The following is a 72,089-nucleotide window of genomic DNA, read 5'->3' as shown; positions in this document are numbered from 1 at the left end:
ATCCAGCCCCTCATCAATGCAGTTGACAGTTAACTGCCTTCTGCTATAGCCCAGGATATTGCTCTGTTTTATCAAACTACTAAAGAAGTTCTTGTGGGTGAAGAACAATGTCCAGGACAATTAAAAGTGGGTAATAAATGTCGACCTTGCCAACATCCTGAGAATGAACACCAAATAAGAAATAAAAGCAAATTACTGCAGATGCTGAAACAAAAACAGAAAATGCTGGAAAATCTCAGCAGGGCTGGCAGCATCTGTGGAGAGAGAATAGAACCAATGCTTTGAGTCTGTATGACCTTCATCAGAGCTCAGATAAAAATGTTCATTGCTGGATCTGAACACTGTTTATGGGAAACCTCAGAATTGTGTTTGCTCCTTTTTCTGTTCAGTTGAGACACAAACAGTTGGACAGAAATACACATGGGACGGAATTGTACCACTGTTCACACCAGCGGGATTTTCCCATCCTGCCACAGTGAACAGAGATTTGGCTGGCCACCAAATTATCCAATCTCACTGTAGTGGGAGCATGGCACGAATGGCCAGTAAGATCGCACACATGGACTCTAACCTCAAAGGTTGATTGACATGGGGAACCTGAAACTAGCTGCAGCACCCTCGCTGAGACTGACCAAGAATTACTAATTCTTCCAGAACCCCGTTTAAAATAACATCAGCATGAATTCCAAAACCTGAAACAAATAAATTCCACCTTCTTTATATCATTAGCATTGATCTTATTCGCAGTCTAGTGATGTAATTTTTACTAATGCCCTTTTCAGGATCACATTTCAATTGTATTAATTTACAGGGCAGGGTTTGGTAGCACAACAGTTATGCTATTCAGCCTGGGCCTGGACTAATAATATAATGTGGAGATTATGGCATTGGACTATAAGCCATAGCGCTTTAAGAATTCAAATTCAAATTTTAAGACTTTGGAAATAGTGCTGGTAAAAGTTACTACAAAGCAGTCAGATCATTGTAAACCCAACTGATTCACTAATATTCTTCAGGGGAGAAAGCCAAACCCTTCCTTGGCCTGGTCCATGTGTGACTCCAGCCCTGCACCAATATGGTTGATCTTTTAACTGTCCTCTGAAAAGGCTTATTTTGTGGAGGGTACCATAGTGATAATGTTCCTGTAATAGTACCTTAGAGATCTGAACTAATGCCCCAGAGCAGTGAGTTCAAATCCCACCATGGCAGCTGTTGGAATTTAAATCCAAATTACTGGAATAGAAAGCTAGTCTCAGTAACGGTGACCATGAGACCACTGAGTTGTAAAACCCACCTGATTCTCCAATGTTCTTTAAGTCTTTACCTGGTTCAGCCTAATTTGTCAACAATGTTACTGATTCTTAACTGACTTCTGAAATGGCCACTCAGCTGTTAGAAGCTGCTACAGAAAAGTAGCACCATGGGTCTACCTACAAAACTGGATTGCAGTAGTCTAAGAAGGCAGCTCACCATCATCTTCTCAAGGACAATTAGGGATGGGCAACAAATGTTGGCATTACCAATGATACTGACATCCCATGAATTAATAATCTGAAGAGGTATCAAACCCTTATAAAGGATTACAAGGTAATGGTGAAGAAGGGGGCTCTACACCACCACGTCAGGGAACCAGTTGATGGCTCCTTATGACCATTGTTGCCAGAAATGCCCACATCTCGAGAATGAAAAAAATATACTTTATGCCAGAATCACTGCCAATTCTATAGTATCTCCCTATATGTTTCTGTATTCAATTCTAAATTTCACTTCAGTTATAGATTATTCAAGTTGTCTTCCTGGTACAAATTATTCCTCTGATTCTGCATTCAGCTGCTATTTTGTACCTGGCCTCCAATTATCTCAGTTCTCAGGCACTGTAATGCTACTTTTATGTAATAATAAATCTTTTTTTGTCCAACTATTTTCCACATTCTATCATCCAAGTGTCAGAAAGTCTCTTACGTGCACCAACTCTTTTGAATCTTTAATATTTCCATCAATTTAGGGTTACAAATAGGTTTGACCACATTGCCTCAGAGTAGAGAATTACTCAAATGTCTATTTTGTTTACTTGTCACCTTGAATGCAACACTCTGGAAAAAAATGTGGTTGTTAAGTTTCAGTTTAAATCATCGGTCCAACACAAATGTATCAAGCGCTCTAACTTCATAGAATGAACATTTCAAGATGACCCATGGTGATTCTCTTTTAATCATCTTCAACATTCGTCTGAACTGACAGGAAAGGATGAGCAGATTCACATTTGGCAGTTTTAAAAACATCTTTCACCTTATCTAGCTTTTATCCATCTTTTCTTGCTTGGTCTCCACCCTCTGCAATGGGGACGTGCCCATTACCCACATCATCCAGTTAAATCTTTCCCCTTGCTGGGGATAAGTGCATCATTGCACTGATTTAGTTGAAATATGTGATAGCCAGCATTCTCCTGCTATTTACAATACCCTACAAAGAGAAGAAGATACAGAGGATATGTAACGAACACACATGGGATTTGATTTATATCCCACACGTAGGCAGTCATGACTGAATTATGCTCAGTGCTGTGAATAGCATATAAATCAACTCCTACAGGTCCATGTGATGTATTCTGTGTTTACCGTACATTAAAATTTAATCTGGTGAAGAATTGGGTGAAATACATTTGGAGGCTAAAAAAGAAGGGTTCACTATTATGACCTGCAAGTTGGTTCTAACACACTTGGAGGCAGTAAGAGTGTTAATTAGCCTGTTACTGTGTGGCATAAAATAGTTATATGCTTCTGAATTTAATTTAAACAAAATATTAAAAAGATAATACTCAAATGAATAATCATCCCAATAGTCAGACTTGAGAAAAGGAATTTCAGCATGCAATTTGAAGGATTTAAAATCTTTTGAAAAATGTGCTCAAGGTACAATTGATGCACAACTACTTCTGGTCTATTAGGAAACCGCATGATAGTTTTTTATCACACTAAGCATCTACTACTCTAGGGTAAAAGTTTTGTCTTCTTGAATGATTTTGAAAATCTTAGCAATCCTGTTCTCTTGCCGGGAGTACTCTTCGGTCTTTCCACCTCTGGACAAACTCCATTAAACTTTTAGAATCAATTATTTTCACCACCCTTTTCAGGTCATTAATACTTTTGACGCTCTTGTGGAGTTCATCAAAATCATTAATGATCACTTCTTGCATTTATATACTACCTTTCATGTTAAATGTTTCAAAAGGGCTTTGCATAATTAATTAGTTTTGAAATACCGTGCCTGTTATGTAAGCAAGTGCAGCAGCCATGACCAACAAACAGCCACGAGGTGAATGATCAATCAATCATCACTATCATGGTCCATGCGTTTGATTTCCCTTTGGGTATTGGCTGTGTTGTAGCTTTGTAAGCAATGTGTTTTTTTTTTAATTTGCAAGCATTTTACTGGGAGAAAGAATTCAGTTTCAGAGAGCATGGTTGCCATTTCTTTCTGGGCGTCACTTTGTGCTATCACTATCAGCAAGAAATGATATCACATCTATTTGCACTGTTAACATATATTATTATTTGTTAATGTGCCACAGAGTTGACAAACCTTACATCATCACATTGAGTGATCTATCCATTGGCAATTGAAATGCTACTATATGGAAATTGCAGTCATCACTGTTGAGCAACAACTGCTAGCTAATGCCAGAACAATGTGCGCAAAAATGTCATAACATATGCACGTCAGAGTGCTCATCAGAGAATCCACATCCAGTTTCAGCAGGATGGTTAGAATTAGGAATTCACCACATGAAGTAGATTTTCTAACTTGTTTTATGGGCGGCACAGAGCTTAGCAGTGATGCCTCACATAGCCAGGGACCCAGGTTTGATTCCCTGCTTGGGTCACTGTCTGTGTGGTGTTTGTACATTCTCCCCATGTTTGTGTGGGTTTCCTCCGGATGCTGTGGTTTCCCCCCACAGTCTAAAGATGTGCAGGTTAGGCAATTGGCCATGCTAAATTGGCCCTTAGTGTCAGCAGGATTATCAGGGTAAATACAAGGAGGAAGCGATAGTGTCTGGGTGGGACTGTTGTTGGTGCAGACTTGATGGACCGAATGGCTTTCTTCAGTACTATAGAGAATCTATGATAAATTGAGATACACAGTTATGTCGAAGAGTACCAGGACTGAGCAGGAATGTGGGGTTAGATTGAATGGTTCAGCTGGAGTAAAACACCAGCACACACTTCTTGGGTAACACAGCTTCTTTCTCTGCTGCAATATTTCATGAATAGGCATGGAGAAAATATGGGCCCTTCAAACTGCCATACATGCACATTGTGAAGAGGAAGAATATTTTTTACATAGATAAATAACTCCAGGAAAAAAATTGAAGCCAGTTTGATCTGAATCTCAATTGCACAATTTCAAACTCCTTATAAGTTAGTGTGAGTGCCAGAAAGGTAAAGGACCCTCGAAGGGATCGATCATCTTTCAAATGCCAACAAAGCGCTTCTCTAAGATCAAATCCTGGTTTTCTTTGGCTCAGGAAGAGCTTTTAATGTCATCTTATCAAAGTGGGTGTGTGTTACTCTGATATTGGCAGACAAATAGAGACAGAGAATTTAAATGCACCTTTGTAATCACAATATGCCCATCCCAATTACCTAAATAATTGCTATACAATCTCTCTCAAATTGTTGCAGCAATCATTTAGGTAATTGGGATGGGCTGTATGTCAAATACAAGCCTTCAAGTGTATTTCCCAACTACATTTGCACAAACAGAGGAGGCACCCATGAATTCCCAGGCCATCTACATTCCTCTCATGGATTTCAACCTTGACACACTCAGACATCTATCATATTTATGTTTATATTAGTCTTGTTTTTTCCCTCCACTCCCACGAACCTTCAATGACCCTCCCCTTGAAGTAAATGGGCAGAAAATCATAGACAGGAGGGGCAAAATGGCAATTCGTTCCTGCTGTGGCTGATCTCATCTGAAAATTATGATGGAACACTTTACGTACCACAGTTAGGTTCTATAGTCTGACAAGAGTTAACTATCACTATCCATTATCTTCTCTTTACAATCCATGAGACTGTGTCATATTTGTGTACTTACTGCTGTGTTGATACCTGAGTCAATTTCAATCTTCTCGAGTTTCCGTATCTGATCTCCAATATTGCGTTGTACAACCTGTACGAGAGGCTTCAATTGGTTGACAAAGTAAAGGTACTTTCCCACAGGTTGCAAACAAATATTTTGTTGGTCGTCCCACATTTGAGCCCTCATAGCTGGAGTATTGAATGCAGCTTTGGTGTCCTTATCTGAGGAAGGATGTCCTTGCTATAGAGGGAGTGCAGCAAAGGTTTATCAGTCTGATTCCTGGGATGGCAGGTCTGTCATTTGAGGAGAGACTAAGTTGGTTAGGATTATATTCACTGGAGTTTAGAAGAATGAGAGGGGTCTCATAGAAACTTATAAAATTCTAACAGGGTTAGACAGGATAGATTCAGAAAGAGTGTTCCCAATGGTGGGGGAGTCCAGAACTCGGGGTCATAATTTGAGGGTAAGAACAAAGAAAATTACATCACAGGAACAGGCCCTTTGGCCCTCTAAGCCTGCACGGACCATGCTACCCGCCTTAACTAAAACCTCCTACTTTCCAGGGACCATATTCTTCTGTTCCCATCCTATTCATGTATTTGTCAAGATGCCCCTAATAAGTGGTAAACCTTTTAGGACTGAGGCGAGGAAAAATTTCTTCACCCAGAGAGTGGTGAATGTGTGGAATTCATTACCGCAGAAAGTAGCTGAGACCAAAACATTGTGTGATTTCAAGAAGAAATTAGATATAGCTCTTGGGGCTAAAGAGATCAAGAGATATGGAGGGGAAGGCAGGATCAAGATATTGAATTTGATGATCAGCTATGGTCAAAATTAATGGCAGAGCATGGTCGAAGGGGCAAATGGCCTACTCCTGTGACTATTTCCTATTCTCTTCCTTGATGCAATTTCTGAAATAGTTAAATAAAAATGTTTTCCTTTACTCTTCAACTCTCACAACTATTAAATGCCTCGCTTAACAAATGTTTTGTGACTGGCTAGAGTGCCTTAGTAACAGTGCCTTGGTAAGTACTGCTCCTATAATCATACAAACACTTTTTTAATCCAGTTTAATTACTAACAATATTGTCTCGCAATGAATGGTTTATTCTCCTCAGCAACCTTCCTTTCATTTAAAGAAATGGTACAAATTATATTAAAGTTTTACCAAGCATTCCACACTCCAAATCCCATCAAAATTTATAAGTTCATTTAGAATTTATTAGCTACTTCCCAGTTGGCCACCAAATGGAATAATTATTCTTGCAGTGTATTATTCGATTTATAAAGCACACATTTTTAATAAATGTATAACTTTAATTGTATTCAAGCTATTTTGTTTGTTTCTGTTGTAAGTAATAATTATGATTTTATTGGACATTTATTAACACTTTTTTTGTTTTGTACTGAATTCATTTAGGGAGACTTTTATATGGTGGATAAACCCTATTTAGAGGCTGACTCTAACAAGTCGAATTCTCTGACCCAGATCACAGTCCTGTGGAGTGTTTCTTGTTCAACCCATCAGGCCACACCAAAAAGGATTTTCTTTATCAGCATGACTACCGTCAAGAGCTCTTGTCCATTATTCAATGCACCTGAACTCTCACGAGGGTAATTTTACATGCAACACTGACAAGGATGAATATTCTAGTTACCGAGGTTCTTCAAAGGTTCCCTTGAGTCTGTCCAAGGAGAAATGGGCAACAGAGGACAAGAATAATGCCAAACTCTCAAATAAACACCGGGAGGTGGAAACAAATGAAGACAGAGGTGAGTCCATCTGCTATAGGTTAAAAAGATCGTTGACAACAGAGGCCAAGGATAGTTCAGCTCTGATGAGCAAAAGGAATATAAAAGATGGCTTATGCTTAATCAAGCACTCTTCCTTCGCTGATGAGTTTAGTGAAGTGAAGCATTTCTTTACCATTACCATTGCTTGTAGTGTTACCTGTGTTAACACAAAGGCTGCAAGTGATGCATGGACTTTAACTTCTCTTCAGCTTCAGAACAACTTAGAGACTTTAAAAAATGGCTGGTCTTGCTAAACAGCCCGCTCCGATCATCTTCAAGGCATGCAGATCATAGTGGAGTAGTGGGCAATGGTGTAATCAGTATATTGTTCTGTATTATGTTCAGTTTTATTTCTTGTAATATCCCTCACGTAACTACAAGAACAAAATTATACCCAACATTGTACTTTAGAAATTGCAAATTTAGAGAGATCTATCTTCTTTCAATTTTGGGCACAACTCGGCTTCTCAAAAATTACATGCATCTTTAAACTTGTTACCTATGGCTATCTATAGGTGAATTAATTTTTCATTTCACTTCCTTACTACTGACTGACTTTAACATACAATATACCCTTCTTTGAATAGCTCATACATTCTTTTACATAGCATTATGCAACACTATTTTATGAGAGTGATCTTCCAAGCCCACACATGTGGTGTGGAGCCTCAGATGTTGTAAGTATCGATCAGAAAATTATGTACAAATTGACCAAGACTTTCTGATTCTCCACTGCTGGCTGTTGAGATCTCTTGCTGATGGACATTTAAAAGATCGAGGCCTATATCTGAAACAGGAACATCACCGTATGGGTATTACCAGATGCAGATGCTTAAATAGTTCTCTTTGTTTACTTATGTTATTATAATTCAGGTCAGAAACTCGAAGGTGTTTTATGAAGTCTTCCTGGATCATACATTTGCACTTTGAATTTGGCACAGGTGAGCATGAGATATTTTACTTCAGGTATGATTCAAATGACCCATTATGGAGCTTTTCTCATGTAAAGTTTATTTAAGTATACAATTAACATGCATGGAAAGAAAACTAGCAATAACTTTTACCAATTACAAACAAGAAGTAACAATCATGATGTTGTATAAACCTTAACAGATAAACACCGTTCCAATGAAACATCCCATAAACAAAATCTTTACCACAGGCTTAATCCATAAAATATGAATGTTCACATGATGCTGAGCCTTTGGGTGGAGAATTGAAACTCTGATTTCCCAGGCTTGTAACTTCTGGATAGATACCCAGAACAGTTTGAAGTCAGAACAGCTTCCCAGAACACCAGGGAGAGAGCGAGAGAGAGACGCTGGGCAAGCCACCAACAGCAGAATTTCCAAAACCAGGGAGAGAGAGAGAAGGAAACACTGCTTTCGATCTGATATCTACCCTCTTCTAAGCTAAAACTGAAAATGAACCCTTAGATTTTTTTCCTGGTGAAGAACCACCTGACTTTGACTTGCTAATCAATCTTCTCCCTCACAATGCAAGATCATAAAAGATTCCAGAGTAAAAATAAACAAATCCCCATTTAAGCCATTGCAGTAGCAATAAAAAGACTTCTAGCAGATGGCCCACCAACAATGAGAAAAAAACCGAAAAGGCGTGTTTACAACTGCAGAGAACATAATTTTTTAAAAAATTCTTGAAGGTATATTAACATCACAATATCAAACAGGTAAGTGATTGTCAGCTTTTCCGCATGCATAACATATCAAGCTTCAATTACAGTCACCCATATTCCCAAATCTGAGGGCCAGAATTCTTCCCAATTTTAAGATCATTGTTTATGTGCAACAAAATGTATTTTTGATGTTTGGGGCTGGATTTTGTTGCGTCTGCTGGAGAAGGCAAGATGTATTGTAAAGTTTATTTTTGTTTGTTCAAAACCTGTGGAAGTCTGTGGCTCTATTCTTTTAGCAAGTGTATTGAATCTCAAATTTTGTCTACTTTAAACAAAAGATTACTGGTGCTTAACTGGGTCTTACCGAGAGCTCGGGGGTCTGGTCCGTGATCAGAGCACCAGTCTTACCCTGTCTCCATTAATGTCACATATTTCTGTAATGAAACCCTCACACTGCTCTTCCTCATCATTACACAAAGGCCCATCACATTTTGTGAGCAACTGCAATGCCTTGTCCACGTGATAATATGCATCTTATCTTGTTGAAGGGCCAATATCTTGAGGCTGTCACATAAAATACCCGATGTAAAATAAAATGGAATGACATTTTACTGTAACACTATTACTGTGTGTAAGTGAACTTCTTGAAAGTTTTCAAGGTGAGGCAAGGTGCATCCCTAGATATGGTGGGAATAGGTCTCTCATCCCTGGGATCATACTTATAACTCTGCACCTAGTCTAAAGCATTTACGTCCTTCCTAAAGTACATTGGACAAAGAATTGGACACAATACTGCAGCTGAAGCCAACCTAATGTTTTATAAAGGCTCAACAAAAGTTCTTTGCTTTTGAATGCGATTCTTTATTTAGAAAGCCCAAGATCTCATCCGCTTTTTTCACCTTTCTTGCTACATTCAATAATTTATGCATACATACCCCCAGATCTCCCTGTTCTAGCATCTCCTTTAGAATTGCACCCTGTAGACGATATTTCACCTCCTCGTTCTTCCATTGAAAATGCCTCACTTTGTGTTTTTCTGCATTAAATGTCATCTATAACAGGCCGTGGCACTTCCAGAACACTCTGGTGGGTGAATGTTGAAGTAGTCGACCCGGAGTACATTCTGTGGTAATGTTATCATTAGAATTTCCTTCAAGTGATGTTCAACAATGAAGGGTTTTGATTCATAAGTTGAAGAAGAAGGCTGTCAGTGATGATCAGGAAGTTTCTTTGGACCAAGTTGACTTGAACCATGAGATTTCAGGAAGACTCAATGTCAAGAACTCAGCACAATCCCACCTCCGCTTATGACTGATTAAGTATGACAGAAGTATGATGGGACAGGCAGGAAATGCATGCTAAATTTACTCTTAGGGTCTAAACCTCTGAGAAGTGGCAATGAGATTGCCATTCTACTCTTAACCTGGACTTCCTTTCCCACTGAAACATTAGATTCAGACCTGGTGAAAATTGTGCAGTACAGCACACTCCTGCGGCCTTCTGTCAAGGGCTGGGAGTCAGGATAAGAAAACCATGTCCCCCTTTTTAACAGCATTAGCTGCTGTGGGAGTTTAAAGGTCCAGTGACTTTCCAAGGCCAAGAAGAAGGTAGGTTTGTACGTTAAGTGGGTAGAATTGGGAGATTGGGTGGTCAGTGGAGGAGGGGCGTTGAATGGTCAGTTGGAAGGAGTCAGATGGTTGAGGGCAGGGCCAAGTGGTCGGAGGAGGTGGATGAGTTAGTTGGTTGGTTGGGGGTGGGATTGGGTCATCAGTGTGTGGTGTTAATTGTGTGGACAGTAGGGGGGAGGCGTTGGTCAGTTTTGGGGAGTCAATTGGCCTCATGGTTTGGGATCAGGTGGTCGAGGGGGTCAGTTGTTAGGGGAGTGTTGGGGGGATGGAGATTGTGTGGTTAGTGAGGTGGGGTCAGCTTGTCCAAGGAGCCATGTGGTCAGTGGCTATATGGAGGTTGAATGGTCCAGGGAGTCAGTGCAGGGGTACTCAGTGAAGGGTTTGGGTGGTAAGGCGGGAGTCTTATTGGCAGTTGGGAGGGGTAAGTATGATAGTTACCTGGGATCTGGAGGTGGTTTTAATTCTTATAACATTTTCTAGGTGACTATTAGTGTAAGGCAGTTAGGACGATCTGACATTTATAATTTAGATCACACTTTCGGAGTATTCCCAGTGGAGGATAACTTCCATTGGAAGTTTGAAACTTTCAGGCAATTGCCATGTGAACCCGGAGACCTCCAATGGCAGCTTCCCAGCAAATCTTTGGGGGAACTCTGTCCTGGTTACGATGCCATGAAGGCAGGAAGTTACAGGCCTTTATTAATATTATGAGCAGCATTCCCATGACATTGCTCATGCTAAGTTGAGTAACTCACTGGACCATAACATTCAAGGAGTGGCAATCGCAGTGAGATTTGCTATTTCCTATTTATCTACTCTAAAAGGCAGCCACAACTTTGTAATCTAAACTTCTGACTCAGGCTGGTGAGAAAGGTACAGTGCAGCTGTCCAGGAATCCTCTCAGTTAAGAACTTGGGACGTCCCATTATAATCAATAATATTGGCACAAGTAAAAATGGAGTTGTATTTTAATGTATATAAGATCAGTTCAGAAAACTTTCACTGATACCCCTCATTGAAGGGTAAATCTTATGAAAGGTTGAGGGAGCTGGGGCTTTTCTCTTTGGAGCGGAGGAGGATGAGAGGTGACTTAACAGATGAGAGGGTTTGATAGAGTGGACGTGCAGAGACTATTTCCTCGGGTGGAAGTAGCTGTTACAAGGGGGCATAACTATAAGGTTCATGGTGGGAGATATAGAAGGGAAGTCCGAGGTAGATACTTTATTCAGAGGGTGGTTGGGGTGTGGAATAGACTACCTGCTGTGATAGTGGATTCGGATACTTCAGGAATTTTCAAGCGGTTATTGGATAGGGACATGGAACACACCAGAGTGATAGGGAGGGGATAGCTTGATCTTGGGATTAAACATAGCTCGGCACAACATTGAGGGCCGCAAGGCCTGTACTGTGCTGTAATGTTCTATCTATTTCTATGTTCGATCCTTCTGGGGAGGGGAGTATCAGATGAACAAAGAGAAGTACAGTACAGGAAGAGGACTTTTGACCCTCCAAGCCTAAGCCGATCACGAAGCCTGCCTAAACTAAAACCATATGCACTTACAGAGTCCGTATTCTTCCATTCCCATCCTATTCTTGTAGTCATTTTGTTGCCCCTTAAATACCGCTATCGTACCTGCTCCCACCACCTCCCCAGGCAGCGCATTCCAGCGCAGGGTAATTATCCAATGGAAGTTTGAACTTCCCAGCCAATCCTTACTAGGCAACTTCTGTCAGGGTCCCCATATGCATTTTTGGAGAACCCTGCTCCCTCCAGCTCTGATGCCCCAGGAAACTGATGCTATTTCATAATGACAGGAGAGTGATATCTTGTAATACACAATTTTAATCTGCTAATAAAGGTGGAGCTGCGCCTATTTCGGAACTCAAAATCCATTGTTATGAAAATGAAACCCAGCTTGGACAGACAGAAAAAGACATGTAAATGGACAGACGAAAAGTTGGAGATAGAAAGATAAATAACTAGCGGAGAAGGGCTAGAACAAGAAGAAACAGCAAGACAAACAAACAGGTAGGGAGGGGATTTTCTGGCCGCACTGGCCCCGAGGCCAGAAAATTCTGCCCAAGGTCAATGGAACTTTGTGTGGTCCGTGTCCGGCTGTGATTCCTGTGGAGGACGAGATGGAAAAATTCCGTCCTTAGACGTAGATACAAAGGCGAAGTGATAATAGAACATTAAACAGAGAGAGAAACAAAACAAGAGAGAGATAGGAAAAAGATATAGAAAAACAGCAGTGAAAGCAACTAATGGATGGAGAGAAACATGAGGGAAAAAGGTAGAGATAATGGTTAAAACAAAAGGATGGAGAACCAATAGAAATATGTACTGAAACAGAAAAGTAAAAGCGTTGATGGCAAAGAAGCTCAAGATAGTCAGAAAGAAAAAAGAATCAACAGAAAGAAAGAGATAGCAAAAAAGGGCAACAACAGGAAGCAGAGACAAAAAAGAGATTGGTTTAAAAAAAACATGGAAAAAAGAGAAAACGTAAGAAGAAAAAGAGTGGAGGAATAAGCACAAGCAGGAAAGTAGTCACCTTCTCTACAGTTACCTGAATGCCTGGGGGTGGGAGGGTGTTATGACATTCTGATCTTGTAAACCCAGCTCTCAATCAGATGTAATTAAATATTTTTTCTTGAGAAGTCTGGACATATTTGCTCTCATGTTCTATTTGTGTCATTTTTTTTCATTCTGAAGCAATGACTGCAGCCGCATCAGGGTACAAAAGCCATGTTACTGCCCTATTGCTCTGTTTGGTGAAGCATTCTTCCCATTACTGCCATCCCTGAACTAGACTTATAGGCGACATGTGTTCAGGCTGTTAAGTGATTGGAAACTGCGATGTGCCAGCTTTAATTGCATCCGCCATCCTGCTCCAACTTAATGAGCTTAATTGTTATTTTCACTGCAGGTTTACAAACCCATTTCTAATATTACACAACAGACACCTTATCCAATGCTTGGAGAATTGCTGTCTCTGGGCGTTGTTAGAACATCAGAAAAAAATTTCAGCGCTGTTAAATTGCTCACAGTTTTCTCTATTCTAAAGCTTCCATTTCCAGTTGAGCAGATGTACTACTGCAGAAGGTGGATGGAAAGAAGATCAGCAAAATATGCATGCAGTGCGTTTATTATTAATTTTACTTAAATGTTATCAATCATGTGCATCACAATCAAATGATGCTAATAATGGGTGCTTGGATTTGATACCACAGAAGTTAGATGTATCCGGTTGGTCTTTTGTAAGCCAGGAATGATATGCATTCAGTTTAAAATGGGACCTAGTTCTGAATGTCCTGGATTTGCCTTTTTAAATTTTTAAAAATATCACGTCTTTAAAGACAAATTCCTGAATGTGTCTGCAAATTTAAAGACCAGTTCTTCTCAGTACTTTAGAAAGTGCAATGCAAATGTGGTAAAATGATATTCATCTTACTTATCTGGTAGCAAAAAGATCACATTCAGTACTATCACACACAAATTCACTGTCCAAAATTACAATATTGTGTTTACAATGTTAGCATCCTTTTAATTCATTAATATATTTCATCTGTGCTCACCATAGGCTTTAAAAACAAAAACAGTAAAATCGCATTCATGTGAATATTTGATCCTGGTCTACTTAAATGGTTACAAGCTGATTACACAAATTAAATTCATGAGGGAGTCAATTATGCAATCTACAGATTTTATACAAGATCACTAGCTACAGATGAAGTGGGCTATTCAACTCATCTCAGTTCATCCATCTATAAAGACCCTAGAGTCTCCATCACAGTATCTAATTGTTTCTTAAATAATTCCAGAGCTTTTGCTCCACTACCTCTCTCGGAAGTTCATCCCATGTGTTGATCATTCTGTGTGAAAAAGGACTTCCTGACTTCAATCATTCATTAGTTTGCATCTGCCCCTTGTTCTATTATCAGGGTTTAATTTGAAATTGTGTTCTGAATTTACCTTTTCTATTCAACTTAACTTGAGGTGACATCTCTGTCATCTGTTCTCAAAACAAAACAGCTCAAGGTTCTCCTCAGTACAAGGCATGTGTTTCATAGCAATCTTTCTTTTATTTTTGGAGTTTGCACATTACTTGGTGACTACTGGGACGCTCATTGATAGTAACTTGCACGCATATAAAGAGACACATCTCCCTTCAATTTCTTCAGCCTTTAGGTGACTGTGTTCTATATGTATGTTAGCCGTGATGTGCATCACCTGATGAAGGAGCAATACTCCGAAAGCTCGTGATTCCAAATAAACTTGTTGGACCTTCACCTAGTGTTATGAGACTTCCTACTATATTAATGTTGAGTGTGTGAAAATGCAACCCCCTTCTATTAATTGAAGCTGCTGCTCCTCAATTTCTGGTTGCACTTCAGCCATTTCTGATCTTTGTCTAACCTGTACAGAGGGGGCCAACACAGTAAGAAGTCTTACAACACCAGGTTAAAGTCCAACAGGTTTATTTGGTCGCAAATGCCACTAGCTTTCAGAATGCTTCCTGTTCCTTCATCAGGTGAGTGTTGGATCTCACCTGTTGGACTTTAACCTAGTGTTGAAAGACTTCTTACTGTGTTTACCCCAGTCCAACAATGGCATCTCAACAGCAGAGGGGGTCATGCAAATCAGAGGATCTAGATTGCTTTCAGGAAAATTTTCTACAGCAATATGTGTCCAGCCCAACAAGAAAGAATACACTGTTGGAAATGAGGTGGCCATGCAGATCAAGTGTCGGTGGAGGAACATTTAGGAGACAGTGATCATTGTACTGTAATCTTTAGGATGATGATAGAAAATGATACCAGGCAATCCATAGTAAAAATGATTAACTGGAGGACTAGTGGCTTCAATGGGGCAAGAACAGAGCTGGGCTGGTTAGATTGAAATGAAAGGTTAGCGGGAAAAACTGTAGCCAAACAATGTGCTAACTTCAAAATAGAAATGGTGTGGACACAGCAAAGGTATATTCTCTTAAAAGGGAAAGGTAAGGCAAACAAATCCAGAGCTCCCTGAATGTAAAAGGAGATAGAATTTAAGATAAAGAAGCAAAAATGGCAGGTAGAGAACACAGTTGAGAGGCAAGAGGAATTCAGAAGGTTCAGAGGGGAGTTGAAAAATCACATTAGAGAAGCAAAGAGGGATTATAAGAAAATACTGGCAGCAACTATAAAGGGGAATCCCAAAGTCTTCAGTCGGCATATAAGTAGTGAAAGGCTGGTAAAGGGAAGAGTAAGGCTGATTAGGGACCTTAAAGGGAATTTACACATGGAGGCTGCGGGTACGATTGAAGTATTAAATGAATACTTTGACTTTCTTTACCAAGGAAGTAAATGCTACCCAGGATATGGTGACAGACCAAGGTTTCCAGAAAGGTTCAAAATTGACATGGAGGAAGTGTTAAATAGACTGTCAATACCAAAGTTTTACAATGCACCAAGACCAGATGAGATGCATCCAAGGATATTGAAGGAAGTGAGAATGGAAATTGCAGGGTGCTGCCCATAATCTTCCAGTCTTTCTTAGACTCGGCAGTTGCCAAACAACTGGAGATATTCGAAAGCTATGCCCTTGTTCAAAATAAGTTATAGGCATAGCCCAAGCAAATGCAGGCCAGTCATTTTATTATCAGTAGTGGACAAACGGGTGGAGGTGTGGGGACTATACTGCATCATCAACTTTAGGAACTATATTTTAATTTGATAAATTTTCTTTCAAATTTCAGTTTTTATTCCAATAAGTTAATAGTGTCCCTTTCCCATGGGACATTAATTGATGTATTGATATCAAAAAAAGTATAAAGAGACACTTCTCCTGTGACCAGTGGATGTCATGAGAGCAGGAGTATATCTTCAACAGCAAAAATTGCACCAGGATTTTCCATTTTGGCAGGAAAAGTTGCTGCTTGATGCCTACTCTGACAGAGCAATAACCCTGGAAATATATCACCAGTGACTGCAGTAGCAGGCCCACAACCATGGGGCCTTTTTGTGAATATGTTCCTCGATTCGGGATTCCCGAGACACTATCTAGTGACAATGTCCTGAAGCCCTACCCCTGGCCCTCATGATCATGCACTCCCATCCATCATGCATCGTACCATCTCTTTGGCACCTTATGAGATTATAATGGGAACTCCCATGCACTTACCTATCTCCTCAATCCTCACTGTTAAACAAATGAATATCCACTCCATGGACAATGGATAATTGCATAGCTCTAACCATCTCTCTTAAAGATTTGCATTCCCAGGTTGTTGAAGCTCAGAAGCAAATCACTGAGAGCTGCCATACCAATCAACCAAGAGACTTAGTCTTCGTTAAGACCTTCTGAAGAAAGCACTGTCTGAAACCTTGGTGGGAGGGACCTTACCTCATCGGGCTGATAACTCACACAGATATGGAGGTGGAAGGGGAACCTTTGTGGATACGTGCAACTCACATCAATAGGGCATCTTCAGAAGAAGAAACTTAAACAAGAGCTTGATACTGTTTGAAATGTGGACTTTTGGTTGTCATTGGTTGTACTATCCTTTGCAGAGACATAGATTAGCAATTCCAGATTCGGAGAATGCAAGCTTTCCTTCACAGGGCAACCAGAACCAATATTGGATCTGTACTCACCTCCGCCTCATCACAAAAGCATTTTTTTGATCCCCCTTTAAACCTTGAGGTCTGCAGAAGCCACGGTGATCCTCATCCAACGGGCACCTATTTGCAGGCAACAGCCTACTCCTGTGGCCATTAAGGCACCAGCATGGCTGTGTGTTAGGAGGAATTATACCCAGGGGGACATTCGGGTGGATGATCTTCCATTGAGCTCCTGTACTTACCTTGCTGATTATGACTACTGGGAAGACCAGTTTGGCTTCCACAATTTGTCTGGTCCCATGACATCCTTCTGGGATTGCACGACTAACAACCTCTCCTGCATCACTCAGGTCCCAACATCTGAGGCCAAACTCCATTATACCAAGGGTGAGTGTGATTGCCAGTGGTCATACACCCTCAATGGTCTCGTTACTGTTTGCCCTCTGACAGCATCCATCCCAAGGGAGCAGGGCCTTGTAACCATCAGGTGTGCAGGCCAAGTAGCCCTAAGGGTTCTGTGTCTCAGTCAGACTTATGCCCAGGAGAAATCTCCCCATACCCAGTATTGGCTCACCTTTTGCCAAAACTCCACATTCTGGTACCTGATCCTTGTTCGCAATGGCTTTATGGGGATGGAGCCTACAAGACCCTCCTGTCAATTGGGTTGGCACCTGCACCATAGGTCACATGATCCCTGAGGCCTTTGGGGACAAGCACTTATCCATCTACAACCACCTAGGATTCATGAGGTGTCAGAAATGGTCAGTTCCAATCCCACTAGCCATCTGTAACACTGGCTTCCACCAGCTTGCCCGAACCCTCTTCCCAGGTCTTGGGGTCTCAGAAGTAGAAAAGGCCATTATTAATATTTCTGTTACCATGTAAATAATTGAAAACAGCATTGTGGATGCCATTCAGGGCCTGCAGACAGAGATTCAATCCCGTTCTAAAGTGGTGTTACCAACTGCATGGCCCTTGATCTTCTGCTAGCAACACAGGAGGGAGTGTCCACAGCAGTCAAAGAGACATGCTATTTTTACATTAATGAGGATCATAAGATCAAGACAAACATACATACCATTCAGGAGCAGATACATCTTTTGCACTCAGTTGCTCAGGACAACTGAATGCAAAAGACTTTGACTGGCGGGTCTGGCTCCCTAACTTTGGTGGGTGGTTTGGGGACTTTCTTTTAAGGCCCTTCTCAAATACCTTATTATAGGCCTGGCCTTGCTCATTATCCTGTATGTAGTTATTCAGCTTGTCTCTTGCTGCATCTGTTCTATCTGTCGCCCTCGTTCTTTTGTCCACAGCCCAACACCCCATCTCCTTTCAGTCCTCCCAGTCTCCGAACCGACCGAGGAAGGATTTAGAAAGCTGATGCGCATAGACGTCGGAATCATGGAGGACCCATAAGGTTGTCCTTAAAGAACAAAAAGGAGGGATGCGTGGAAATTAAAACATTCAGATTGAAGTGTCATAGTTTGGAAGTTAAATTGTGTGAAAGTTAAAGTGTTCAAATTAAAAAAATCATGCTTTCTCTGTACAGTTGTGGAAAATGTTTATCAGCTTACTGACCTTCAAAAGGAGTCAGTCTCTGTTATTTTTTCATAGGCCCCATAACGTTTTCCTTTTTCAACCTTCACCAGAGGATGAACAAGACTAGATATTTTCCATAACAACTACCAAAGGCAATATATGAGGATATGCTGTGCAAATGAAGGATTAACAGAAGTCAATTTTTTATCGAATGAGCAAGGGCAAAGGCTAGGATTTAAATGGCAAATATGAATGTCAATGAAAGATGTCAAAAATCTCTAGTTCCTGGTTTGCTGTAATTAGCTGTAACTGCTGAGTTATTTCTCTGTAACTTCAGAACTGCTCCGGCCATTCCATGTTGACCGTAGAGAATTCTGCTTGTGCACAAGTAATTAAAGACCTTGCATTAGATGCATGGTGTCCAGCACTGTTTGTATAAGGAGCCAACTGAGTGTCTTTAGATTGCTGTTACTCAAAGAAATGCTAACATCTCTACCTTTATAACATTACCTGACTTCTCCCTTGCCTCAGCTTACCCGTTGCTGAAGCTCTCATGTGTGCCTTTGTAACATCTAGACATAACTATTCCAATCCAATTCCGATTTCACATGTTCTACCCTCTGGAGACTTGTGGTCATCCAAAACTCTGTTGCCGATGTCCCATTTTCATCAAAATCTCTTCCTCTATTGCCCTTGTGCTCGCTGACCAATATCAGTTTCTAGTCAAACAATGTCTCGATTTCAAAATTCTCATCCTCGATTTCAATTCCTTCCTTGGCCTTTTCTCTTCCTACCTCTGTAATCCTCGCCAGCCCCACAACCTTCTGAATATCTGCACCCCTTCAAGTCTGACCACTTGAGCATCATAGATTTTAATTTCTCTACCATCGATGGCTGTGCCTTCAGTTGCCGAGATTCTAAGCTCTAGAATTTCATCCCTAAAACTCTCTGCCTCTCTTCCTTGCTTTTTTCCTTGAAAGCACTCCTTAAAATCTCTATCTTTGGTCAAGCCTCCTATGAAGCACTTGGGAAGGTTTGTTAATTATGTGATCTAAATTGTTTTATTCATTTATGGGACACAGGCATCGCCAGCATTTATTACCCATCCCTAAGTTGCCCTTGAGAAGGTGGTGGTGAGATGCCTTCTTGAATCGTTGCAGTCCATGTTCTATGAGCTGACCCACAATGCTATTAGGGAGGGAATTCCAGGATTTTGACCCAGCAACTGCAAAGGAACAGCGATATATTTCCAAGTCAGGATGGTGGATGGCTTGACGGGGAACTTGCAGGTGGTGATGTTCCCATTTATCTGCTGCCCTTGTCCTTCTGGATGGAAGTGGTCATGGGTTTGGACGGTACTATCTAAGGATCTTTGGTGAATTGCTGCAGTACATCTTTTAGATAGTAGACACTGAGTGTCGGTGGTGGAGGGACCGAATGTTTGCAGATGTGGTGCTAATCAAGTGGGCTGCTTTGTCATTGTTATTGTTTAAGAGGCTCCTTAACCATACTTTTGGTCACCATTCCTACTATCACCCTCTGGGACTTTGTGTCAAATTTTTGTTTGATAAAGCAGCTTGGAATCTTTTATTACTTTAAAGGCAGCATATCATGTAATTTGATTATTGTTGTTGATTGATGCTTCAAATTTAAATAAGGTTAATTGCTTAATCAAGGTGCCCTTTAGAGTAGAGAGCAGTATTGTTATCTTGATGAAAAGATCATTGGATGTTTTCTGGCATTATAGCCATGTCCTTTTCCTATCGGTGATGGAAGTATTGCATGGAAGGCTTTCTGCCATCAGGAGGAAGGATACTTCCCTCTTTCTATTTATATCCTGGACCAAAGAGCATTGACGCAACTGGAGATCCAAGCTGCAGGTTTTGCGCCACCCATGTGTTCTGATGTGTTTCCTTGCTCTCCACATCTGTATCCTGTTTTGATGAAGAGTCATCCAGATGCAAAATGCTGGCTCTTTTCTCTCTCTACTGTCAGACCTGCTGAGATTTTCCAGCATTTTCTGCTTTTGTTTCAGATTCCAGTATCTCCAGTAATTTGCTTTAATCTCTTTAAGAGGTCCCTTATACGGCACCAATGATGATTGATTTTTCCCATTCACCATCTCCCAAACCCAACAAACAGAGATGTTCAATGATTATTGTGGGTAGCATGGACTTCACATCTGACTCATAATATTCATGCTGCCTGGAGCAACACAAATGTGTGTTCAGTGCATTACCAGCTACCTGTGTGCCTGTTTCCTAATGTAATCCAATTTCTAGGGCAATCAGCAAGTGTATTAAACCTTGAATCAGTAGCTATTTAAATATCAATTCTAGAGATTCAAACATTTGTTCTTCATTTGTGTAACACTATAATTTTCTGTATTAAATTTCAGCTGCCAGTATTCAGCCTATTTACATCTTTTGTAGTTGCTGTGTTCCTCCTCCAATTCAACTGCCCCTCCTGGTTTGGCATCCATCTGTGAATACAACTGGTTTGCATTAAGCTGCTGAATCTAAATCATTATTGTAAAGTAGAAACTGCAGCAGTCCCGAATCTAATTCCTGGGGCATTCCCCTCAGCACTCCTCCCTTCCATATGAACTCCTTTAACCATGGCATGCTGTTCCTTGCCATTCAATAACTTCTTATTCATTTGCAAATTCTACATTGAATTGCAGTAAATTAGATATCAGAGTAGCAGTGCAGATGGGAGTAGGAACTTCCAAAGGGACACTAATCAGGTGAGTGATATAAAGTATGGTAGATTGAACTTAACGAGGGCAAGTGGTCATCTACTTTGGATTTAAGGACTATAGTCTAAGTGATGCAAAACTATGAAGTGCAGAGGAGCAAAGATCTGTTGGAGTCCATGTATACACATCATTTAATTGAACAGGTGAAAACAGTATCCATAAACAAGCTAGTTAAATGGTGACCTTTATTCAAGGGGACTTAATTACAAAGGAGATAAAGTTGTACTCTTGCTGTAAACAGTGCTGGTCAGACCCTACCTGGAGTGCTGCATTCTATTTTATCCATCAAACCTCAGGATGGTAAGTTCTGAAGAAGGATCAGTGACCTGAAATGTTAATAAATTATATTTAAATAGCACATTTAAAATGCTGAAATGTCCCATGGCTCTTCAGAGGAGCACAGAGCCACGTAAGGAGATATTAATTCAGATGACTAAAAGCTTGGTCAAAGTGATTTAAGGGAGGAAAGTGAGATAGTGGGGAAAGAAGTGTAGGGCTGGAATTGCAGAGCTTGGGGCCCAGGCAACTGAGAGCACAGTCACTAGTAGTGGGGGAATTATAATAGCAATGCACAAGAGACCAGAATTAAAGGGGCACATATATCAGAAGATGATGGGGCTGGAGGAGGTTACACAGATAGGAAGGGAAGAGGCTGTGGATGGATTTGAAAACAAGGATGAGATTTATAAAATCAAGACATTGCTTGACCAGGAGCCATTGTAGGTTAGTGAGTGCAGGTGTAAAAAGGGGATAGGACTGGCTGCAAGTTAAGATATAGGCAACACTGCTTTGGATGACTTCAGTGTTACAAATGTAGAAAGTAGAATGTGGGAGACCAGCTAGGGGTATGTCCGAATAATTGAACCTAATGGTAACAAAGGCAAGGATGAGACTTTCAGTAACAGATGAGCTGGGACAAGGCGAGAGCACACAAAGTTCCAGAGGTGGAAATAATTAGATTCAGTGATTATGAAGTTGGAAAATCATTTCAGAATCAAATGTGACATCAAGGTTGTGAACAGTCTAGCTTAATCTCGAAGAAGGGATGGAGTTGATGATGAGTGCACAGAGTTTGAACAAGGACTGAAAACAAAAGCTTCAAATTTCCTGAGATTTAATTGGAGTGAATTTTATGCTTATCCAGTATCGGATATCAGACAAGTAGTCTGATTATTTGGCAAGAGTGGAGGAGTTGAGAGAGGTGGTTGTGAGAGAGAGCTGGGTGTCAAAAACATGCATGTGAAAACTCACACCGATGAAGTAACCAAGGGTGTAGGTGAGAAATAGCGAGGGGGATTGAATATAAAAGTAGGGAGGTCTTGCTGCAGCTGTATAGGGCATTGGTGAGGCCGCAGCTGGAGTACTGTGTGCAGTTTTGGGCGCCGCACCTGCGCAAGGATATTTTGGCCTTGGAGGGAGTGCAGAGGAGGTTTACTAGGCTGATACCGGAGTTGAGGGGGTTGAGCTATGAGGAGAGGCTGAATAAACTAGGCTTGTACTCGTTAGAGTTTAGAAGAATGAGGGGAGATCTCATTGAGACGTATAAGATGATGAATGGGATGGATAGGATAGAGGTGGAGAGACTCTTCCCGCTCAAAAAAGACAGTAGGACTAGGGGGCACAGCCTCAAGATAAAGGGGGGGCGGTTCAGAACGGAGTTGAGGAGGAACTTCTTCACTCAAAGGGTGGTGAATCTCTGGAATTCTCTGCCCGTTGAAGTGGTGGAGGCTGCCTCGCTAAATATTTTTAAGAAGCGGAGAGGGCGGGAAAGTGGAACTGAGCCACGACAGATCAGCCATGATCTTATTGAATGGTGGGGCAGGCTCGAAGGGCCAGATGGCCTACTTCTGCTCCTATTTCTTATGTTCTTATGTTCTTAAATAGGAGAGGCCTCGATCCTTGGGGAACAACAGAGGTAATGGTGCGGGAATGGGTAGAGAAGCCATTTCAAGTGGTTCTCTGCCTTGATTAGATAGTTAAGAATGAAGCCATGTTTGAACAGTCCCACCCAGCTAGATGACAGCAAAGGAGCACTGGTGAAGGACGTTGTGGTCAACCATTTCAAAGGCTGCAGACCTGCCAAGAAGAACGAGGAGGAAAAGTTTACCTTTGTCAGAGTCATGTAGATTGTCATTTGTGATCATGATTAAAAAACATTTTGGAACTGTGGCATGGGCAGAAACCTGATTAGAGACATTCAAACGTGGAATTCTGGCAATGATGGAAACAGATTTGGTTGCCAACAACATGTTCAATAACTTTTGAAGAGGAAAGGGAAATTAGAGATGGGGGTTAATTGAAAGGATGGGTCAGTATTGGCTGTATGAGGGGAGGGCTGATGACAGCAGATTGAAAAGAGAGAAAAACACTTCACTCTTCTAGCGCAGTCACACCTGCTCAGCCTTTCCAGTACTTTGTTTTTATCTGTGGAAGGCTAATATAGTCTTAAAGGAAGTGATGCACAGATTCATCAGAGTGATACCAGGGTTAAATTGCATCAGCTTGGCTTATATTCCCTTGAATATAGAAGTGAGTTATCCAGCTGTTTAAAATCTTCTAAACATTCAATAGGGTAGGTGTATCGTGCCAGCCCTTCACTGAATAACCAAGACTCAGCGCACTTTTAAACATGGTGAGTGGGACCAGTTCCCAGATTCTGCCCCCATTCCTGGCATGCAAGAAAGGTGGAGAATGGGGATTGTTTGGGCCCAGTCTGTTCAAGAAATAAGTGGAAATCCCTCAGATCGTCCTCGTCAGTGGATAGAGGTGTAGAGAGACTGCACACCCACAGTTCCAAGTTAAAATTCCACCTTGAGTATTTCTATACAGTTTTAATGCCTGAAATAGTTGGCAAAAATCACACACACATTTATTTTACTTCTAATCTAGTGCAAACTCTAACTGTGTTGATAATATCATGGAGGGACACAAATCTTCAAATAAGTATATCGCCCCATGGAATTCTGACAGGACCAGAGTTGCTGGAATTGCCAGCTTACAATGCTCTGACAAAGGATCATCCAGACTCGAAACGTTGACCCTATTCTCTCTCTGCAGATGCTGTTGTATCTGCTGAGATTTTCCATCATTTTTTTGTCCCAGCTTACAATGGTTGCAGTGTCAGAGATGAATGTTGTGGCATGGTGCAAATAAGGTACATCACTGTGGTAAGACTAAGTGCTGTTGCTGAGGTGGTTGGTGAAGAATGGAAGATGCCACTTTGTTTTCTAATTTTTTTTATTGGAATGATTTAAACCCTGTCAGCCTCGTGGAAACTGGCTGGGTGGGCAGTTATAATCGCCAGTAGACGATGTCTGAACATTGTTCATCACACACGCAATCTTGAGCTATTTGACGGATTGGCTGTTCAAAGCTGTTAACTTGTCAGCTAAGTAAGAAATTATTCTTAAAGTATAATTCTCACCAATTTATCATCCTAGACTCTGGTCACTGCTATAGTTAATGCTTGGCATCTGTTAGTGCCCGATCACTGTGACACACTAAATTGCCTGTGTAACCTTTGATACTTGTTTTGTTAAGTTAATGTTGTCCGTTATTAATTTGCTACCCTTGAATAGATAACTGATTTGACTGTTAAGTATTTGAGTACCCAAGTTTAACTTTTCATTGTGATTTCTAACCAACACATTGTACTTGGTGCACAATCTTTGGTGATCTGGCAAGATAAAGTTCAGAGGGTCACTTTGAAGCATTAGTGTAAGCTAACTGATAATTTGTAAATTCAATTAATTTTGAACTGAAGTGGGTTGAATTTATAGCCGTTCAGTGAGTCAAATCAGGCATCATTTCATCCCTAGAACTATTCGGCGAGATAAAACCTCAAGTAATTCCTTGGTATGGATTTAAAGGAGGGAATTGAGGATTTGTCTTGTTCTATGACGTGCATTTGTTAGGATATCGAAGCCTGCTTTCTTACAGGGGTTATTAACATAATTAAGGCAGGCTGATGAGTATCTTTGTCACAATTGTGGTAGAAAATCTGATTCATGAAGGATTAATGTGGGACTGAGTACACTACCATCCACATAGTGATATAAGAAAATACCTGACTCAGAGCCAGGGTCAGTCTGGACATGGATGCAGTTGGATTAAGATTTAGAATGAGGTCAGCTCCATAACTGATTTGATTTATTATTGTCACATGTATTATCGTATTGTTTCTTGTGCGTTACACAGACAAAGCATACTGTACATTGAAAAGGGGAGGGTGCAGAATGTAGTGTTACAGTCACGGAGAGTTTATAAGAGTTAGAGTTTTAAAAGCACAGAATGAGAGTAAAAGATAGAATTAGAGGATATGCTGGGTACAGCTCGCAATATGTCGTCTTGCTCCAGTGCCATCTTGGATCTTAACAGTACCTTCCAATATAAAATACACACATAGTTATAAGTTGTTAATGAAAACTTGCTGTTAACATACTCTGGACTGGAAATCTACTCATGATGTCTGAAGCAGGATTCTCAACAATCAAGTCAGAAATCGGAAAGATACAGGGAGACGTGGAGCAGCAACCACAATCTTCTGTCTTGCAACCTTTGGAACACCATGGCAAAGCCTCTATCTGGCTTCTGGTGCTGTCGTTCTCTATCCACCACCAACCTTTAAGCACAGGGCATCAGGGCCTAAAAAACAGCTCTAACATCTTTGCCAAAGAGCTCCAACCTCATCCGTGGCAGGGATTCTCCAGTGCTGCTGCACTGAATGGAGTTTTGGCTGAGTGCCTAATTCTCCATTCTCACTGGCAGCAGGAGTGGGAATAGACGAGATCGGAGATTCCTTGTGTTACAATTGGGCTGAAAGCAGGAGTTGCAGCAGAATCCATTGCTTTATAACTTCAGCAAAAATTACATACTTGCACACGTTAGTGGCATATTTTGTGGCTCGGCATCTGCTGGCCAGGCTAAGGAAGTACTGAAGGGGTGATGCTCTGAAGCTTATCCATATTCCCACTTTGGATCCACTGAAGAAAGAACAGAAAATCGAGGTAGTAGCTTTTACCATTCATTTACTGATTATCTCTGCTAATGTTATGATTGCTAAAAACGAAGCACAACTTGAAATATTCCAGAAGGTATGAACTGAAAAATCATCTGATTATAAAAGGCCACTCGGAAAGCCACTGACAGGTCATTTATTGTGCAGAGATTCCTACTGAAGTGTGTCAACAAGATAATATCCTCTTCTGAGGCTGCTATGAAATCTGGGATGTAGTGAGAGCATTTTGAAGTTAGCTGAAATTGTATACCTATGTTCTAATTATAAAGTCTACACTTCAATATTATTTGTGTACAAGTAAAAAAGAATAGAGTCCATTATCCCGTCCCCTGGCTAATGACATGGAGTGGGATTTTCTGGTCTCACCAAATTCATGGTAGGTGGGAGCAGGAAATTCAGACTGAGGCCAAAAGTTGGATTCTGCTGGCAGTCAGAATTTTCCCCTTACCTCTTTCGTTTCAGGATAATAGCATGTGGGTTTTCCCTCTGCTCCATGTCAAGGATGCCAACTGTGTGCACCATTATCATGTCGTGAACACTTGTTAAACCTGCAACTCCCCAGAACCACGTCCCTTCTCCCAATTACATGCCAAGCCAGCGGGAAATTAGAGCAATCTAAATCATGGCCAGATATAAGTGGTGGGCAGTTGTCCATCCTCCTCTTACTTGTGACTTTGAGGTGAATGCGACAATCAAAGCCTACCTGCTCCAGTTCCTCAGGGATGCCAATGTTAAGTCCACATTGGAGGGGTGTATGACTGAGCTGCTCACTGAGGCCACTTTGGCTGTTGACCTGGGCTGCTGACAGTGATTGCCATGCTATGCTGGCAGGACAGGTAAATAGGTGGGACACAATGGTGAAGGGGGGTTTGGTAGAATTAGAGGGGGACAGATGGCAGAGACATGAGGGTTTTTTATATACATTCACAGGATGTGGATGTTTCTGGCTAGACTAACATTAAAGGCAATGAGAGATTGGCAATGAAAGAGGTGGTGAGTTGCCTTCTTGAACCACTGCAGTCCTTGGGGCATGTGGCGTTCGGTTGAGTGGGGAGGTAAATGATAGGGAAGTTTGTTTATTAGTGTCACAAGTAGACTTACATTAACACTGCAATGAATTTACTGTGAAAATCCCCTAGTGGCCACACTACGGCACTTATTCAGGCACACTGAGGGAGAATTTAGCGTAGCCAGTACACCTAACCAACATGCCTTTTGTACCATGAAAGGAAACTGGAGCACCCAGAGGAAGCCCATGCAGACATAAGAACATAAGAAATAAGAGCAGGAGTAGGCCATCTAGCTCTTCGAGCCTGCCCCGCCATTCAATAAGATCATGGCTGATCTGAAGTGAATCAGTTCCACTTTCCTGCTTTCTCCCCATAATCCTTAATTCTCTTGTCTATCAGAAATCTATCTACCCATGACTTAAATATATTCAATGAGGTAGCCTCCACCACTTCAATGGGCAGAGAATTCCAGAGATTCACCACCCTTTGAGTGAAGAAGTTCCTCCTCAACTCTGTTCTAAATTGCCCTCCCCTTATTTTGAGGCTGTGCCCTCTAGTTCTGCTATCCTTTCTAAGCGTAAGACCCAAGTGACCAAGCCAGGAATTGAACCCGGTTTCCAGACACTGAGGCAGCAGTGCCCCTCAGTGTGTCACTGTGCTGCCCTATGAGAATGAAGGGAGTTTGATAGGGCTGAAGGGGGGAGAAATGGCATGCAGAGAGAAGATTGGGGATAGGGCTAGATGGAGGCCCATATGGAACAGCAGAATGCAGACACAGAAGGAAGTGGAGTGGATTCAATTTGCGCTACATTGACTGGGAGGACATCCTCTGCCAGTGTCCTGAGGGTCATCGCTGCACTCAATCATTTTGCCAGCATGCCAGTGATCTGAAAAGCCCTTTACAACAACTAACATCAAGAGCAGTGTCAGCATTGAACCTTGGACTTCCAACCCTCAGGTTCCACCACGCCCTAATCTTTGGAGAGGTCAGCAGCCAAAGCTGGATGGAGTCACTTCAGGAAATGAAAGGCAGCACACCAGAGAAAAGCCTGCGTCAAGTAGACTTGCTGTTGCAGTTGTCACCTTCTGAATGGGACAACTCTTACTGCCACAGAGACACATGGCTGGAGAGACCATCATGGCTGCAGGACTTGTGCACTGGCACAAACAATGAGGACAGCTATCTGATATTGAGACAATATAAATGCAACTAACCCATGGTGTCTTTTAATGAATATCACTTCCTAAAGCAAATTGGAGTCACTGGGATTCAGAATTTATTACTGCTATCTGCATCTTCTGTTTTCACAGACGGGTCAGTTACAACCATTGCTGAGACAATGCAGACCTACAATTTTTTGCAGGCAGTGAAAGGACCACAATCACATTTTGAAGCCCCTCAAAAGGATGAAAGATTCATTCAAAGACTCACAAGATCCTGTGTCCAGACAGGTGACAACATTGCCAATGAGCCGGAGAACTGTCAGAGGATCTTTATCCTAGCTTACGCATTGCCAATTAAAAGGCCACATATCGAGGGCAGCACATCCTTATCTGTGGTGTTTTGCAGGATGGCATGTGGCATAAACCAATTAAAAATGTACTTCCATTGTGAGGTCTTGGCACATCCAGGGACAGAGAAACAACAGTATTACATACCAGAATATCAAGTAAAAATTGCTCATAATTGAGGAAACAGTACCCAGTAATTGCACTTATCAGCATTCTTTAAACAAACCGTCAACATGAATAAGCAAGAGAAAGAACAAATATATCAGTTACAGCTATTTGCAATAATGGATTTATGAAAGTAGTATTGATGTTGAGAATTCCTCTTCAAGATTAAATTTATCAGCTCTTGATCTTCCTAAAGTATTCAGCTTGAAATAAATCCATGGATCTGGTTGTATTGAGACAGCCTTAATAGAACTGTATCACACCATTATCTGGAGCAGACTTGCTGAGATAGATAGAGTGCTGCTTGTGCACAGCTAAACTGAGTTACATTTTATGATTCTTTTTCATAGTAAACTTTTCATTAATCATTTTCTAATTAATCATCATATCAACAAACTTTGATCAGGATCTCAAATGTATGACCGATAGAATAGATATGAGACATTTTGCTGGAAAACACCCTGTTATACATGCCAGAAAACTGCAATATTTAGATCCTATTCATGAACGTTAGCAATAAATGTAGTTAACTGAGGAACATATTTATTAATAGTGGCAAATAAATCTTTGCATAGAGAAAAAGAGCTTGGACATGAAGTTTGATTGCATTGTGGTCAAATTTTCTACATTATGGTTGCTTTTTTAGGTTCAACATGGCTTCCATCTGTGCTCACATGAAATTCTGGATGCCATTTTGGGTAGGTCATTAGCATGGACAATGTGAGCAACCACTTAAAATATGCAGAGTAGACAGATTGTCAGATCAGTCATGCTAGTGTGTGTGTGTTGCAGAACTACATGCGTATGAAGATCATGAAAACCCTACATTGCAGAAGGAGGCCATTCAGCCCATCCAGTCTGCACTGACAACAATCCCACCCAGGCCCTATCCTCAGATAGGGGATGAGGTAAAGCTGTGAGTATTATGCACGTTGTTGATAGGTGACTGATGCCCAGTGATGAATTGCTCATTGTGCATGATGAGGTTAAGGTGCAAGAATGTGACAATTAAATTCACATTTTCTGACCATGTGCAGTCATCAAACTTCTCAGAGCACTGCATGCAGGTCCTTGGGATTCACTGCTGGAAATGACCACAAGAGCTATCTGCTTCCACTCTTACGCCTGTACACAGGAATCCTGATCCCCTGTGGGCAAAGGACTACTCTCCTCTTATCCACTTGATGCAGCATGGCCTCCAAATACATCTGCTGCAGATGGAGGCAGAGATTAGGCTCCAACTTCATCTGCTGCAGGTTGGAGCCTGATCTCTGCCATGTGATGCCACTCCTGTGTCCTTCCCAGCCCTAGCTCATTCTTACAATAAATTCCCCCGATTCTGTCAAAATGTGCCACTCTTTAAAGTATGCATTCTAGCATTTAATACAGGCTAGCTTGAATTAGTGCTAACCTCTCATGATATTGCACCCTCTTCCAGGTGTGGAGCCACTCAACAGTCTACTTGGTCTGCTTGCTACAAATCTGTAAATGAGCAAGCAGTACAAAGTTGCATTGGAATGAATAGTTAAGGGTTCATTGCACATCACAATCCCTGGGCCCATTTTTGGGAGCCTGTACAATTGTCTCCTCTGGTATTTATACAGCATTTTATAACCAATTAATCTTTTTTGAAGCACAGCCATTGTTACTTAAGTCACTGCAGCTCTTTGTGCAAGGCGCGTTTCTAAACATTAATCTGCTTTATTTTGATGGTAGTTGAGGGGCAAATTTACACCACAATATCTGTAGTATTTTACAGACGGGTGATCACCAAGTAAAATAATGAATGGAGAGTTTATTAAGGTACGTAACTACATAGTGATAATATAAAGGCTGCCTTTATATTATCTGTGACTCCAGACTCCTAACTGGTAAGGAAAACCTGCACTCAGCTCCCAGATTCACACACTCCAGCCCAAGTGACCACATGGGTCACGTAACCCTCCAAGCGCTTGTCCCCTGAAGGGGCACAATACCAGGATAACTCTAATGATTCACAAATAGCTCGACTGCATCTTTTAAATCCACCCGAATTAGTAAAATATAATTAGTAAGATCAAACATCTCACTTGGAAGTCATAGATCTGGACTCCCAGGAAGTGACAATAAGAGACTGATTGTCATTCTGCTCCTAGTTTTTTACCTTAAAATCCAACTGCTCCATCACACCTGATGTTCTGAGTCAGACCAGGTGGGAACTGTCTAATGCAGTGGGGTCCCAAGGCCTTGTGCCAAAGATTGGAGATTTAGAGGTGTCCTGTTTCTTTTTTTACAGCACTAACTGCTGTAAAACAAGTAAGTTTAAAGTTCCAGCCACTTTGAGGTTAGTTATGTTTTTAAGGTATGTGGGTAGGATTGGGGAAGGGTGCGGGGAGTTCATTGGTTGGGATGGGGATTGGGTAGTTGGTGAGGATTGGCTGGTCAGTGGGTATCAGGTGTCCAGTGAGGGGAGGGTTGGGCATAGTCCCATGAGTGGCCAGGGGGATTGGGGGTTTAATTGTGTGTGGGATGAAGTCCACTCAGGGGTCGAGGGACACCACCACCCACCCCCACCTCCCCAGAGCTTGGAAGTTACAGACCAATGCCTCCAACAGTACAGCAGACCCTCTAACCTGCACTGAAGAGTCAACCTGGATTATGTGCTCAAATCCTGGAGTGGACTTGAGTGCATTGACTTAGAGCTGAGAGTTCGACCAACTGAGTTAAACTGACACTACTTAAGTATACTACTTAAAACACTACAGAGTAACTGCTGCTGGTGCTAAGCTGAAAAGGTTTAAAGGATTTAGATACATACAAGATGAAAGACTTACCAATTGTTATTTACTTCAGATAGGCTGCCAGGCAGCAAAGAACATGAATTGATTGGTTTTCCTCATTCAGTTGCTAGATTATAGATCTTCAGTGCTATGTCTTGGCCTTGATATAACCCATTTAAGTCATCTGATCGCCTGCAATCCATGGCTGATCAGCCAATCAATGGGGTGTTATGAATCTTTAGGATATGCAGCCAACAAATTAAAGATGAAAATGCCAATAACCAACAGTATTTTAAATCATAAAAATTGTTTGTTCCATTTTGTTATAACCTGACCATAATTCCCAGGAAATTGAATTGTATATTGAGCCTACACAGTATATACCTTTACTCATGGGTATGGCAATTGGAAGCTAATCAGAGGATAATATCTCAATTTATGGGTGTTCGGGCAACTTAAAGTCATGTAATAGTAAATACCTTTGGTAAGTCCAGTCACAAAGCCTATTTATTTTGGTACATGCCAGCAGTAAATTAATACACATAATCAGAAATAAATACACATCTCAAAGTGTATTAATGGAGGTTTATTGCCTAAGTTCTGTACAATAACGATTCTTAAATTATATATTGATACTGGTAAAGAATGCAAAAAAGAACCTGAAGAGCAAACACAAGTTATTCAATTAGAAATTTTTAGTTTAGTAAACTGATTAATTTAGTTCAAATGTGCTTTTAGCCAAAGGAAAGTAATTGTTAACAATGAACACAGGATATAATGTAAAAAAAATGAATGCAAATGATCGTTGGAAACGGATTGATAACTTCAAACAGGTTCAAACAAAACACAATGCAGCAAACAAAGGTCTGAAGAACACCATGAAAGCATTGAAGTGCTGTAAGCAATAATTACTTGCACTGTGTCCATATTTGCCAACCAGTTTAATCTACAGCTTTGGAGAGAGAAAGTACAACATTAGAATCTTAACAGGATGGTTGTGAGTTTAAACGGTGGGGAAAGTAAGATTAAATTTCAACTAGTCTCCTACTGAACAACTGGTGAGAGTTACCAGCAAGAAGGCAGCAGAGATTTGGGTGCATTGGACTTTTACCATCTTCAGGAGTTCCCCTCTTGTCTTTTCACCCTTAACAAGGAATGTAAAAGGGGGTGGAGTCAGAAGTTTGGATGCCCTAAACTCAGTTTCTGCACCTGCTGTCCATTTGGAATGTGTAGTTTGCATGGTTACTAGTGTGCTACAGGAGTGGAGACGAAACGGCCTCTACAATGCAATGTGCGAGCTTCACTTGGGCTATTCAGATCATGCAAACAGTCTAGATCTCTGAAGGGTCAGGAGATTAACAAAGAAATAATCTTCCTCAAGGAGTCAAAAGGAGAACTAACCTGGTCAAGATAGCTTGGGTAAATCCTTGGACAATTTTCTGTTGTAGAACTTGCTTTACTGGAATAGCTTTGGAGGAATGGCTGATTCCAGAGCATGTCTTCAGCACAAGAGCCAAGCTCATAGCCTTTGCTGCTCTCACTGCTTCTTGAGGTCACAGAGTGAATCAAATTGGCTGGAAACTGGTGTTTGGGGACTTTAGGAGAAGGAAGTGAAGAAGGATCACCATTTTTAACTATAAAGTGTTACAAATTCTTCAGACTCATCTTTTTGTCTGGGCTCCACCATTGTTGATTATCCTACTGCACCATTAGTTTCCTAATTTGGCAACTTCATCCATGTATTGGTTCAGATCTGTTGATTTGGAGACTATTAATTCTGTTAATAGGATATTTTCATTTCCTATCATGAATGTAGTCTTGTGTTTACCAGGTTGGCCCTTCATTTTCAGTGGTCTACTGCTTTATCCAGCAAGCATTTCTACACACTTGATCCAGCTTTGGCCACCTAGCTTGATGGTAACAGAGGAGAAAGTAGTATGAGGTTAAAAATTGTGGTAGAGTGTAATTATGCTGATGGCCCACAGTTCCTCATGGAGCTAAAGTTGGCCCTACTGAATTATGCTTGTCTAAGCACAGCACACAGAAGGACATCCAGCCAAATGCCTGAAAAACAAGTTTACCAGCAGGGCTGCAGCATGCACTTGTTAATCCCTTGATCCACTGGAGGAGAGTTGGACATGGCATTTTTTTTTGTGTGCACCCTTTTAAGTGCAAGTAATCAACACCCCCTTGCCAGGGAAACTTCAAAGGGGATTGTATCTCTTGTCATTTGAGTTCCAGCCCCATTCAGTGATCACTGATCACAGAATAAGCATACCTCAGGCATAGGGGCAGAATTAGATCATTCAGCCCATCAAGTCCACTCTGCCATTCGAATATGGCTGATATGCTCCTCATCTCCATTTTCCTGCTGCCTCCCCATAATTGTTCAACCAATTACCAATTAAAAATCTGTCTAACTTTTCCTTAAATTTATTCACCATCCTAGCATCCACTGTACTTTGGGGTAGCGAATTCCACAGATTCACAATGCTTTGGGAGAAGTAGTTTCTCCCCAATTCAGTTTTAAGTTTGCTACCCCTTATCCTAAGACTATGACCACTCATCCTGGAATGCCCGCAAAAGGAAGCATCTGTTCCACATCTACTTTACTCATACCTTTTATCTTGAATACCTCAATTTTATCTCCCCCCTCATTCTTCTAAATTCCAGAGAGTACAGGCTTAAACTGTTCAACCTTTGTTCCAATCTAATGAAACTTCTCTGAACTGCCTCCAATCTTTCATCCTACATCTTTTCTCAAATCATGGGACCAAAACTGTGCGCAATATTCCAGATACAGACTCACTAATGCCTTGTATAGTCACAATACTTCCTTACCTTTTATATTCTATTCCTTTAGCTATAAATGCCAACATTCTATTCACTTCCTTTATTATCTGCTATACCTGCATGTTAGTTTTCTGTGACTCATGAACAAGGACATCCAGATCCCTCTACACCAGATCACTGGTGGAAAATTGCCTCCAGGAAATAATCTCCATGCTATTCTATAAAATGGAGAGTTGGCATTAGTTCAGCATATTCAGCTTTTACAGGTTAGCACCTAACAGTATTGGTTGACATATTAAATATTGTAACATTTGATGTATCATGTGTGGACATATGAAATTGCTAGGCATGAAAAGATCAGCTGGTTGATCAATCCTGCCCACAAACCACAATGGCTGGAGCATCAATATCAGACACTTACATACTTACCACTTTCCACAACTCCCACTCCACCACCCTCAGCACGTAATCTCCTGAGCGTGTTCTAAATTTTGATCCATCTGGCACAAGTCACCTGGAATAAAGAGGATAAATGTATTCCCCACGAGTGCTTGTTTTTAATCTTAGTTATTTACATTTAACTTTCAACCTTCATTGCGAAAGTGATTAGAGTTTCACTGCAGGCAGACAGAGCTCAGACTGTTCCTTTTAATTCTATTGTGTAAAGCTCAACTGGTTACTGTTTCATAGTAAGGGTCTGCCCCAGAGAATCATGCTCCTTGTCATAACCAAGTCTCTGCTATTGATCCATGTAATCTCAGGTCTCCATTTGTGTTCCCATGTGTATTTCTGGGATAGGACCCCAGACCCTACACTCCCACCTTTTCTTTTATGGTCAGTCCCTGACCATACTTTGTTTTTTATCAGCTTCTTCCACCTCTCCACTTCTTGGTGTTTACTGAGAAGGTCACGTACCCCTTCGGAAATTAGTATTCTGATGTATTAGTTGAAGGATCGGTACGTCTACCTGTCCACACCTACAGTAGATGGAGCAGGAAATCATTTTTCAATTGTGGATATTTTTTTGAAATCATGTCAAAATGCTGATGCACTAAAAAACAAAACTAACATTTTTTGAAACTAAAGCAATCAGATTTAGATGTGTTTGTCACATTCACAAGAATGCATGTCGAAATAATAGTTTACTGGTTTGTCAATTTCTCACATTTGAAATATCTTTAGATAAATACATGACCATATTTGCTTTCCTATATAATCAGTATTTTGGCTGGGAAAGAATACAAACATAGATGGCTAATGGTCGGTCTTGTTCTTTCTATCCATGTCACTTGTGCTCTTTAGCAAGAATACTTATGTCAGTTCAAAAGCAGATTTGAGGGTGCTATGTATTCCAGTACCTAAATTTTCTCGTCAGCTGGATATCTAGATTTACATAATGATCGAGCACTTAAATACTTGCTCAAATACAGACTTTCTGCAAAATCCAGTGGCACCCCTTTTGGACTAAAAGATTGCTCCAAAATTTCAGTGCTGATAGCTTTTGAAATGCATCCACCTGAAGTTCACCTGATATAGGTTTGACTCCATTATTTATTTATTCACTTATGGGGTGTGGGCATCACTGGCTAGGCCAGCATTTATTGCCAATTTCTAGTTGCCCTTGAGCAGGCAGTGGCAAGCTGCCTTCTTGAATCACTGCAGTCCCTGAGGAGTAGGTACAAACACAGTGCTGTTAGGGTGTTCCTGGATTTTGACTCGGCAACAGTAATGGAATGGTGATATATTTCTAAATCAGGGTGGCGAGTGACTTGGAGAGAAACATACAGGTGTTGTTGTTCATAGGTATTTGTTATCCTTGTCTTTCCAGATGGTAACAATTGTGGGCTTGGAAGGCGCTGACTAAGAAACTTTAAGTTCTTGCAGTGCATCTTGTAGCTGGTGCACGCTGCTGTGACTGTGCTTTGGTGATGGAACGGTTGAATGTTTGTGAATGGGGTGCCAATCAAACATGCTACTTTGTCCTGGGTGGTGTTGAGCTTCTTTAGTGTTGTTGGAGCAGCACTCATCCAACAAAGTGGATTCTTTTCACTCACATTTCATGGCTTGTGCCTTGTAGAAGATGGACAGGTTTTGGGGAGTCAGAAAGTGAGTTACTTGCTGCAGGATTCCTAGCCTTTGACCAGTTGGAGCTAATGCCGCCGCCTCCTAATTGTAATGCATATCTCGGTTTCTGAAAATGCTTAGTGAAAACTAATTGGCTAGGAAGTCAGGGTTATTAACATTAATTTGCACTGAAGGATTCAAAATTGAAAGATGCAGCCTTCAAGGAGGTACAATGCAAAGTTACCTTTTTTTTTCTAGTCAATTGTAGGAAAGCCTGCAGATAACAATTTTGAATAACATTTAAAAAGAAAAAATCTTGATATGTTGCATATGCTAAAATGTTGACAGATTTGCTTTGAACCTATACTCCCAGTGGAACTAATATGAGCCTGGATATCAACTGAGTCAGGATGACTTGGGAGCCCTTCAAAAATGATGGGAGGGTACCAATTTTGGAATTCCCAGCCCTATTCTAACTTGCAGAAGTGTCTTTAAAGAATGCAGGGTGGTTCCTGTCAAAAGCCCAAATCTGGCACTCCTGACCTGGCTGGCTTCATTGCAGAGATTGACATGTCCTTGTCATCTGCAATTTTTGTGATGTCCAGCCAGGATTTTAAAAAGCATTGTGGATCACAACCTCCAGTGAAACTGCAAACTAACTTAATGCATTTTAAAAGGGAAGTTTGAAAGGCCCTCTTCATGCCCACACATGCCAAGTTCTGCTCTTCCACCTACCCCCATGGCCCCTCTTGTATGCCAAGCTGTGGCACTTCTACGCCAAATACACTGTACAGAACCAAGAAACACCATAGTGATATGGGACATGGAATAAAAATGATTTAAGAAGCAATTAATTAATAATTTTCTACCCTGTTTAAAAAGTAACTTCACTTTGAAATTATTCATCATCCAGGCCCTTTAAAATATCAATAACAAAAACCACATACCATTAAAGCTACTTAACCTTGTGCAAGTAAACAATGGGAGCACCTGAACTGATGATCATGGATTTTTTTCTCTGGGGCTCAGCTGTTTCAACAAGTGTAATGGATTTCTAGGCTCTCAGCCAAGTACCAGTATGCTTGCCTGAGAGTCCAGACATCCATTATGCTGTTAAAGTGCTGAACACCAGAGAATACATTGCTTGAGGCATGACGACCGTAGAGTACAGGTGGGGAGTGTGAGATGGTCTGGATGGGGCATGGGGAATGTTTGAAGGGTGGAAGGCCATTGTGTTTTACTTTAACTGGCAAAAAGCCCCACTCCATCCAGGTAGGGCTTTTAAACAGACTACCTCTGCAAATCTTTTCCTGGATCAGCTGCTCAACTCCAGTCTGTAATTGCTCCCAGCAATTAAGATGCTGACATTGTGGGCACTTTCTCCCAAGGCAGGTGGATCAAGTCAGTAATTTTCCCAACTCCTGCTACCCATCATGAAGATAAAAATTCAGGCTATATGTTTTGTATTGGATAGCATTTTTGCAAGGACAACGTTGAATGTGTGTCTTTGCTGTTCTGCTGCTTTTTAACATCTGAGCTGTCTTGTATGTACATCAAGGTGCATACTCAAAACCCACCATAAGTGAATGTACACAAGTAGATGGCTATGACAACGTAAGGAGTCAGCCAGTGGCATATTTTGCCTTGAGTCTATGGAAGAAATAGTATATGGAGGTGGCTGTGTAGTGGTATTGTCACTGGCCAACTATTCCAGAGGACCTGGGTTCAAATCCGACCATGGCAGATGGTGGAATTTGAATTCAATGAAAATCTGGAATTAAAAGTCTACTGATGACCATGAAATCATTGTTGAAAAAATCCATCTGGTTCATTAATGTCCTTTTAGGGAAAGAAATCTATTGTCTTTACCTGGTTTGGCCTACATGTGACTCATAAATGCGCTCAGCTTCGGGCAATAAATGCTGGCCTAGCCAGTAATGTCCCATGAAAGAATTTTATTAAGAAGTAGAAGTGAACTACCCTTTTTTTTTCCCCTCATTGCTCCGATCCTCATTTACCAGCACAAAGACATATGTTGGACAATAATAGCATACTACATAATATATTGATATTTCACCTCAGGTTCAAGCACATCTTCCTTTTCTCTTCCTGCAGGTATTTCCCAAAATGGTGACAGGCAGAATATTTTGCAGCAGGCAACATCAAGTAATCCACTTGCTACAAGCACCATCACAAATCCAAACATCCCAAGCACTTAGATAAATAATGAGAGCAAGGAGCATGTGGTGAAGGAGGTGAAAAGTGGAGGTACTGTTGGGAAAATGGCAAGCAGCTCCTTAAACTTCAGCCTGAGGAATTCTTTAACTGCACGGGCAAATTATTGATACCCTACTTGGTTGGCCTTCAGAAGACCAAAAGGTATTTCTTGCATCCAACAGAACAGCCTACAAAGATTATCAATGAGTGTACATAAGTGAACATCCAAAGCAATTTGTGGATGATTTTTAACTACATAGCACCTTGGAACTCATGGCTGCTTCATGTAGGGGAGCCCTGCAGGACAAAGGGACCATGTCCAATTCAGTTCCTATCACAGACATTGTGACTGAGGCAAGAAAAACCTTGACTTCAGTTTATGACCTACCACTGCAAGGTCACAGTGTTGCAATACTTTTCATAATCCTTTTTGGTGCCTTACTATTAGGCAGAGTGCACCACATCTGGCACATGGAGCATGGCAGGAAAAGGAGCAACTTAGCAATGAATTAGTCATGACAACAGGGCAAAGATTAGAATAATTTTATTGGGGCACCAAACAGCGACACAACTGTAAGGAATATTACGTAAGGATCACCAAAAAAGATTAGGTCACTTATTTGTCTTGCACCTGTTTCTGTGGAGAAGAACAAATGTTAATGTTACAGCTGATGGGATGAAATCAAATCACAGTGTAAGCTACAGTAAATGGGAATTTCTGCAAATTCATTTAGTACACTGTGTGACACTTCATTTATCTGCAGTATGTGTCACAAATTCCAGTCAGGAAATTGCTAGAAACATTTCTCTGCATGGGCCTGCCATGTTTTCTGTTATTCCTGGAGTTTTGAACTCTTTTGAACTCCTTTTCTTTTGAACTTCTTTGCCCAGTAGTTTTATTTCTGCTCTGAAATATTTAAACACTGAAACCGTAACAGCCAAAGCTATTCAGCATCTGCCCAGAGAGAATAAAGCCAATATTGTGAGTCAGGACGACCCTTCTGAAAGGTCATCCAGACTCGAAAGATTGGCTCTATTTTTTTTTCTCCACAGATGCTGTCAGACTTGCTGAGATTTTCCAGCATTTTCTGTTTTTGTTTCAGATTCCAGCATCCTTTTTGTCTTTGGTTAAAGATATTTGTTTTCTATTGGAACTTTTACAATAGCGATATGGATTAGCTGAAACCCAACTTTTGTTTATCAGGGCAGATTGAGGGATCCCAGCAAAAACAGCCACTGAGTGCTAAGAGAGATCAAATCAACACACCTCTGATCCATCACATTGGATAATGCAAAGTCAACTCGTGGCAATTGCTTAAGTATTCTTTCTGCATAACTTGAGCCTTGCTGTGGACACAAAATAAATTGGCTTCTATTAACCTACTTGCATTAAAGTAAGTTGCCTGCGTGTATGCAGGAAGATATTTTTAAACGTAAGAAAATGCAACACAACAGTTTTTCAGACATTTTTAAATATTTTACATGTGAATGTGAAAAATTGGTGGGGTGAGGGTTGAGAGAGATCGAGGACTGATGGCAGGTTAATCCTGCATCTGACCCCTCTCATTGGAGACACACACCTCTACCATCTAGAAGGAAAAGAGCAGCAGATGTATGGGTACACCACCTGTAAGTTCCCCTTTGAGACACATACCAGCCTGACTTGAAATTATATCAGCGTTTCTTCACTATCGCTGCATCAAAATTCTGGAATGCTCTTCCTACCAGCATTGTGGGTGTTCTAACACAGTAAGAAGTCTCTCAACGCCACGTTAAAGTCCAATGGTCTATTTGGCAGCACTAGCTTAATAAACTTGTTGAACTTTAACCTAGTGTTGTGAGACTTCTTACTGTGCTTGCTCTAGACCAATGCTGGCATTTCCACGTTGTGTTCTAACACCATATGGACTGCAGTAGTTCAAGAAGGCAATCCATCATCAACATCTTAAAGGCAAATAGGGATAGAGAATAAATGCTGATCATGCCAGCAACTCCCACATCCAGTAAAAGAAGAAATAAAAAATAAATTTAATTTATATGGAGGAGTTTGCTCTATTTGGCACATCAATGGTCACCTCTGCAGAGAACAGAGTGCTCCAGATGGAAGAAGGTAATACCAGCATGAACGTTGTCCATGGAATCTAAGAAACCTGGAATAGTACACTTTTTTTAAAGACTTTATTTACCAAAGATTAATCAGGAACATCATGAACTAGACAGATTTACAAACCAACAAGCATGCTTTATCACCTTGCTTAACGTTTACTATTCACCTGTGCTAAGCTTTCATACAACCTTATAATTCATTACATTTCATACATTGCAATACCTAAGCAAAGCACACAGCTAAATAATTGAAAGTCTTGCCACATCATCAAAGGGTTCAGTTTTGGCACATCATATCCATAAGTGATTACTTTGGAAAATACACCAGGGCAGTTAAATGAGCAGTATTGGCAAGCAGAGCAGTGGAAGAAAAGAATCACAGAATTTGTTCCAACATAGACAGAGGCCATTGGGCCCAATGCCTGTGCTAGTTCTCTGCAAGAAAAATTCAGCTAGTCCCACTCAAAGATGGTGATTCTGGCATTACAGTGCTTGCTGTTCTTGAATGTTAGCCTTGATATTTTGCGTGTATTTCCTGAGACAGGACTTGAACTCACAACTTCTGACCTAGAGATGAGACTGAGTCATAGTTGGCACTTATCCAAAAGATTGAAGTTCTGGCCATGCTGATCTATATGCATCAGTCACCTTTTTTGAACCACACATGGGTAGCTTAGTGGCACACCCTGTATTACAATGCTGGGAATGAGCTTGTCAACTAGGCATAGTGCCATCCATATATTGCAAGTTATTTTCAGATGTTTATTTTGAAGATAACAATTCCTGTCCTGCTAATCCATTGAACGCTGAGCAGACTGCCTTAACTAATTAGGTCAGTGTACCGAGGTTTGCAGAATATTCTAGTGCCTGCTGATTTCCCTGGCATGTCTTATTTCAAGTTTTATTTATTACAGTCTAAACCATGAAATATTCTATTTGAAACACATTTAAAATAAGCTTACCTTGCTGAGTATAGAAAAGTCAAAGTCTTTCAAAAAAATTGTGAATAAAAATTCAGGTGTCAAAGAAAATTAACAAAAAAAACACGACTGAAAGGTACAGCAAACATTGCTAAAACAAACATACACAATGGTTACTTCAGATGCAAAGGAATCTAATTAAACTAACTAAGTAGGATTATAATGAACTAACACAATTAAAGCCAAGTGAGAAATGGTAAATTACTTAAGGAGAAAGGATAAGATCAGGTGAAAAAGGAATATAACTTTGATGTATAGACAAGATCTGATTTGATTTATTTTTGTCACGTATATTGGGATACAGTGAAACGTATTGTTTCTTGCATGCTATACAGACAGTACACACCGTTCGCAGAGTGCATGGGGAGAAAGAATAAGGTGCAGAATACAGTGCTGCAGTCACAGAATGTAGAGAAAGATCAACTTTGTGTATGGTGGGTTCATTCAAAATTCTGATGGCAGCAGGCAGAAGCTGTTCTTGATTATGTGTTCTTAGGCTTTTGTATATTTTTCCTGATGGAAGAAGATGGAAGAGAGTACGTCTGGGGTGCATGGGTCCCTTGATTATGCTGGTTGCTTTCCTGAAGCAGCAGGAAATGTAGATGGAGTCAATGGATAGAAGGCTGGTTTGTGTGATGGACTGGGCTATGTTCACAACCCTTTGTAGTTTCTTGTAGGTCTTGGTCAAAGTAGGAGTCATACCAAGCTGTGATACGTCTGGAAAGAATGCTTTCTATGATGTATTTGTAAAAACTTTGAGAGTGGAGTGGCCACAGTTTTGTATTGAATCCAGACAGGTGGAGAAGGATTTTTGGATGCCAATGAGGAAGCGACCAACAAGGAACCACCTGCTGGTGTGCCAGCAGCATCCTGCCCCTGAGTCACTGAAGGTAAGTTAGGAGTCTATTAAGGATTCTTTCCCACAACAACTAGAATATTCCAGCTGGGGAAGCAGATCCTACATTGTAGCTAGAACGTGGCCAGTGTGAAGAGGAGGAAGAGGAGGTGGTCTCCAGGCAGGAGATGGGAATGGTCCAACTGTGGCTACCACACAGCTGATTGGGGTGTTTCTCTCCCACAATCACAGCCTGTGACCACTTTCAATTATTTTTTTAACCTGGTCTTCAGGAAATGAGACACTCTCTCACGTTGTGCAGTTTTTCAGCAATTCCCACCTTGGACGATGGACACAATGATGCATTATCTCTGGAGGGCCTCCTATTGACTCTCTAGTCTCAGAAAATTGCCTGCAATCCTTACTTCGATGGCCAAAATGCCCTCTGGCCACTAATTGGCCAGCTCACCAGAAATCGTGTAAGTTACTGTTCTGGACACGGGGCAGGGTCAGGACCTTAACTTGATCCCGTCATTGGGTCCTGACCCCAAAAAGAAAAATGCAGCCTATGATATCTACTGAGTCAGTATGTTGAAGGATTACAGACAAAGAAACTACACAAGGAGCTGTGCTTCAAGAAAAGTGTAAATATGAAGCCTTCTGCTACAGGTGACCTCAACTGATGATCTCCTCCAATCCTCTGCTGAAGCCTTCAGAACTTTGTGCCTCATATCCAAGAATGATCCTACAACTGCATGATTCTGCTCTGAAGGCCTGTTTGCTGGGAGCTGTAGATCTTCTCAATGGGCACTCTCAACAGTCCAATACTCAAATCAGGAACAGTGTTGGTTCAGAATGTTCAGCTCACAGACTTGCTTTCTCCTTTTGTTTAGCTCACTATTGCATTTCATCCTTTTCTATCTTGTTATAGGCTCTCAATATCAGTTTTGCTTCTTGCAAAGTTCTCTTCCTCATAGCAGTATTCCCAATAACTGGTCTCCCTCTATTTCCCAGTTGATGCGTATGATTATTATGCCTTTGCTCTGAGTTATTGAAAATGCATTTTTTTTGCAGATTTCATTTGTCTCTCCATCACAGAATTGGTGCAAACAACAACATTGTCAGGTTGATCTTTCTTTGATAATAAACTAAAGACCAGCTGGTATTTTTAGGGCCTTCCTGCCAATATTGATAACTAAGGTAGCAGCTTTGACAGCTTTTCACTGCTTAATGAGACACGGTGCAATCTTATGGTTGTCCACATTCTCCAAGAACTTGAACATATTCTCTTAATGATATTGCAATTGCTTGCTAGATTTCTTGCTGAAAAGGCATGCTGAAAACCTTGGCATGAATTTCTCCCCAGTTGTGCTTGTTTTGGTGCAGTTTGAAGTGAATAAAATGGGGCAAGCCAATTAGGCAGCTTTAGAAAGCTTAGGAAGGGGAAATCAGCAAAATCCCCCTGAAAACAGATGCAGGATTGCAGTACTTAACCCATTTCCATTCGTAGTGTTGCAAGCAGCATGTAAAAAAATTTTACTGTTTGCCCTCTTAAATGATTGCTTCATGCAGTCAACACTGCCCATGCTGTTCATTGAATGGACTCACCAGTGGAACGGAACTGCTATGTTGAGAAGCTAACTTTACTGAAAGTCAGCCTGCATCTTCTAAATGGGGGCATTGTTTTGAATGTCGGTCTGGACTCTGATACTTTAAGCAATAAGTGAACATGTTAGAGAGCCAGCACCAAGACTTTTGGAGAATGCACCAGAGGCCTTGATGGAAGGGGAGAGTGTCCTGTATCTGTTGGGGAACGGGAAGACCTCCAGTTGTACATATGCTTAGAAGTTAGTGGAAAGAGGAAATTATGAAGGTGAGTGTTGGCCCAAGAACTCAAATCTAATACAGTGAGATGTTTAAATATCTCAAACGATTTGTTAAACAATCTCTATCAATCGAGCTCCAATCCTAAAATTCATGTGCTTTACTTTATCCTAATATACTTAGCACTGTTGCTAGTATCACACCCCCAACTCAAGCACATTGGCAGCTAATCAACCATCATGGCCACATCACCCAAACATAATATAGGACACTCACTCGCACACATTCTTCCTTCTTGAGGAGAAGGTGTGGTATAGCAGCAGGAGTAGTCAGTGCTGGAGTCTTAGGAATTAATATCACAGAGCCATTGCCATATGCAGACTTGAATAGATTGACGTGGAGGATATCTGTACATCTAATCCTCCTGTTTTCCCACTTCCCTTGCATTCCATAATATCCTCTGACTCATGATGTAAGCAGACACTTTATTACTTTCTCCCCTCCCCTCATCACAGCATGTCACATGTTCCTTTTTACTTGCATTCCCCAAACATCTGGAACCTTTCCAGCCAGGAAGGAAAATGACAGTGAAGATAAGATGCCATCACTTACTCTCATACGTGCAGTCACTACCTCAGAGACTAATACTGTTTATTATTCAAGGACTGGGATTGAGGAGGGCTCTGTTTGTGTGAGACGGGCATCAAGGTAGCACAGTGGTTAGTACTGCTGCCTCAGAGCCAGGGACCTGGGTTCAATTCTAGCCTCAGGCCACTATCTGTATGGAATTTGCATATTCTCCCCTTGTCTGTGAGTTTTTTCTCCTGAGTGCTCCAATTTCCTTCCACACTTCAAAGATGTGCAGGTTTGATGGATTGGCCATGCAGAATTGCCCTTTAGTTTCGGTGGGGGGGGGGGGGGTCCGGTAGGGTAAACATGGGGTTACAGGGATAGGATCTAGGTAAAATTATTGTTGGTGCAGGCTCAATGGGCTGAATGGCTTCCATCTGCACCCTATGGATTCTAGAAACCAGCACAAGTGCGCAGGAACTAGAGAAGGGTGAAAAACAGCACGGATGACAACTCACTGGTGAGTGAGATGTTGCTTATCTGGGAGCAGCCTGGTACATAAAGGTTAAGAATCAGCATCACTTCAAAAGCCATTATCCTTACCCTGCTCTGAGGTTGCAGTTGTGACGACAGTACTTGCAGATTTCATTCACAATTTTTCTCAAGCAGCAAATAAATCTCAAACATTGGTCCATAGTGTAGGTAAGGTCAAAGAATTGTTCTCTAAAGGTCTTCAGTGAATATGATCTCCTGCTGAAAGCCCTCCTCCTCACACTGCAAAAAGACTGCTATATGTGGCCCCTATTCGTTCTCCAGGTTATGTATAATTTCTAGAGCAAGTTCTACCAGACCACCCATGCCAAGGTTCAACACTGCCTTTAAAATTAGTAAGATGCTTCAGCACTAGCATGACCACTCCCTGTAGGCTACTCAAACATGCTTCAAGAATAAGGAAGCACAAAAATGCATGTAATTGCATCAAAGACAGAGCAGCAACAAGATCAACATGGATTTACAAAGGGAAATCATCTTGATGAATCTACTGGAATTTTCTGAGGATGTAACCAGTAGAGTTGACTGAGAAGAACCAGAGGATGTGGTTTATTTAGACTTTCAGAAGGCTTTTGACAAGGTCTCACATAATAGACTATTATGTAAAGTTGAAGCACATGGGATTAGAGGTAATGCCTTGAGATGGATAGAAGGCTGGTTAGCAGATAGGAAACAGAATCGGCATAAATGGGTATTTTTTTGATTGACTGCCAATGACTAGTGGGGTTCTGCAGAGATCTGTGTTAGGATCCCAACTATTCATATTATACATTAATGATTTGGGACAGGGAACTGAATCGCCAAATTTATAGGTGATATAAAATTGGGATGGAGGGTGAGCTGTGAGGAGGATGCAGAAATACTTCAGTGTGATTTGGACAGGCTGAATGTGTGATCATTTTCATGGCAGATGTAGAATAATGTGGATAAATGTGAGATTATCCACTTTGGTAGCAATAATAGGAAGACAAATTATTACTCGAATGCATATAAATTGAAAGAGGTGAATGCTCAACAAGACCTTGGAGTCCTTGTGCATTAGTTGCTGAAAGTGCGCACAAAAAGCAGGCAGTAAAAAAGAGAAATGGTATGTTGGCCTTCATAGTGGGAAGATTTGAGTATAGGTATAAGAATGTTTTGCTGCAATTATATAGGGCATTGATGGAATATTGTGTGCAGTTTTTGTGTCCTTATCTGAGGAAGGATGTCCTTGCTATAGAGGGAGTACAGCGAAGGTTTACCAGGCTGATTCCTGGGTTGGCAGGTCTGCCATATGAGGAGAGATCAAGTCTGTTAGGATAATATTCACAGGAGTTTAGAAGAATGAGAGAGGATCTCATAAAAACGTATAAAATCCTAATAGGGTTAGACAGGGTAGATTCAGAAAGAATGGTCCTAATGGTGGGGGTTCCAGAACTAGGAATCATAGTTTAAGGATAAGGGATAAACCTTTTAGAACTGAGATGAGGAGGATGGTGAATGTGTGGAAGTCACTACCACAGAATGTAATTGAGGCTAAAATGTTGTCTGATTTCAAGAAGAAATTATATATACCTCTTGGGGCTAAAGAGATCAAGGAATATGGGAGGAAACGGGGGTCAGGATATTGAATTCAATGATCAGCCATAATCAAGATGATCAGTGGAGCAGGCTCGAAGAGCTGAATGGTATATTCCTGCTTCTAGTTTCTATGCAAGCCATAATCCAGCATGTAGTTCATGATTCCTTTCAATTATACTGGTGGGAGTGGGACCTTCATTCTGTTATGATATGTTCAACTGTGTAGGGTTAAGACAGGAGTTGGCTGCAGTAAGGTGATCGAACATGGCAGGGCTGGTGTCAAATTAGTGTTGCACACAGATTGATGTCATAATCTGCCTACCCTGCACGTTGCTGCTTGTTGTTATGTGAACATACAGAACATCCTTCACCAAGGTGATATCAGAATCTGGATGAAGAGGTTTTACGCAAACAAACAACTTTTGGGATTCTGCATGTGCATCTTGACAGCTAGGAAGCAACAGAACACTTAAAAAAATAAACAGGCACCAGTCAGAGTCCAGGTTCTCCCTCGGAATAATTTTCAATTTATTAAGGAATCAACTACTGACACTAATGTAACTAACTATTTGATATAATTTCATGTAAAAAATATAACAAATCATTTACAGTTTTCTCAAAATTGGGTTTTGCACAGGTGTTTTGACACTGATGGAAATCCTTATTGTTTATGGGGAAATCCTTTTGTATTATATTAATTGTCAGTATTAATAATTTATTAAATGTATTAATAAATAAAATTTCACCAGGTAACAGTCCTTAATTACATCAAGGAATTAGTTTTGAAACATAAACATTTTTTAAATAAAAGTTACATTCTAAAAACACTGTCCAGTTGTGTTGGCTCTTGGCAGATTTTATTTTCAATGACGTGCAATTGGTCTTCAGAATCTCAAGAAAAACATTTTGTCAAGATTAATCGGCGGCATGATAGCACAGTGGGGGCGGCACAGTAGTTAGCACTGCTGCATCACAGCGCCAGGGATCCAGGTTCAATTCCTGGCTTGGATCACTCAGTGCAGAGTCTACACATTTTCCCTGTCTCTACATGGGTTTCCTCAGGGATCTCTGGTTCTTTCCCACAGTCCAAAGATGTGCGGGTTAGGTGGATTGGCCATGTTTAAATTGCCACTTGGTGTCAGGGGGACTAGGTAGAGTAAATGCATGGGGTTATGGGGATAGGGACTGATAGGATTGTGTTCGGTGGAGACTCAATAGGCCAAATGGCCACCTCCTGCACTGTAGGATCCTATCACTCAGACATTTTGGGTGCAGTTTGTGCCTAAATCACAGACTGCACCTAAAGTGAAAACTCTCCACTGGTAAATTTTAGATAATACATTGTGGTGGAATTCCCAGTGTTAACATTTAGCTTTTTTGTTTTTCTGTTGTTGGGAATGGCACAATGGTTAGCCCTGCTGCCTCATAGTGCCAGGGACCAGGATTTGATTCATGGCTTGGACCACTGTCTGTGCGGAGTTTGCATTTTCTCTTCATTTCTGCATAGGTTTCCTCCCACAGTCTGAGACACGTGCTGGTTACATGGATTAACCTGAACAGGTACCGGAATGTGGCTACTCGGATTTTCACAGTAACTTCATTGCAGTATTAATGTAAGCCTTACTAATAAATAAACTTAATAATTATTGTCTATTACAGTTTCAATGGGAAAAGTAAGCTCTGATCAAAGAAAAACATTTGTCAAATCAATCCCATACAGGATAAGTAGAATATCAATTTAGTTGAAAAGCCCACAGAACAGTAGGAGACCTCCATTATATGTTCATCTCTATTACCATCTAAAACCTTGAGAAATTCAGAGTGAGGTATTTCCAATTCTAGCATTGTGTCTAATTGTTATTGTCGCCCAGTTGCTAACAAACAACAAAAGACCTCGTGATCAAGGATATGTGGACTCTGAATGTCCACAGAGCTAATGGTATATTCTTTGTACAAGTTGGCTGAGAGTGCCTGAAAAGTGATTTCCCAACAGTAGAGAAGACAGGGGAAGAAGGAGCAAATGTCCACACTAAGCCCACAGCAGAGCTGGGACTGGAGTCTGGGTTGGATTTCTTGCCATTGAAAAACTGGTATATTGGTCTCAAGACAAAGGATGCCACCAACTGAGCAAAAGGCCAAAGTCCCTTTCATATGGCCACAGTGCTGAGGGCATCCTCCACAATATAAATAAAGGTGACTGTCCTTGACCTTAAACGCTAATGGGGGCGGAAGCATTAGATCCTTGATATTCACTCTACCATACCTCCAGTTATAGAGTTGGCCTCCTGTTGTTCATTACTCAGTCATTTTAACTAACAACATGCAGCTGTCAAATACAATAGATTCCAGGTCAGAAGGAGCAATAAGGGGACTTGCACTTGATTATTGAGACAAGCTAACAATGCTAATGACATGGCACATCCGATAATACAGCATTTGGCAGGGGACTGCAGAGAGTTGCACTTGCTTCTGTTCTACAGTACTTTGTTTGGACAGAGGAGATTACTTTGCACCAAAGCAAAATACTGCAGATGCTGGAATCTAAAACAAAAACAGAAAATGCTGGATAATCTCAGCAGGTCTGTCAGCATCCGTGGAGAGAGAATAGAGCCAACATTTCGAGTCTGGGTGACTCTTCCTCAGATTTTGATCGACAAGGGAATTAAGGGTTATGGGGAGAAAGCGGGAAAGTGGAACTGAGCCACTTCAGATCAGCCATGATCTTATTGAATGGCGGGGCAGGCTCAAAGGGCTAGATGGCCTACTCTTGCTCCTATTTCTTATGTTCTTATTACCTTACATGACTTGGTGCCAATATACAGCTGAGTGTAATGGAGCAAAAGTTGTGTGTAGATGGGGACTTGTAGTGAGTGAACTGTTCTGTATCAGTCAGCAAAGGTTATGATTGAATTGTTGGTGCTGTAATAATGTTTGATGATTTCAACAATCTCTGCAGGTCAGTCAGCACACAATTCTGTTCTCTTGTGGCTGCTAGCTTCTTACTGCCTTTCTTCCACTGGTTGCTTCATTATTAGGCCCCTTCCCAGAGGAAGGATGTGGAGGGCAATAACAATCTGATCTTGAGTTATACATTAGAACATGCTCTATCAGTCCAGGCAGAGAAATCACTGTTTATCAATGTTGAGGTTTTGATCCATCCTAATCCATAGGGAAACATAGGGCATATTCAAGGGTGGACTGGCCAGATGGGAAATTGGAAGGTTTTCTGTGTGACCCTATGAATGGTTCCACAGTGTGATAATATCAGTATCTGCCTCTATTTATGAGAATTGTTAGGAATCCCTTGCCTTTTAAACTAGGACCTTGCATAGAATAATGGTTTGAAAATTGTATTACTTTGGGGTGGGCAAGGGTGGTTAGACCCTACCTGAAAAAGAAACTGTACCTTCAAGTTCCCAGGCAAACTAAAACAAAAATAAAAACAGAAACGGAAACTTAAGGTTTTGTGGAAGGTGTAACTACTTGAAATCATATAAAGGGCATAGACCTTAGTGAACTCAGTGATACAACACAGACAGGCTGAAGAAGGTAGAGGCTGGATGCAGGAGCTAGAAATAGGAAAATACACAATCGCTGTTTCTGTTATTGAGAATGATATTGGTGGAACCACACTATCAAGAACACCGTAAGCAGAGTGCAGGAGGTGCTACAGATCTGTGCCATTTTAGGTGAAGAACATGCCTGTAGAACTCAGGTTAATTGTGTGCTGCTATCGGCTGGGATTAGGCTAAATCCCAGAAGAAGAGGAATTACAATTTTCCGTGAGAGTGACAGAGTTTTGAAGAATTTGGGACTGAGTTTGATGGCATATGCTGAGTGGGTTATCTGTGAAATATGTAAGACTGATCTTAGTTGAATCAGCTATTTAAAATATAAATTGTCGTTTTTACTGAATACAATTTGCCTGTTCATTTGTGATTAATTTCTGGTGAGTTTTTTTTTTGTTTCTTGGAGTAGATGTTTTTAAAAGTGAAATCTTATCCATTGTTTTCTCCCATTGGGGTCATTTGAAAAGTTTTGTTCCTCCACGTTTCTGGTCTCCATAAGAATTGTAACAATGGTCACGAATAAGCTAAGTAAAGCTCTGTAGGTGTGGGAATTCTGCCACATGGTCCAAGTGAAGGGTTCCCTGTTGTTATTGATCACTTTCAGTGGTGAAATCCCTGTCAAACAATGCATTAGCCACCCACTGGATACAATTGTGGGCTTAAAGTTGGGAGATGTGCTGGAGATCTCCCACATTTTCAGGAGATAGCCTACCACATAAAAGGCCAAAGCAGCTGCAACTTCGCCGAGTGGAGATGGAGCTGCCCCGGTCCTGTAGTCTGTAGTTCTCTGAAGTCTGGCTGTAGGACTGTGCAAAGTTCATTGACGGCTTCCTATGATCTCAGCCTATACAGGAAAATCTTTTCATTTATAGCCAAAGATAAAATGCTTTGGTTCAGTATACACAAACGTCAGCGTAAGGACATGTCCGCAGGGAGTGTCTAAGGTACACTCTCACCTGTCTTTCACAGCTCCCCTGATCCCCATCCTCCCCCTTTCAGAAAATGCAAATACTGCAGTTTGTCCATGGGGATATCCATACCTTCCAGGTATGGAGCTGCCTAACAACTAAAGCTATAGTTGTTGACAAAAGAGTCAGTCTAGCCACGTCAATGACTAATTCCAACAAGTTCCCTTGCACGACAAGGTCACAACAGTGGCAAAAACAATGCTATGCACAAATTACATAGCAAGACTCACAATGCTTTTCCGGCAACATGGACTTTCACAAGAACATAAGAACATAAGAAATAGGAGCAGGAGTAGGCCATCCAGCCCTTCAAGCCACCCTTTGAGTGAAGAAGTTCCTCCTCAACTCCGTTCTAAACCGCCCCCCTTTTATCTTGAGGCTGTGCCCCCTAGTCCTACTGTCTTTTTTGAGCGGGAAGAGTCTTTCCACCTCTATCCTATCCATCCCATTCATCATCTTATGTGTCTCAATGAGATCTCCCCTCATTCTTCTAAACTCTAACGAGTACAAGCCCAGTTTATTCAGCCTCTCCTCATAGCTCAACCCCCTCAACTCTGGTATCAGCCTAGTAAACCTCCTCTGCACTCCCTCCAAGGCCAAAATATCTTTGCGCAGGTGCGGCGCCCAAAACTGCACACAGTACTCCAGCTGTGGCCTCACCAATGCCCTATACAGCTGCAGCAAGACCTCCCTACTTTTATATTCAATCCCCCTCGCTATGAAGGCCAGCATCCCATTTGCCTTCCTGACCACCTGCTGCACTTGCAAGCTGGGTTTTTGCGACTCATACACAAGGACCCCGAGGTCCCTCTGCACCGTCACCTGCTGCAGTTTTTCGCCACGTAAGTAATAGTCCTTCCTACCATTATTCCTACCAAAGTGGACCACCTCACACTTGCCAACATTAAATTCCATTTGCCATTTCCTGGCCCATTCGCCCAGCCTATCTAGATCCTTCTGCAGACTCTCCACACCCTCCGCACAATTTGCCGTTCCCCCAATCTTGGTGTCATCAGCAAATTTCGACACTCTACACTTGGTTCCCTCCTCCAGATCATCTATATAAATGGTAAAAAGCTGAGGCCCCAGCACCGACCCCTGGGGCACTCCACTAGTCACCATCCACCAATCCGAATAGCACCCGTTGACCCCCACTCTCTGCCTCCTATTTGACAACCAATCCTCTATCCACGCTAACACCCTACCCCCAACTCCATGTCCCTCGACCTTCTGCAATAACCTCTTGTGAGGTACTTTGTCAAACGCCTTCTGAAAATCTAGAAAGACCACATCCACCGGCTCTCCTCTATCCACCGCCCTAGACACATCCTCATAGAACTCCAGTAAATTTGTCAGACACGACTTCCCTTTAATGAAACCGTGCTGCGTCCGCTCTATCAAGCAATTCCCTTCAAGATGCCTCGCAATTTCCTCCTTAATGACAGATTCTAACATTTTACCTACCACAGACGTTAAACTAACTGGCCTATAATTCCCCGCCTTTTGCCTGGCACCCTTCTTAAACAACGGCGTAACATTAGCCGTTTTCCAATCATCCGGCACTTCCCCGGAATCCAGCGACGTTTGGAAAATAACCACCAAGGCATCCACTATCACCTCCGCCATTTCTTTCAGAACCCTCGGATGCATTCCATCTGGTCCTGGGGACTTGTCCACAATCAGCCCCTCCAGTCTGTCGAGCACCGCCTCTCTAGTAACAGTAATGTCATTAAGACCCTCCAGTCCTACCACCTTTCCATCGCTAACACCCGGCAAATTATTCACGTCCTCCTCCGTGAAGACAGAAACAAAAAAGTTATTCAATACCTTAGCCATATCCCCATCCCCTACCACTAGGTCCCCTTTCTCATCCTCTAAAGGACCAACATTCACCCTAGCCAGCCTCTTCCTTTTTATATATTTATAAAAACTCTTGCTATCCTTTTTTTATATTAAGCGCTAGCCCAGCTTCATAGTTTATCCTACCCTTCTTTATCAACTTCTTTGTCAATCTTTGTTGACGTTTAAACCTCTCCCAATCCTCTTCTTGCCCACTACTCTTAGCTACTCTAAATTCCTCCGCTTTTAGTTAAACACTTTCCTTCACCTCCTTCGTTATCCATGGCTTATTACCTCTCCTCCTACTATCTTTTTTGACCATCGGAATAAATTTCCGCTGAGCACCAAGAAAGATCTCCTTAAAGATCCTCCACTGCTCCTCAACAGACCCTCCCTCCAACGCGCTCCCCCAGTCCACATTCGCCAATTCTTCTCTCATCCTACCGTACTCCCCTCTATTCAAACAAAGGATGCGTGTCCGGGAACCCACTTTCTCCTCCTCCATCTGCACCAGAAACTCCACCATACAATGATCACTCTCCCCAAGAGGATCCTTCACCACAAGGTCCCTAATTCTACCCGCCTCATTACATAGCAGATCCAAGATAGCTCGCTCCCTCATCGGCTCCAACACACACTGTTCGAGGAAACTATCCCGGCAGCATTCCAAGAACTCTTCCTCGAGCCCCCCACGTCCAACATGGGTTGACCAATCAATATGCAGATTGAAATCCCCCATAACTACGGCCGTCCCATTCCTGCACGCCGCACTTATTTGCGCGTTAACAGCCCGCCCCACCTCCAGATCATTATTCGGAGGCCTATAAACGACACCCACCAGCGTCTTCCTCCCTTTGCTGTTCCTAATCTCCACCCACAACGATTCCACCCTCTGCTCCTTGGCTCCAATATCATCCCTTGCTACCACCGTGATACTATCCTTAATCAGCAGAGCTACGCACCCCCCCCTTTTCCCTCCTGCCTATCCTTCCTAAACACTTGATGGCCCTGTACATTCAGCTCCCAGTCCCTGTCACCCTGCAGCCATGTCTCTGTAATGGCCACCAGATCGTATCCATTTGTGTCGATCTGCGCCACCAGCTCATCCACTTTATTCCGAATGCTTCATGCATTCAGATAAAGTGCTTTCACCCCAGCCTTCACCTGGACCCTATTTGCCGCAACACCACCAACTATACTCACGCCCCCTACTCCCTCTATTATTGGGACATCCTCGTCCTCTTCCCTTACATGTACCCTCTCCTTAACTTTAGACCTCGTACCATCACCTACCCTCGCACCCTCTCTTCCCCCCCCCCCCCCCCAATTAGTTTAAAGCCCTGTTTACAGTCCTCTTTACTCGATTCGCCAGCACTCTGGTCCCAGCACGGTTCAGACCAACCCCATCCCGCCCGAACAGGTCCCACCTACCCCAATACTGGTGCCAATGCCCCATAAATTCAAACCCATTCCTCCCACACCAATCCCTGAGCCACCCATTCACTTCCTTAATCCTGTCAACCCTACACCCATCTGCACACGGTTCAGGCAGTAGCCCAGAGATAACCACCTTGTCGGTTCTACTTTTTAATTCCATTCCCAGCTTTTCATACTCCCTCCCCAGATCCTCAGTCTGCATTTTGCTTACATCGCCGGCACCCACATGTACCACAACGACCGGATTCTCACCCTCCCACTCCGGGTTCCTCTGCAGCCCAGCTGCGACATCCCGTACCCGAGCACCAGGCAGACAACACACCCTTCTGTGCACTTTGTCATTGTGACAAAGGACAGTGTCAATACCCTTCACCCCACTATCCCCAATCACTACTACGTTCCTTTTCCCCTTCTCTTTGCCTATGTCCTGCTGCACCACTGTACAGTGTGCAGTTTGCTCACCAACCTCACCTGCCTTGTTCTCGTCCAGCCTGGAAGCAAGAACCTCAAACCTGTTATGCAGATTAAGAGGCTGAGGCCTCTGCTCCTCAACCCCCTTCCTCCTCCCAGCAGCCCCCTCTTGTCCCTGACCCTTAGAGTTAGCCAGTCTAGGAGGGGTGGATGTCACTTGCACCCCATTGACAATGGCACCCTCTCTCCCCCTGATGAGCCTCAGTGTCTGTAGCTCAGAGGCCAGCTCACTTACCCTGAGCTGGAGCTCCTCCAGCAACCTGCACTTACTGCAGACATGGTCACTGGGATGAACCCTGGGGTCCACCGGTTCCCACATCATACAGAAACCACACATCACATGCCCCTCCATTATTCACTGTAGTAGTTTTGAAAAAAATTTTTTTTTGTGTTTTTTTTTGTTTTTCAAACGAACTAACCTGGCCTTTTTTCCTTCCAGCCCTTTTTGATATTAAGCCCTAATAGCTCACTCTGCTTCCCACTCACTCCGCTGCCCGCTCAGACGCTGCCCGCTGTCTACACCAGGCCTCCTTTTAAACCTGGCGCTGATTTAAAGCTGATGTCCCACAACTGCCTGCTAACCACTCCCTCAGAATTCTTAAAGCAGTAAATACAATAAATAAATGCTTTAAATAGTTCTACAAAGAACAAAGTGCTTTAAACTTATTTTAAACAGGTTTTTAACAGGTAAAATCTTAGCTTTCTCTATGGTTTAAACAGCGGGGTTAGCTGATCAGGCCCTGCTCCTAGCTTCAGACCACATTAAATGGAGGCCCCTCAGTTATATTGAATTGTCAGGCATAATAGGGGTGAAACTAATCTTCAGCAAGTGTAGCCAATAACAAATCGATAGACTTCTAATCCCTACCACATTTAATTTTTTTTTATTGAAACTAAAGAAAATCAGTTGAGTGGGGGTGGGGACGCATAAAATGGGCTGTATCACTCACTTAGTAATAATATAGGTACAGTCACTACAAGGGGTGTCTTGTAAGTGGTGAAGAGACTTTGGTGATTCATTCACCACTTAATACCCAGCCCAATCTGCTCTACTGCCTATATAATTATTTGTTGACACTAGTCCCTCTTGTTGACTATATCTCTTCCTGCTTACCACTTTTCCAGTAGCCAAGAAAAACTGAATTTCAGTTTTTCCCAAAATGTGAGAAGTAGCAAATCTCAGCCACAATGGTTAGCACTGCTACCTCACAACGCCAAGGACTCAGATTCAGTTCCAACTTTGGGTGACTGCTTGTGTGGAGTTTGCACATTCTCCATGTCTGTGTGTGTTTCCTTCAAGTGCTCTAGTTTCCTCCCACAATCCACAGATATGGTGTTACGGGGATTATGCATGGGTGGGATTGCTGTTGATGGGCTAAATGGTGTCCTTCTGCACTATCGGGGTTCTATGATTCCAGGACAGCATGTATATTTTTAATCGGAGTTTTTCCTGTCCTGTTATGAATCTTTCCCTTATTTGCTGCCTGCATTGCTGTCCTGTTTACTTCAGTGTTTGCTGATTTTCACTATTGCTGCCATTTTAACTTTTCCATATTTTTTATCTGTTTTAGTTTGAACCCGCCCCCCCCCCCCCCCCACCCCCACCCCCACCCCCACCCTGCTCTCAGACCATGGTTTTGAGGGATCTCTCTTTTAGTTATCTGATTGTTAGTGTGGTCAGTGTCTCCACTTTTAGATTTTTACCTGCTGTCTAACTGCTAATTGCCCACTCAGTCTCCCTTGTGGGAAATTAATGAGATGGGGGAAACGGATGTTGCAAATCTGTGGAGTTTGCAAATCACAAAGAGTCACAATCAAAAAGCACAGAAGGAAGCCGTTCGGCCCATTGTGTCATTGCCAGCTCTTCGGTGGAGCTATTCAATGAATCCCAATCTGCTCCTCTTTCCTCATAACCCTAAAGCTCTATTTTGAAAGCTACTATTGAAACTGATCCATTGCTCTTTCAAATAGTGCCTCCCAGATCACAGTAAGTCACTAAGATGTTTCGTCACGTCATCACTGGTGCTCTTGCCAATTGTGGTAAATCTGTGTCCTTGATGAACAATTCTTTAATCACTGGAACCAAATTCTCTTTATGAAAATCACCTGTGATTTTCCACACCTCTATCAACATTCCTCTTAACCTTCTCCACCCTGAAGAAAACAGCCTGGCTTCTTAAGCATTTATTCCCCTTTGATGCTATGGTTTAACTTTTTCATTATTTTAATAGGAGTCCATTTTTTTGTGGCTGTTGTTCTTTTTGCTATGAGACTCAGGATGGAATATTCTCCACTTGTCTGGATGGATCCAGCTGCCTTAACAATCCATGAAGCTGCCATCTATGTGATCAGCAACTCATCCGCCATCTTGCATATCTATTTCCTCCACTTGTGGCTGCAATAAGAACATAAGAACATAAGAAATAGGAGCAGGAGTAGGCCATCTAGCCCTTCAAGCCTGCCCCGCCATTCAATAAGATCATGGCTGATCTGTCGTGGCTCAGTTTCACATTCCTGCCCTCTCCCCATAACCTTTAATCCCCTCGCTTATCAAAAACCCATCAACCCACGTCTTAAAAATATTTAGCGAGGCAGCCTCCATCACCTCAATGGGCAGAGAATTCCAGAGATTCACCACCCTTTGAGTGAAGAATGTAATGTTTAACTCAATTTGGCTGTTTCAGACAGTAGCTCCAAGACCCATGACCTCAGCCATCTAGAAAAGTAAGTGCACAGGATGCTTAGAAACACCATTATCGTCAAGCTGATTGGAATTGGGGGTAATATGCTGATATGGATTGAGAATTTGTTAACAGGCAGAAAGCAGAGAGAAGGAATAAATGGATCATTCTCAGGATAACAGGCTGTTACTAGTGGGGTACCGCAAAGATCAGTGCTGGGGCCACAGCTGTTCACAGTCTCTGTAAATGATTTGGATGTGAGGAGCAAATGTAATATTTCCAAATTTGCTGATGTAAGTTATGAAGAGAATGCAAGATTTCCTGGTGACTTGGACAGAGCAAGTGTATGGGCAAAAACAAGAAAGATGGAATATGATCTCAATATATGTGAAGTTATCCACTTTGGTCTAAAAAACAGAAAGGCAGAGTATAGTGTTAATGCCCAAAGGGACCTGGGCACCCTTGCTCATGAGTCACTAAAACTAGCATGAAGTTCCCCTCCAAGCCTCTCACCATCCTGACTTGGAAATATATCGCCATTCCTTCGCAGTTGCTGGGTCAAAATCCTGAAATTCTCTCCCTAACGGCATTGTGGGTCAACGCACAGAACATGGACTGCAGCAATTCAAGAAGGCAGCACATCACCACAGGGCAATTAGGGATGGGCAATAAATGCTGGCCAGCCAACAACATTCATGTCCCACAAATGAACAAAAACAGCTGCAGATGCAGCAACAATTCGAAAGGCAAATTGTATCATGACCTTCATTGCAAGGGGATTTGATACAGGAATAAAGATGTCTTGATGTAAATGCGTAGAGGCTTGGGGAAACCCCAGCTGGAGTATTGTGTACGGTTATTTAAGGAAGGATATACTTGCCATAGAAGGCATGCAAAGAACATTCACCAGACTAATGCTTGGGTTGGCAGGATTGTCATACAAGGAAAGATTGAGGAAACTGGGTCTGTTTTTCAGAATTTCAAAGAATGGGAGATGATCTCATTGAAACTTACTTATACAGCATGTGACATGGTAGATATAGATAAGATGTTTCCCCTGACTGGTGAGTCTAGAACCAGGGCACACCATCTCAGAATAAGAGGTAGGGCATTTAGGATCAAGATGAGAAGGAATCTTTGGAATTCTCTATCCCAGTTTGCTGTGGAAGCTTAATTGCTGAGCATATTCAAAACAATAATCAATTTCTGGATATTAGTGATATCAAGAGATATGGGAATAGTGCAGGAAAATGACATTGAGGTAGACGGTTAGCCATGATCTAGCTGAATGGCAGAACAGACTTGATGGGCCAAATGGCTAACTCTGCTCCTATGTTTCTACGTTACTCTCCAAGACACAAACCATTCTGACTTGGGTCTATGCCACAGTTCCTTCATGATCGCTGTAATACATTCAGCAGAAAAAAAGCTCCTTCACCACACTGGCTACAGTGGTTCAAGGAAAAGCTTCACCTCCATATTCCAAAGGCCAGTTAGTGATGGGCAATAAATGATGTCCATTCCAAGATTCAATTTCATGAAATCTAAACCCTCATGTTTGAACAATCCTCTCATACTGCCTGCTAAGTAAACTATAACTTAAATGCTGGGCTTTTTTCTTCAGTAATCAAGATTTAATTAAATATTGCTTAAGGTGCTTCAACATTATTTGTCCACAGTTTTACTCTTCTTGTTCATACTGAGATTGTGCAATCCTCAGAATTCACACTGAGGTAACTAATGCCATACCAGTTACAATAATCATCTCCAGTAAGCATATGAAGTGCTGAAATTTTAAACTTTGTAAACTGCCATCTTAGCTGAGTATTTTAAGTTTCAGTGAGGTCACCTCTCATTCTTTGAGATTCTAGAAAACAGCCCCAGATTCCTCAATCTTTCCTTTATATGACAATCTTTCCATCCCAGAGATTAGTCTGGTAAATCGTCTTTGTATGCCCTCTATGGCAAATCTATCCTTCCTTAGATAACTACACAACACTCCAGCTGGGGTCTGATTCAGGAGATTATCAATGTAGGCTAATGATCTATGTTGATGCATTGGTGCAGCATGAGGAGAGTGCTGCAATGTTACAAACTATTTTTCACCGCTAATGCAATTACAGAAGAATATAGATAAAAAGTAATCCTGCTTATGGTATGTGAACCTCAGGCTCATAATATTTGAAATTTAACATCCCCAGAAACTCCAGATACTAAATCTTTTGACCAGCTCATAACTTTGTTTAACATTCATTATAACCTTAGCCTATCATCATGCAATGTTTTAAGTTTTACTCTACTGTAAAAGATCCAACGGGAATCAATTGTGACATATATATCAAGATTAAGAAAATTGGCTGAAACATGCAAATTTGGAGCTACGCTAAGTGACATGCTATGAAACAGATTAGTTTGTGGCATAAATAACTTTAATATGCAAAAAAAAACTATCGGCAGAGGATAAGATTTCCTTCGAGAAAGCCATGGAAATAGCTCAGGCAATTGATGGTGCAGAGAGACGTGCTCTTGAGTGACAATGCGTGCGTGCAAGCGAGGTGAATCAACTTTGGTACAAAGCTTTGGAAGTTAGGAGGACAAAGTTGAGCCCACAGGAGAGACCGAGCAGAAACTCAGTGAGCAAGGCAGTGACAGAAGGAAAAGTTAACAGGTCAACAAACCAGAAATTCTGATGAATATTATCCACAGCACTGACTTATCAGCACCAACCCGCTCAATTACTGATCACTGTTGCAAAAGACCAGGGTATAGTCTTATGAGACAAGATTAATTATGCAAATAAAGCTAAATTGGCTAGTTATCTTCAACATATCTGATGGTAGTTTACAAGGAGTTTTAAAAAATACCAAGAAACTTTTCACAATGAATTAGGCAGAATTCAGGAAATTGTGACTAAAATTTACATGAATTGAGATGCTACCCCAAGTATCTTTAGTTCTTGCTTGGTGTCTTATGCCTTGTATCAAAAAGTTGAGACAGAACATACATGTTTGGGAGAATTAGGAATCATTAGGCTAATATAGTTTTCTAAATGGGCTGCCCCCATTGTACCTGTACTGAAATTGAACAGAACTATCTGCAGTATAGTCACACTTTAGGACATCATCCTTTTTCCTGCCTATATCATTGGTACCAATAACTTCTCACCCTCCCCCTTATGAAAGTTCTGCAACTGCTCAGAAACATCCTTGATCCTGGCCCCAAGGAGGCAACACATCATCCAGGAGTCTCTCTTGCAGCCACACAAATGCCTGTCTGTGCCTCAAACTAGTGAGTCCCCTGTTACTACTGGTCGCTTGCTCTATAGCAGAACCGGGTGTGGTGCCATAGGCCTAGAATGCTTCTGGTATCATCTTGGGGGTTAACCAAAAACATAACTGGACCAACATATGCAGACCAACTTTTACAGATGCACCATAGAAAGCATTCTTTCTGATTGTAAGACAGCTTGGTATGGCTCCTGTTCAGCCTAAGACTCTTTTAAAAAAAAGTAGTACTAGGGGGAATAGTATCAGGGTAAAAGGACAGCCATTTATAGTTCAGATGAAGAAAGATTTCTTCAGTCAGAGAGTTATGAATCTTGGAATTCACTGTTGTGGATTCCCAAGGCTGTCCAAAACTGAAATGGATAGATTTTGAGAGTCAAAGGGAACCTGTGGATTTAGGAATCTGGCAGAAAAGTAGAGAAAATCTGCCATGATCCTAATGAATGGTAGGTAGGCTCGGGAGGGGCTGCATTCTCAGCTCTTATTGTGTTCTGATGCATAAAATAGCAGAGACCGCACTCTCCCATGGATCTACCCTTTCTCAGATTCAGAAGCTGATAAGCTGCCACAATGATGAGCAGTTTCATGTCATAGAATCATATGTCCTCCATTTGCACTGCAAGGCCTCATCACCCTATCAAATCTGCATCAACTCTCCAACACAGCATATTACCCAAGCCCTAATCCTGTAACCCCACATATTTACCCTGATAGTTCCCCTAACCAATACATCTTGGCACAGTAAGGGACAATTTACCATAGGCAATCCATCTAACCTGCACAACTTTCGACTGTTGGAGGAAACTTACGCAGGCAGGCGGAGAATGTGCAAATTCCACACAGTCCCCGCTAAGGCCAGAATTGAATCTGGGTCCTTGAAGATATGAGGCAGCAGTGCTAACCACTGTGCCACCATGCTGCCCATGTTATCCCCCAAGAAGATAGTTTCAATAGAAATTTTATTACAAAAATATATCCAAGAATGCAGGCACTAGGTGAGCGAGGGATGAGGACAATATCAAGGACAGTTCGTCTATCCCCATTGGCACCTGGCAAGGTAAGAAATTAGTGAATTGAATCAAGCTCACTTTTTTTCTGAAAGCTAGTATGAAGTTTATAGTAAAGTTAGGGAACAATTAGAAAATGAATAATTAACATGAATCAGACTAAGGCACAGTGTTACGGTGGCTCAGTGCACAGTGGTTAGCACTGTTGCCTCACAGTGCCAGGGACCCGGGTTCGATTCCCAGGTTACTGTCTGTGAGGGATCTACACGTTCCCCCTGTGTCTACGTGGGTTTCCTCCAATGCTCTTCTTTCTTCCCAGAGTCCAAAAGACATGCTGTTCGGTGCATGGGTTATGCTAAATTCTCCAACAGTGTACCCGAATAGGTGTGTGGCGACTCGGGGATTTTCTCAGTAACTTCATTGCAGTGTTAACATAAGCCTACTTTTGATACTAATAAATAAACTGAAACACATACAAAAATACAATCTATAAACACAGGTGATAATCGTTGCCTAATTATTTGTTGTATACTAGGGTATCTAAGGCTTCAAACTAAAGTATCAAGTCCCATAATATGTTTCAAGCACAAAACAACTCATGTATAAAACATCCATGTGACTGCCTGGCTGGCCCAGCCTTTTAAGAGTTGGCTTTTTGGCACTGGAATTTTCAAAGTTAGTTGGAAAGATTAATCATGTTAGCTTATTACATAATTTAATTCTTGCTGCTGCCTTTAGTAGGGCTTAATCTTTGCAGAAAGTCACTTGCCTATCACTTTGTCAAGTGCTTTTTGGAAATCTCCCACCTGCACTGCATTCCCACTGTCTATTTTGTAATTGCCTAGAAGAATTGGATTAATTTAGTCAAGCATGACCTGCCCTTACCAATTTGTGTTGATTGCCCCAATTAGAACACACCTTTATAAGTGTTCACTAATGTTATCACTTTTATGGTTTCTAGTAGATTTCCTACTAATAGCATGAAGCTAATAGGCCTGTAATTCCCCTTCTTTATCTCTTTCCCTTTTGTTTTGGAGAGTGGTGCAACAATTGTTGTCACACTCAAGTCTTTGTCCAAAGATACTTTGTAGAAATGTATGATTAGTATCTCTGCTATTTCATCAGTAACCTCTTTCAGTATGCCAAAGTGTAAATAATCCAAACTCTTGGGTTCTGGAAGATATTCTGACAGTTCCAATATAAGCAGGAGATTTGGTGCAGCATAAAATCCATTCATTTTCAAGATTTACTGAAGAATGCATTCGGACTTGTAGTGGCTACTCTTTGCATGTGATAAGAGTTACAACAGGATGTAGTCACCCAACAAAAATTTGTTACCCCTACCCCAAATATTTTTGAGATTGCAAGTCACTATTTGAAAGATACCAAGTCCCTTACATCAAAGTGGAGTTCTTGCTTAATCTTACTTGTAGAAGCTTGTGGCCATGTCTTGTGACCCAAGAGGCAGACAGTGTAAAAATATTTTTACTGTTGTATTCAGAGTGCCTTCTCCAGCACAGAAGGCATTCTATTTCGACAGACTGATTGAGCTTGAATCTGAGGACTGCACAATTGTTTTTAAATGGGAATTCTATTTTATATGATCAATATGTGGGAGGAGGAGCAGCAGCCAGCAGCTCTTAAGTTAGGCCAGACTTATCATGTACTCCAACAGAACAATCCAACCATCCTGTCTCTACTCATCAAATCAGACATATAGACCCAAGCATTTTACCAAGACTCTTGCTCAGAGTTTGTCTCAGATGGCTGTGCTTCAGTTATTCAACTTTTGAAGAGCACTTTTATTTCTGCAGTCAGACCTAAATGCAACATGCACAGCTCCCATGTTGCAAGGAATGCAATCAATATGCAATAGTCTCATTACAGAGAGTCTCAGCATCTTTGACAGATCTGCCAATTTGTTGCCCATTCCTCTGTAAGTTAAGGTCTTACATACCCTTTTCCCAGTACAGCTCAATTTGTACAATTTGCCAGTGCTCCCAGACAAATGATTGAGAGGGCCATCACATTTTTCAGCATTGCCAGATTCTCCAAGGTTGTCAGGACTATTGATTAGACCTATGTAGCGAAACATGCCCCATATGTAATACCCCCATAATTAAATGAACTAAAATCTAAAGCTCATTTGTCATGACAACCATAAGTTTGTCTCTGTGGAGTTTGCACACTCTCCCCATGCCTGTGTGAGTTTTCTCCCACAGTCTAAAGATGTGCAGGTTACGTAGATTAGCCATGTTAAATTGTCCCTTAGTGTCCCAATTGTGTGGCTTTCGGGATTAGTCGGGTAAGTACGTTATGGGGATAGGGCCTGGATGGCTTGCTCTGTTGGAGAGTCAGTACCAACTATATGGGCTGAATGGTCATCTTCCACATTGATTCTGTGATCTATAGGTTCACAATGTACTGGGAGTTGTTCTACATTTATACTTCAGTTGTCCAGCATCCCCACTCTATTTCAAGAGCAAGAGCAAGGGTTAAGGTAACTGCTGGATGATAAAACATGCCCATTACTCCATGCATCAAGATGTCTCTTCATACACCCATTCCTCCAGAGAAGCATGTGTGAACATAATGATGAGAATTATTAAATCCACCGTGATACTCCAAGGAAGGTTCTGGTGTCTTAATAGATCTAGCGTTGCAATGGAATGTAAGCTCAGCAGTGGTCTAGAAATTCAGATTCTCCAGCACAATACAGACACCTAAGCATCCAATATAATGCATTCTTATTACATTAATGAACCAGCCATTAGATTGATAAAGGCAGAAAAAGAAGTGCCCAGATCCTTCCTAAAACAATTTGCATATGCAAACAGGAATCCTGATTACTGTTAGAGGCTCCATGTATTGGACCAGCCATACACAAGAAAATGTGGTCTATATTTGACATAAACAATGGTCTTTAAAGGGAGGCCTTACCTAAAAAGGTGTTTTTTTTTAAATATGTAGCTGTATCTCCTTCCACTTATTTCAAGGAATGAGGACATTAATACAACCCTACTGCTGTATCAGAGTAAACACTCTCTTGGCTGGTATAAAGATGGCTAAAGCTATGGAAAGAGTATTCACGCCTGTTAGACTGTTAATCAGCCTGCAAATCTTTCCACTACTTCATACTATTCTCCAAGGGAATGTCTGATGAGATGAAAACAACAACTCTTTTAATATAGTTCCCTTTTTACCATTTATACCAACCTGTGGTTCATCCAAGTCTCCCTCTTGTGCTCCTGAACTCCCCATAAATACAGAAGAAAACATGTTTTCAGTATGCGCCACTTTTTAATTCAGTACCACAAGACTATATTTTTCACCCTTTAGTTGCTGTGGTGATTTGGTGAGGAATAAGTACTATTGGCCATAAAAGCAGCGTATTTGCTGGGTGAAAGCCCCAAATGGTTGATCTGCTGCAGTATCTGAAGATTTGGAGTTTGCTAACAGTCCTTTCAAGTGGAAATTTCTGGTAACATCAGTCACTTGCCTCCATGAAACACACATTGCAAGTTTAGGGAGTAAGACCAGTGAAATCCAAATACTGACATCTTTTGGAATCTGCTTTTGCAAAGAAAGTCTGGAGAGAGGTGAGGTGTTCTTTGTCGATGTTTATCCAGAACAGTCTGTGATGCAGGATCTGTGCTCCATGGGCTGTTCTCAGGGATGTACTTTGAGACAGACATCAGCTATTGCTGGAGGATCATCAACTTGTGAAAGATGTTCTTTGGCCTGCCCAAAACTTGTTGGTCTTCCAGTACAAGGAGTTGTCCCTGACTGAGTGTTGCAGATTGGCACATTCCAAAACCCAGGACTACATGCTAAGGGATGCACTAAAGCTTGGGCAGCTGTCACAGAGGCACAAAGGTCGCTGTCTAAGACCTTTCAATCACAGTGAAGCAAAGGGTGCAGAGCCACCTCAGACCGAATGACTCACTGAATGCATATTACACGTATCTCAGTTGTACTGAAACACCTCAGAGTGCAACTTCTTCTATGTAGACAACTTTTAAAATAACTTAGCAAGACTTGTAAGACCATTGTAAAATGTCTGAAACATTGATTTTATGTATTAAAGCGTCTCAGAATGTTACTTGATGTAAAGGGGGGGCGGTTTAGAACGGAGTTGAGGAGGAACTTCTTCACTCAAAGGGTGGTGAATCTCTGGAATTCTCTGCCCGTTGAAGTGGTGGAGGCTGCCTTGCTAAATATTTTTAAGAAGCGGGTTGATGGGTTTTTGATAAGAGAGGGGATTAAGGGTTATGGGGAGAGGGCGGGAAAGTGGAACTGAGCCACGACAGATCAGCCATGATCTTATTGAATGGCGGGGCAGGCTCGAAGGGCCAGATGGCCTACTCCTGCTCCTATTTCTTATGTTCTTATGTTCTTATATAAGGTACCTGAACGTTATTGCTGTTTGTGCGCAAGCTATTTTGGAATGATTGTAATGTTCTCACAGATTTATGAATAAAGTATACTTTTGAAAAAAAGATATTGACTATTTTAATTCTGGCATTATCTAGCCTGAAAGATGACCAATGCTCTGCTTTCATACAAATCAAGGGACTTGTTGAGGAGGCACCACTCTACCCCAGCAGCACATCTATAGTGTACTTATTGCCTGTTGTGACAACAATATCTGCACCATCAACCTCTTCTGCACAAATCACAATGGATGTGCCAGAAAGCTTGTCATAGCAGGCAGCCAAAAGGAACTCACCATGGCTGACTTAAATGCAAGTTCTCCAAATCTGCAGCACAGTCTCCATGATTGCCATAATGTTCCTAAGTTTAGAAATTTCAGACTGTGGTGACTTTTACGGCTATTCATGATACGTTTATTGACACTGGACCGGGCTTGCAGGTCTTCATTCAGCAGATGGCACATCCCCATCATTTAGCCACAGCCTCGTGAGACACTACTCCTCGGCGGTTCCCACATAGCTCCACCAGGGAGGATACAGTGATTTGTAGAGTGCCAGCTTCCTACGATAACATCTATAAATTGCTATTTTCAGCATACTGTTCCTGCTGAGATAGAATGTTGTAAAATCATACAAGGTGCATCTAAATAACGATTACTCTGGTGCTAATAAGCCTAAGAATTTGGATTCACAACTTCAACAATCTAATGGAAAGCAGTGATTTAAGTTTAAGCTTATCTTATTGGTGTCACAAGTAGGCTGATATTAACACTGCAATGAAGTTACTGTGAAAATTCCATGTCACAAGCAATTTTACATTGCCACAAATCTAGAAAAATGTTCCTTGTTTTGTTTGTGTAATTACTGACCCTTCATATACATTCATTAATATGAATGCCAACAGTAATTTTCAAGCCTGTTTATTTGTTTTAATATATTGGTAATGGGGTCCATTGTTAATCAAACCTGAAGGTTAACAATACCTTGTGGGAAGCTGAACATACTCATCTGGGAGAGTCTTCAAATCTCAATGGCATTCTGAAGTACAAGACATAGAAAGTTTGCCAAGTATTTTGTTTGATAGTGCACTACACACTAATGAAGTAACATTGCTCCTGTTACTGTAACATTGTGTAATTTACCTTCATAATGTACATTGTAGTCTTACAGCAGTCAAACCTGTGCACTGCTAAACTAAAACCTCGTGCAAGTTTTATTTATTTCAGTGATTTAAATTTAAGGTTACAACAATGTAATTATACTGGGGTTTTGTCCTGGGAGTTGACCACAATGAAACTGTGGTTTAGTTTTCAATCTTAATGGTAACTTAGAACTCATGAGCAGCACAAATTATGGGTGAGTTACTTTTGTGATTCTCAGCAGTGAAATATAAATTAATATTTCATTATTTCCTATTACAAATCCTCTATAATTTTCAAAAGAATGGAGTTGTAAAAAATGTGCCTTAAAGTGAAGTTATACTATCAGATCCAAGTTCCAATGGAAGCACAGAGAATTATGACATCACTTCCATAAAACTTCTGTAGGTTACTGTAGCAACATGTAGAGATTGCTCATGGATTCTGTTGGTAGATACGTAAAGCACATTTACAATACCTTTTTTTAATCAGTAGAGTGATACTGCACTTTACCAATTGGTTACCAGGCAGAAAACTATGAGTAGGAATAAATGGGTCATTCTCGTGTTGGCAGCAATATATACCTATGATTTGGATGAAGGGACCAAATGTAATATTCCCAAGTTTGTGAATGGTACAAAGCTAGGCAGGAATCTGTGTCGCAAGGAAGATGTAAAGTGCCTGCAACAGGATTTAGACGGACATAGTAAGGGGCAAGATTATGGCAGATGGAATATAATGTGAAAAAATGTGTGGTAATCCACTTTGGTAAATGGAACCAGTGTGTAGAATATTTCTTAAATGGTAAGAAGCTAATAAGGATGTCGAGGTGCTGGTGTTGGATTGGGGTGGGCACACTAAGAAGTCTCACAACACCTGAGTTAAAGCCCAAATGGTTTATTTGGTGGCACGAGCTTTCAGAGCGTTGCTTCTTCATCAGGTGAGTGGAGAATTGGGTTCACAAACAGGGCATATATAGACACAGAATATATAAAATATACAGACACAGAAGTTAGTAAGTAAGTGTACAAGAGAACCTGGATGCCCTTGTCCATGAGTCACCAAAGACTAACACATGCAGGTGCACCAACCATTTGGAAGGCTAATGGGATATTATCCTTTATCATAGGAGAATTCAGGTACAGGAGTAGTGAAGTTTTGCTTCAATTGTATGGAAGCTTGGTTAAATTACATGCGGAGTACTGTGTCCAATTTTGGTCCCCTCATCTCAGAAGGGATATAATTGCCACAGAGGGAGTACAATAAAGGTTCACCAGACTTGTTCCAGGGATGATGGGACTGTCTTATGAAGAGAGATTGGGCAAACTGAACCTGTATTCTTGGGAGTTTCAAAGAATGAGGGGCGGTGTCACTAAAAGCTACAAAACATTCAAAGGGATAGGCAGGGTACATGCAAGTAAGATATTTCCCTTTGTTAGGGAGTCTAGAACCAAGGGCAGAATTTCAAAAAAGGGGGAAGCCAGTTAGGACCAAAATTAGGAGAAATTTCTTTGCACAGAGGTTTGTGACTCTTTGGATTTCTTTACCCCAGAGGGCCATAGAAGATCAGCCATTGAGTTTAAGGTAGGGATTGATCATTTCTGCTTAACAAAGTAAAGGGTTATGGAATGGTGTGGATAAAAGACATAAAGACATAGAATATATAGTGTCTGATTAGCCATGATCGCCTTGAATGGTGGAGCACACTCGATGGACTGAATGGCCCACTCCTGTTCCAATCCTGCATGTGATGTTTTATTGAGGACGGACTCAAAATTAAAAATAAATATTAGTAAGCAATGTCAGTGATGCTTGGCAGTGAAGATGTGATTTCACGGCTGTAACTTCAATGCTTGTGGCACAACTGAGTACACCACATCTCAACTCCAAACAAACTGCAGGCTTTTACTGGTTTCCAGGCATCCTGTTTATTCCCAGAGCTGGAAATTCCCAGGAATCTTGGATTTGATGTTTCAAATTCACTATCCACAAATTTGTGAAACCACAACCAATAGTTGATAAACTATTTTCACAAACCTCATGGAAAAGCAGCATAAATTTGTCATTGAAAATACATGACCATGCTGACCCAACCTCTTGTTCCCAGTTCACTTTCTCTCTCAGCAGTTGTTGCATTTCTGACTTAGATTACGTTCATCCCCTCTTTCAGTAGTTGACTTACTTTTAAGAGTTCCTTTGTTAACTTTCCTAGTTTCTCTTCCTACCAATGTGAATTTAGCTTACTTTTTTTAAAAAAAAATCTTTTGCGGTTACAGAATAAGTTCAACTGGCAGGATGGGAAACGTTAGCCAGCTAAAAGCTGAGGAAGCCAATGCAAGGTGGGACAAACTAGTGTCAGGACTGTGGAGAGCAATCGGGGTGACAGCGATTTGTTACCACAGTGAGTGTGCCTCAATTAAACTGAATAATTTCCAAGCCAATTAGCTACCATTTTAAAAGAACAGTAGCAAGAATTACATTATACAGTATTATGTTAACCTGGAGTGATGTTACATGCTGTGTTGGTTATACAATGTGAGCTAAACCATGGATATGACATTGATGCATTCCAAAATGGATTTGATTACACACACAGTGCTATTACAGGTTTTCGCATCACAGTTAACCTCATGAAACTGCAATACAAATCCTAGTGGCATGTTAGGCAAATTTACAGGAGGGCAAAAGTAAATCAGAAGTGATTTAAAGCTGAGGTGTCTACTATGTATGTTATTCTGAATTTGGATTAATTTGGATCACAAATACAGTTTGGAAAGTAATCCATGTTGAATCAACTGTATTCAAAACATTTAAAGTTTCAAAAGGTGTCAATATCAAAAAACAGGGAGACAAGGAAGAGAGTACACAAGTCAATTCCTTCAGTTGTTCGATAGCGCTCTGACATTGCCTTCAAAAATACTAATTAGACATTTTCACTCTTCACTGTGTCAATTAAGAAAATCATTTTTTTTTAAATCATTGCACAACTCAGACAGATGAAACTAAATAAAAACTTCTTCCTTCTGATGGCAAAACAGAGCAAAGTTAGGGAAGTCTTGGCCTGGAGTCTAATTGGTGACGCCTAATAAACCTCCTTTGAAATTTGCATAATTTATCAATGTCAGTTAGAGAGGCTACAAAGAAATAAGTGTAAAGATTGGAAGCCATGCTAGTGCAACAGCATTTACTCTACTGAGGCTGGATTTGAGATACATTGTCAAGGCAATGTCGAGGAATGTCTGCATTTCATTTGGCATGTGCTATATTTGCTCTAGGAATATTTGACACTGTCACTGGGTTCCAGTTGGAAAATTATTTCCAAGCTGTCATTCTTCACCTTGTTGAACCTAGGCATATAAAACTAAAAGGAAATTGAAAGAAAACAAAGAAAGTTATAGGATTTAATGTACATCTGCATTTCTAACATATGCATCATGAAAAATTCTGAACACTGTGCATCATTTTATCTCCGCCAGATAAATACGGCAGTGTTTATCAAGTGACCATAATTTTTCAGTAACACTTGCATTCTGAGTTTTGGATAGCGAGCAGACTTTATTTTCAAGTTGGAAACACATCTATAACTGTAAGAGTAGTGTGCTGTCTCTTTAAATGGATGTACTAACCCCAAATCCTTGGTCTGAATATATGAAGTGCATTACCTTATAGTCCGGGTGCAACAAACGCAATGTTCGTGATACAGTTTCCTTTGGGATCTATCATGGATGCGTGAGATTTATGGCTTTTCTGTAGCTTATTGAAAGACAGAATCTTATGGTGTATACAGATAATTGAAGACCCCTCTAAGTAGAGCGTCTGTATACTACGAACAAACCTTCCAATCAATAAGACATTTTGTTATATTTTATTACAAAAGCAAACACAGCATTCAATGTCGGAAAATGGCTAAGTTCATTATTTTAATAGCAACGGCTGTTGGAGATTTCTAAGATCAGTATTCCAGTTTGACTTGCATTGCAACCTTTGATTTAATTTAACAGAGCAGAAACTATAGTTTATTCTTGACTCTAATTATGAAGCATTATTGATGTAGAATTAATGAATATTTAGTAGTCACACACAAATATGACATGGAATATCCATTAGTATCTAACAACAGGATGGTCATTTCATATTTCTAGTTGTAAAAAATATTGCATCAGAAAATTACAGTATTAATTGTGCTTTTCAAATACTCAACCTTCCATAATTAATCAATAATTACGTTAGTAATTAGCCAAAAAATAAATG

This window comes from Carcharhinus amblyrhynchos, chromosome 17 (assembly GCF_965287045.1).
Source record: "Carcharhinus amblyrhynchos chromosome 17, sCarAmb.v2.hapA, whole genome shotgun sequence".
NCBI classification, from domain to species: domain Eukaryota; kingdom Metazoa; phylum Chordata; class Chondrichthyes; order Carcharhiniformes; family Carcharhinidae; genus Carcharhinus; species Carcharhinus amblyrhynchos.
Note: the sequence above shows the minus strand (reverse complement) of the source record.